Source organism: Apium graveolens, chromosome 9 (assembly GCF_009905375.1).
Source record: "Apium graveolens cultivar Ventura chromosome 9, ASM990537v1, whole genome shotgun sequence".
Classification (NCBI taxonomy): domain Eukaryota; kingdom Viridiplantae; phylum Streptophyta; class Magnoliopsida; order Apiales; family Apiaceae; genus Apium; species Apium graveolens.
The window spans coordinates 183,902,785-183,974,873 of NC_133655.1; the positions used below are offsets into that span (position 1 = coordinate 183,902,785).

A 72,089-nucleotide genomic window follows, 5' to 3' on the forward strand; every position below is an offset into this window, starting at 1 on the left:
CACATCTTTCTCAAGCAAATTGCACAACAGCTTAGATATCTTTGAAAAGTCCTTGATGAATCACCGATAAAAACCCGCATGACCAAGAAACCTACGGATTCCTTTCACAGAATTAGGTGGTGGAAGATTTTCAATGACTCCCACCTTGGCCTTGTCCACCTCCAGACCCTTGTTAGAGACCTTATGCCCAAGAATAATGCCTTCACGCACCATAAAATGACATTACTCCCAATTGAGCACCAAATTAGTTTCCACACACCTTTTGAGTATGGCGCGCAGATTATTCAAACATTCATCATATGAATGTCCAAAGACGGAGAAGTCGTCCATGAACACTTCGACATTATTTCCAATCATGTCAGAGAATATAGCTATCATACATCTCTGAAAAGTGGCCGGGGTGCCACATAACCCAAACGAAACTCTGCGAAAAGCAAACGTGCCAAATGGATAAGTGAAGGTAGTCTTTTCCTGATCCTCTGGTGCAATACAAATCTGATTATACCCTGAATAACCATCCAGAAGACAAAAATACTCATGACCCGCCAACCTGTCAAGCATCTGATCAATAAATGGAAGAGGGAAGTGATCCTTCCTTGTGGCTTTGTTCAATTTTCTATAATCCATGCATACTCTCCATCCTGTAACTGTTCGAGTGGGGATGAGCTCATTCTTTTCATTTGCTACCACAATGATACCTCCTTTCTTAGGTACACATTGTACGGGGCTTACCCACGAGCTGTCAGAAATAGGATAAATGATGTCTGCATCTAGCCATTTCAGAATTTCTTTCTTCACCACCTCCTTCATGATAGGATTCAGTCTTCGCTGCTGTTCCACAGTCGGCTTACTACCTTCCTCTAGCAGAATTTTATGCATACAATATGAAGGACTTATCCCCTTGATGTCTGCTATGGTCCATCCAATAGCCGATTTGAATTCTCTCAAAATCCTTAAGAGCTTGTCTTCCTCACTACCTGAAAGGTCAGATGAAATAATAACAGGTAAAGTAGATGCATCACCTAAAAAGGCATACCTCAAGTGTTCAGGTAATGGTTTGAGCTCCAAGGCAGGTGCTTCCTCTATTGATGGTTTGAGGTTTCCTTCAGCATTCTTGAGGTCAGAAGTACCAAGAGATTCAAACGGCATGTCCAGCTTTCGCTTCCAGGGAGAAGCGTTCAGATATTGTAATTGCTCGTTGCCATCTTCATCATCGCTGTCAAAATCCCCCAATAAGGCCTTTTCCAATGCATCAGACATTAGCATGCGATCGAGTTCCGAAGTAACCGCAGAATCAATCACATCCACTTTAAAGCACTCCTCATCTTCTGTAGGGAATTTCATTGCCTTGAATACGTTGAAGGTCACATCCTGATCTTGTACCCGCATAGTAAGTTCACCTTTTTGCACATCTATCAATGTACGGCCAGTAGCCAAGAAAGGTCTTCCCAAGATTATGGGAATCTTCTTATCTTCCTCAAAATCCAGAATAACAAAATCTGCCGGAAAGAAGAGCTTATCCACCTTGATGAGCACATCCTCCACTATGCCCCTTGGGTAAGTAATGGAACGATCAGCCAATTATAGAGACATGTATGTGGGTTTTGGATCAGGCAGATCCAGCTTTTTAAAGATCGACAACGGCATCAGATTAATGCTTGCTCCCAAATCACAAAGGCACTTGTCAAAAGTCAAATTGCCAATGGTGCAAGGAATGGTGAAGCTACCTGGATCTTTCAGTTTTGGTGGTAACTTTTGATGCAGAACAGCGTTGCATTCTTCCGTGAGAGCAACGGTCTCAAGGTCATCCAGTTTCACCTTTCTTGAAAGAATACTCTTCATAAACTTCGCATAACTAGGCATTTGCTCCAGAGCCTCAGCGAAAGGTATATTGATGTGAAGTTTCTTGAACACCTCCAGAAACTTACCGAACTGTCTATCCAGCTTTTGTTGCTGCAATCTCTTAGGAAAAGGTGGTGGAGGATAGAGCTGTTTCTCCCCTGTATTAGCCTCAGGCAGAGTGTGTTCAATAGTAGTCTTCCTTGGTTCCGCCGCATTCTCCTTTTGCTTAGCTTCTTCATCTCTAATTCCAGTTTCTCCTTCTTTTGCCTTTTCAGCATCAACAACTTTTCCAGACCTTAAGGTAATAGCCTTGACTTGCTCTTTAGCTTCCTTCCTGCCTGGTACTTCCGTGTCACTGGGAAGAGTGCCAGGGTGACGATTGAGCACTGCATCGGCTAATTGACCGATTTGATTTTCCAAGGTCTTGATAGAAACCGCCTGACTCTTGCATAACAGCTTAAGTTCCTCAAAATCAGCACTAGTAGGTGCAGCTGTACTTCCCTGTTGAGGATATGATTGTCTTGTAGCATACTGCTGTGGTTGCTGGAATCCAGGTGGGTTAAACTGTTTACTCACTCCTTGCTGATATGGTGGCTGAATAGCATTCTGATTATTCCTCCAGCTGAAATTTGGATGATTCTTGTTATTAGGATAATAGGTCGCTGGCACAGGCTGCTGTTGTCGCTGATAATTATTCACATACTGAACAGATTCGTTGACAAGAGAACACTGATCCGTAGCATGAGAACCTGCACAAAGCTCACAAACCATAGCTATTTGATTAACTCCATATGTAGCCAGAGAATCAACCTTCATTGATAGCGCTTGAAGCTGGACTGCAATAGCGGTGGCTACATCAACTTCCAGAATACCTGCTACCTTACCTGACGTCATCCTCTGAGTTGGGTTTTGATGCTCATTTGCAGCCATAGTCTCTATAAGATTATACGCCTCAGTATAGCTTTTAGCCCATAAGGCGCCTCCAGCTGCTGCATCGAGCATGGGCAGAGATTGGGCCCCCAAACCATTATAGAAACCAGTGATCACCATCCAATCAGGCATTCCATGATGTGGACATTTTCTCAACATTTCCTTGTAGCGTTCCCAAGCCTTGCACATAGATTCTGTAGGTTGCTGCGCAAACTGAGTAAGAGCACTCCTCATAGCAGCAGTCTTTGCCATCGGATAAAACTTCACCAGAAACTTTTGCGCAAGATATTGCCACGTAGTGATGGACCCAGCTGGTTCAGAATGTAACCAGTCTTTAGCCTTGTCCCTCAGTGATAATAGGAAAAGCCTCAACTTGATAGCCTCATCAGTCACGCCATTATACTTAAAAGTGCTGCAAATCTCGACAAAATTCCTTATGTGCATGTTGGGGTCTTCAGTCGCCGCTCCTCCAAAAGAAACAGAATTCTGCACCATCTGAATAGTGCCCGGCTTGATTTCAAAGGTGTTAGCTTGAATAGCTGGATGAAGAATGCTTGACTGAATGTCATCAATTTTTGGCCGAGAAAAATCCATAAGAGCTGGATCAGCTTGAACAATACGATCACCCATGTTTACTGGTTCTTTCCGCTCAGTTCCTGAATCCGAATCTTCAAAATCTAACTTCTCCGGAATATCAAGAACTTCGTCTATCTCCTCAGCTGTATCTAAAGTCCTCTTGCGAGTACGAGAACGAGTTTGCATAAACGCTTGCTAAAGTACCTGAAACACAACCGGAAACAATAAGTAACTACTACGTCCTAATCACTGAGTCCTAATGATCAATGATGGTGAGTACATAAACTAAACAAATACGCCGAGTCCCCGGCAGCGGCGCCAAAAACTTGTTAGGGCGAAAACACACGTTAATATTCACACAAGTATACGCGTTCGCAAGTAATATAGAATACTTTCTAGTTCGTTCCCACAGAGACTCAGACTAATTTATTGTCTAATTAAACTCACTCACCAATGTATGATTACTTCTCAATGTTAAGACACTAACACTTAGAATTGTTGACTAAATATTAACTATAATTAACTACTTAATTAATCACTTAATTAACACTTCAAATTATCAATAATAAAACACTCATGAGATCACAACTTCATTACTACTTCCTTCAATAGTCATTGTTATTACCTTTAGCATGTGACAGTGATGATATTAATCGAATAACACAAAACTGATAAAAGCCAACTTTCATTGTACTAATACCATTCTACCACCATCCACAATCAAGATAGAAGTTGAATAGTCATCAATTATGTTGAGTTCCTATATGTCTACAGAAATTGACAATACAATGATTTAAGCACAAGTTATTCCTTTTGATTACATAGGGTAAATAAAACTGTTAGAGTTACCCACTAATCATGCACAACGTACATGAACCTATGCTAGCATGGCAAGTTCTAAATCTCAAGATCCACCGTCGCTTCACAAGAGATTAACACCCTATCTTATATGTTCGCGACGCACATAAGACGAATACGCACAACCAAAACTAGATATCATACAATCATCAAACACTAAAGTATTAAACAATTAACTAAAGAATTCCATAATAAATCCGTTGCAACCCCATGATCACGATTAGCCCATAATAGCACTTATCGTCATCATGGGTTCATATGAAATCATGATAAACAAACACAAGAAAATATAACTAAACTAATTATATTAAATCAGAGTACGTCACAAGAGTAAATAAGTTCAAGGTAAGAAAACTAGCATCCAACGTTACAACAAAACAAGAATCACAAGAAAATATGCTTCCTCTTCGTTGCTGTACACTAAACGGTCTTCTTCCTTATCTCTTTCGCTCCTTGCGTAATACTACGATCCTCTCTCGTGAAAACGTCTCCAAATCTACTTATATAATAGTCCCATAAAACTCAGATTACATAGAAGTGGAAGCCAAACAGAAATAGAAGTCCTAAAATAAATTATTTTTTTCCCCGACCCTGCGCGGCCGCTCAGCATAGCTGAGCGGGCGCTCAGCTTTCTGCGCGGGCGCTCAGGACCCTTCTGAAAAATTCCTGAGTTTGCTCCGTTCCTTCGTCGTAATATGCCCATTTCTTCCCTCTCTCAATGATGAACACATGCCAAGGCTTATTCTTGATGATTACTCCCCCGAAATGCAACTAATACCCTGAAACGCATAAACACTAGAAAAACGCATCAAATACAGAAAATACTTGATTTCAAGACACCAATTTAAGCCATTTTAAGACGGTCTAAGTGGTATAAAATGCCACTTATCAATACCATATCTTGAATCAAACGACCCCTAAACACACACAAACAGACACACACACACACATATATATATAATTTTAGAGTTTAATAGTTTTAGTGCATTAACGTTTATGATTATTTAACTATTTTATTTCTATATTATGTTTTACGAACTCAATTTCCATTTAAATTTATATTTTATAATAATACATTAATATTGAAGATTTATATTTTTTTATATATTTATAATAGTTTTTAAGGAATATAAGTTACTTGTGCTTATTTAAATACTCGAACCGCAAAATTTATTATTTTATAATCTTGTTATTTATGTTTAAAATTATTGTTTAAATATGTAGGCTAATGTTAGTTTGTATATATATGATATTTATATTTTTAAATATTTCTTAATTAATTATCTCTTATTTTGTGAGATTCTAACAAATGAAAATATCGCTTTAGTTAAAATTTTATTATTCTCAGATTTTTTTAAAAAAATTATTTATGAATTATTTATGTGGGTTTAATATAAATTAAAGTTTTTGAAGTTTTTTGGACTAATGACTCGTGGGGATTTTTCTGACTTTTATGAGAGCAATCTGGAGCACGGCCAGTTGAATTTTATCAGCAAGGTGTTCACTTTTCAAACATTAAAGTCCTATTGTCTAAGTGTTTGCAGACAACATGCGTGTCTTTTGGTTAGACAATAAACTTTCTTGAATGAAAGAAATCCTTTTCTCCTGGTGATATATCCTGAAGCTATTCATGAATGAATAAGTCATTTTTGGCCAAAAAAACTTTCATGTATCAATGTTGATGATACATACATGGTCTATATCTAATCTCAGAACCACACGTTTTATTATAAATATAACATTAATTGTTGAAGTAAGGTATATGAGCTATTAAGCCCAAGATGATAAAAATGTAACTAAGCAAGCTGACAACAACACATGTTATGAGGAGGTCTATGGTCACATCCGCCATTATCATAACCCATTTCCTTGCAAAATTTCTTACAATGATCCTCATCTGAGATACCCTTACAAGATCTTAAACAAAATGGCGGCATATCATCCTTTATTTGTACGATTAACTTTATATCCTTCAGTCCTGCGACTTTATTTTCAACCCCTACAAGAAATTTCATTTGATATCATTAGAATTGTACTTAAATTAATGTATATTTATTTTACAAAATATGTTGAATTAATAATTTTTATTTTACCAAAATTGAGAAGGAGCATAAGAATAGTAATTTGAACTGACAAGCATTTAATTAAAGTAGATGTGTTAGATGTAGCCATTGTATGTGATTGAAATATATGATCTTAGACCCAGAAACTTAATATATACTATATGATCATCTAAGGAGAATGTATATAGATAAGATAAGAGATATCCATTTATGGATAAAAAGTCATAGGTGTTTAATTAGGATTTTGATATATCCATAAAAAGCTGTTGCTATCTAATGGAATTGTTAAAATCTCTTAAAAAATAGATATTATTATATAATCAAATACTATATGTGACCTTCCACATTCTTTGTATATGTTCAAGATTCATGCTTATCAATTTCCATATTTATACACTTCGCATACTTATTAATACACATCCATATCTATATACTCGGCTCTCTTCATATCTATTTTTATCAATACATATATCTTAATATAAACACATCTTTAAAATAAACACATCTTTATGATTAACTTATTTTTATAGATAAAAGTATTTGATATTCTAATTAAATTAAATATAATATTATAATTTAAACATATCTCTAAAGCTTTTTTAACAAAATAATAGGACCTAAGGGTTTAATTATAAAATTATATACATCTATACTATACTATTATAAGAAGGACATTCTCTATTTTATTATTGTTGGTTAGTTTGGTACAGTTAGTAAGTAACAAGCGTTAGATTCGAGTTCAAAAGGATGAGAACTGTTGAATGCAATAGTGGATAATACTTTATTTTAATATATAAACTACTCTTATAGGTTCAGGGTTCACATCTCTCTAATAGCATATGTAATATCCCATATTATTAGAATTTGTTATTAAGTTTAGTTTTTGTTTGAATTTCCTGAAATGAAAGGAATAAAAATATGGATATTTTATTCTTGTTTGATGAGTTCGTATCATTAAATGACTCAATTTGTTAATTATTAACTTAGGTAGATATCCCCGTCGTTATTGTAAATATTTAGTTACTTTTACTATTTTCAAAAAAAATATTTAAAAACCGATCATTTTATTGATATCGATCAATTAAGTTCGTTTCTAATTTTAAGGATCGAGTGGATACTTGATTTCCATTAAAATTTTATATGATATTTCATCCAGGTAAACCCGGTTATCGGGTGAGTTACAAAGATTTAAAAATAATATTTTTACGAGTATTTAATTAAGTGTTATATGAAATATCATGTATTTTATTTCATTTAGAATATTTATGGCCTTAAATTACTACGTGGTATTTGTTGTATGTGGTCACGTAAGTACCAGAATATTTTCAGATAATTTTTACGTGTTTAAAATGCATTTGTATGAAATTATATGTTATTTGAAAAAGTGTCAAATAGCTTCTGTTCCGTGTTTCATGTTTCATCTCGTTCAGCGTGAGTTTGTACATTCAATTAATTATTTTCGGGGTTTATTTCTATTTTAGAAAAAAAATTAGTTTCTAAAAACTTATCGGACTAAGACCCTACTGGAACATAAAAAACCCATAAAGTTTGTATTTTACTTTTATAAAATTAAATTTCTTTTGAATATTCTTTATTTTTGTGTTTTTGGAATATTCATAATTTTTAGAAAATTTTGATATAATTCTTGTATTTGTTTAAAAATAATATTTTTAAAATCATTCACCGTAAACTATTATTTTTGACCTACTAATTTTCATTACGAGATCAAAACACTGTTAAATGAGTTTTGGGGTATTATTTTTCCGTAATTAAAAATATCTAAAATCATTTTTAAATTTTCATCAAAATAAAAAATTATTCAAATATTATCAAAGTCAGTGTTGGGGGTGATATATTGTTCTTGAGATAAATCAATCGATTCCGAGCTTGATATTCAACAATTTTTGACGTTCTTGGTATCACATTGAAACCATTTCCAAGCCCAATCTTTTGACATCGATATCACCATCTAAGGTTGATTATCCTGTTGATTGGTTTTTCATTTTGGGGTTTGAATTAGATTGATGAATTCTGGATATTTTGATTGATTCCAATATCATTGTTATTCCATAACAATATAACAACATAATTATAGAAGGGGGGTTGAATGAAATTCTGGTTTCTTTTTGAAACTTTGAAACCTCTTATAAAAATATGTAACTGTGTTTGAATATGCTTGAGTGCGGATAAACAATTATAGTATTCAAGAACACAAAGTAAATAAACAAGTGTTTAAAAGCTTTCTGGTGGATTGATATTTCCACCATATATATATATATATATATATATTGAGAAGATAACTTTGTGATGCTAATAGTACACAACTGCTTACAAGTGTTTACAAACTTGAACTTAAGAGTGTTATCCAGATGATACAGCTTGTTATGCTCCCTTGTTCTTTCTTGTAGAATTGATTTAATAGTTTAAACTACTTGGTTACACTTGGTTTATATATCACTAAGTTAAATGTGAAATAGGACAAAACATAGAACCTAACAGCTGGGTCCAATCACATGTTTCTTCATTTCTCTATCCAATACAATCCAGTTAGATACTGCATTTTTGAACATCCCTGTTTTGCATGGAAATGGAAATACTCCATCTTCTTCTAAAACCTGAATCCAGGCTGCCACATTCCTTTTGTATACAATCAACCCATGTGACTGTCAAGTCATTGTCAACTGCTAGTTGAATTGGTTATCCGTTGAAATTTCACCATCATCTGTTGGCACTCTGTTTAGTTATCCGTTGATGCTATAATAGTGTCATCCATTGATGCTTGCATATGAACATCCGTTGAAGTTTTAACAAATATCAGTTGATCAACTTATCCGTTGAAGATATCTTGAGTCATCCTTTGAAGCTTGTGGTTTATCCGTTGAAGGTGTATTTCATAGCAGTTGATACTCTTTCACTTATACAAAATTACAAGGCATCTTCTATACAATTAACCCACCTATTTTGTATATCTTGCTAGTAGTCAACATGACTTAGGATACATTATAACTTTTAAACCCCCAAGCTGTTTATGGTATATAAAAATGTGCTACAAACTTGGTTGAATGTAAGCTACTCCATCAATGGATAGAAAACTATTGTTATCCATTGATGGTTACAAACTCATATAACTTCTACTTAGAGTATTTTGTTAAGTTATCATCAAGCCTATAACATATTTCTAACAGTTATAAACAACTTTTCCACGATTAACAGAGTCGAATTATGTATTAGCTTGTGTCATTTGATTGCCAGATGTTTTTAGTCAAGTTCTTGGGCTTTATTATTTTTAATTTTCATTTTTCCGGATTGGTTATATGTTGAATGTTTGTTAAGATCTTATTGATGGATTATACATGTTCCAAGTTTCGATTTGATATATAAATTGTCGAATTTGGTTTAAAATAAGTTGAAATAATGTTATGGCCGGAGTTGAAGCTCGACTGCACCAATTTTAACGGAGTTTAGATCGGAACCGATTTTATATGTTCCAAGCCTCGATTATATATGTTTTGATTATTTTGGAGGAACTGAGATAACTTCGATTATATATGTTTTGGAACGATTTAGCTTTAAAAATTGTATCAAATGGTATTGTTTTGATTGAAAATATGGTTTGCCGGAACCGGGGAAGACTCTTCGGTTTCTAGATTTGTTCCAGTTTCCGGCCTATTTCTTCAGAACTCCGGTCACCTTCTCCAAATACTACTGTTTGATCTATTCAGCTGAAACGAAACCCTAGAATCCTCTTTCTGCCAATTTTATTTTAAAAATGAATTGAAATTCTGATTTTATTTCAAAAATTGATTTTTATGTAAAATTAATTCTAGAAAATATTTCCTTTATTATTTTTGAAAATCATAATTTGATTGAATCAATCACTTTTTATTTTAGTTAATTATTTATTAATCTAATTAGATGGTTAGACGATAGAGTTTGAAGAAGAGTAGTTCATATAATAATAATCGTGTAGACGATTAAAGTATTATCTTCTAATTATTAACGTAGGTCATCCAAGATGATCAAGTCAAGACGTTGGGATCAAGAGTCAAGTTGGACCATATTGTAAATCAAGTTTGTAACAATCGCATGAGTGGCAGATCAGAAAACTATTGGAATAGAAGCTGGTGATGTCATGAGATAGAGTGATGAGATATTTGTGTTATTACAAGTGTACGTAATTGCTAGGACCAAAGGCAAGTATTTCTCAGCTATTCTACTTTCAAAATAGTTAAATGTCTTTATATCAAATTGTTTAATTTTGATCATGCAAGTTTTACCATTACATTTATAATAGTTAGATGTTTTTACATATTCATATGCTGAGTTTTAAGTTATACAAGGCTTCTCTCTATTCTAAATCCATAATATAGAAATATTTTTGTGATTAAAAGATGAAAGTTGTTTTTGAGATTATTCCTAGCCATGTAAATTGGAGGAATTGACTTATTAAGGATGTTGGTTGATTCGACTCATTTTATAATTTTTTTTAAAGATTGAATGGTTACTAGTTAGCATTAGAGGCCGAGACAACGGTCTAACATGTGCTATAATATGATAATATAATACCTTGTAAGGCTAATATGCACTTTTTGGGATGCTCTATATTTACGGTATGGCTGCGAGATGTCGGCGCTGTTCCAGGACTGATCATTAGGAACTGCATAGTGTATAAATGGTTCTAATATAAAGTGTTGTTAATCATAATAAATAAATTATTTATCCATGTGTTCATATTTTGATTCACAACATTGATATAAATTTATGATTCAAATTTTATTACTCTCTCATTTTGTTGTTTGTGATATTACAGCGTATATGGTTTGCTAGTTCTCAGGGCCGACCCTATGTATTTGGGTGCCCTAGGCGGGATTCAAAAATGGTGCCCCATATTCATAACCAAAAAATCACAATAAGATATATTCATTGTATAAAAAAGAAAACTTACTTGAATCTAAAGTAGCAAGTGAATATAATGAATTTCTTGTACGCTAAATATCCAAGTTTTCAACCTCCTGCAATAATCTCCTGCAAGCCACTGATGTAGTATCATGAATTCATCATTACTAGTACACAACAATGTCAAAATAAAGTTATAAAAATGAGTTTACCTTTATTGATTTTGAAACTTTTTTCTAGGCTTTTGAGATGTAAATCTCTCTATGATTTTGCTATAATCTAGAGAACTTGCCAGCTCACTTTCAATAGACAATAAAGCCAATCCATTAAGTCTATCTTGAGACATCGAAGAGCGGAGATAAGATTTGATCAGTTTCAATCTAGAAAATGTCCTTTCCGCCTCTACCACTGTAACAGGAATGGTCACAACGATTCTATAAGCTATCCAAGCATTTGGATAATTTATTTGTCTTGAAATAGAAATTAAATAATTAAGCACATCTATTGCCTTTGTTATCTCATCGGGTATTATCATTCGAAGCACTAGTAACTCGTTAAACAACTCTGCGCCAACAATATCATATCGCATATCATGTCTAAGAAATCCCTCAAGCTTCATGCAACAAGATTTTAACCCCTCGTCATCACCAGATAAATGCTTCTTCAGGTTAAATAAAAACCAAAATTTTTCCTTATAATCTTGAAACTGTTTAAACCGTTCTTTGAGTTGAAAAGCACCTTGATCAACAATATACAAGAAATAATAGCTTCTGAATTTTTGTTCAGCACTCAAGTTTTGATCATCATCAGCTGCAGTAACCCCAAGATCATCAAAATAAACAAGCCTATGAATTTTTCGCTTTTCAGGAAACACAGGCTCCACATCCAACTCCAAAGCTAACTCTTTTGCCTCCTTCTTACAAGAGTCATAACCAGTTTCTCTAAACTCATTAAAAAAAATTATAAGTTCTTCCAATCTTGATAATGCAATATCAATATCAATATCTTCAAGTTGTAAGAACTTACTAACTGCATTAATGATATTTAACAAGTTAAACCAGATGCACATAGAAAATAGAAACTCAAAACTCTCAATTTCATTTTCAACTAAACTTCTAGCTTCACACCTTATCATAGAGTCTTGAGTTACATTACTAAGATGAACCAATGCATCTCTTAGTTTAGAAGTATGAAATCTTACCGCTCTCACGCTTTCGATGTGACTTTCCCATCTTGTTGCACACAGTGGCTTTAATGTTAGGCCATTAACAAATTTCTTGAGAATTTCCCATCGTTGTGTTGAAGATGAAAACAAAGTGTATAATCTTTGTATAACCCCAAAAAATTAGACCCCTTGCTACAATAGTTTGCCATATCACAAAGCACAAGATTTAGACCGTGACAACCACATGGAGTGTAAAAGGCTCGAGGATTCACATCAAGTAGTCTTTTCTGAACCCCTTTATGTTTCCCTTTCATATTTGCCCCGTTATCATATGCTTGTCCTCTAACATCATCAATATCAAGTCCAAGATCACCAAGAACCTCTTCAAGCTTGCTAAAGAGCCCAAAACCTGATGTATCATCAACTATCACAAACTGTATAAAAAATTCTTCAACTTTTATTGGAGATACAGTAATATCAACGCACCGAATTACTAAAGACATTTGCTCCACATGACTTTTATCTGGCGTACAATCCAAAATGACAGAAAAGTATCTTGCTTCTAGAATTTTTTTAATGATTGAATCCTTGATCTCATTTGCCAATGCCATTATTAAATCATTTTGAATTTTATGGCTCAAGTAATGTGTATGTAAAGTACCTTCCTTGACTAGTCGGATGTGCTCTTCCATTATTGGATCAAATTGTGCAAGCATCTCAATGAATTTACTAGACAATCCATTCTTGCGTTTACCAATTTTCTCTTCATCTCCTCGAAATGCTAAATTATTGCAAGCAAGAGTTTGGACCACAACAATAATCCTAACCAGGACCTTTTTCCAGCGCTCTATCTCTTTTTTAATCCGATCTTGTTCAATCTTATCAATTGTTTCATTTTTCTCCATCCGCACTTCTAACTCAATCCAAGTGCTCATATTTACTAGATGACCATTACTGCTTTCATGAGATCTTAACTTAGCAGCAAGATTGTGCCAATCATCAATTCCATCTTCTGCAAAATTTGTCTTGGCCACATCATGTTTAAATAACATACAACAAAAACAAAAGACTTTGTTTGTTGAGAGTGAATAAACAAGCCACTTCCTATCTTGTTTGTCTCCATTAGGTAGAATCCGAGTGTAATGCACCGAAGAAAAATGTCTATTTCTTGAATCTTTTGGAAAATGTTCTAAAATTATTCTGATAGGTCCTTTTCTTACCAATGAATCTCGTAGCCACTGATCAATTTTCTTCCACGTACCAGGATCATAATTGATACTAATATCTGAAATTTCTTTCTCAGTCTCTTCTACATTATTCTCGACAAGCCCATCTTTTAAATTTTGAGTTTCTGGCTCCTCAGTTTCAGTCTCCTGCTCAAATTCAGTATATGTAGCTTCATTCTCAGATTCTTTTCTAATATCTGTATTCTCAATAGGAACCCCAATATCACCACTATTAGTTATTTTTTTTCCCAAAAAACTTGTCAAGAGAGCCCATTTGCAATTTCTCTGCTTCCGTCGCTTTCAATTTCTTTTGCCTTTTTTGATGCCCCGATAACTCGTTACGCTTTATTTTCAAATTATCTAGTCATCAAACAAAATATTGCAATTAATTTTAGTCATCAATCCCAAATCAGTAAATCACAAAAGACATACTACTTTTTACAAAAACAAATCTCAATTATTCTCTAATTATTCACATCAAATCCTTAAATTGAAAAATAATAATAAACAAATAGTAAATTACCATATTATTAAAAAAGTAAGTAGAATAGAAATCTTTAAACCATACTTATGTTATAATTGCTGAATTGCAAAGCACAGATGATCCGATCTTCACGATGAGTCAATGACTTCCAGTGTTTTGATAATTGATATTCAGAATGAACAGAGAACAATTTGTGTTCTGTATTTTATTCGGTAGCTAAGCACTGCTTAGCAGAGGGAAGGAGAGGGTTTTGTACTTTTGTTATATGACTTCATCTAGCCATCTGGGGTAATGGGTATACACGCGCATAGTCCAAAAACTCAATTTCTCCAAACCTTTCACATTTTTACTTTGTTTTGTTTATTAAATAAATTTATTAATTATATTTTTAAAGTAAATTATATTTTAATTTTAAAATAAAGTTATCACAAAGATAATAATATATTTTAAAATTTTAATATATCCCCAATCATATATATGTTAATGTATTCTAATTAAATTGTATTTTAAAATATAAAAAATAAAAAAATAAAAAATATAAAAAATAAATACACCTATATACATATGTTATTGAAATATTTTGGTGCCCCTGTGCGCGGTGGTGACCTAGGCGGCCGCCTTGGTCGCCTTACCCAAGGGTCGGCCCTGCTAGTTCTGATTCTTGTTGGAATTTAAATGGTTTCAAGCCCTTGTTACTCAATAATCAAAATTCTAAAGAAAAAGTGTTGTAAAATATCCAAATGGTTTTGATATTGTTGAGAAAACAAATATTAAATTCCTCAGCTGGTTCTTTTAGTTCAAAGATTTTTGTTGTTATAAATGTTTTGCATGTTAGCGGACATCTATTTCTTTTGAAAAAACCCGTGACAGTTTTAAAGATATCAAATTATACTTTTAATATACTTGTTGAGCAAATATTTCGCTCATACTTGCCTCTTTTAAATCTAACCTTCCAGAGAGATGTAGACTGACGAAGGTTTGGTCGCGTAGCTCGGTAAGAGAAGAGAAAGATGTGTTATGAAGATGGTTATTTCAGGAAATGCGAAATAGAGTAAGTTTTATTGTATAAAGTTGTTTTCTATTTATATTAGTTATGCTATCAAATAGTTTATCCTAGTATACTTCTTTTCGAAATTGTTAATCTGGAGGCACAAAGTACAATTTCACTGTACCTTCCCTTACATGTTCCCTAATGAAATGGTACCTGATATTGTTGTGCTTTGTCATTGAGTCTTGTACTGGATTTCCTCTCATTGCAATAGCTTTTTGGTTATCACAATATATAGGAATTTTAGAATATTCTAACTGTTAGGAATATGTGTATTAGTTTGATGATAAGTTAAACAAAACACTTAAGTAGAAATCTAGTGTTTGTAGCCTCAACGGATAAGACCATCTTGGCTATCCATTGAAGGAGTAGCTTTACTTAGCAATAAGTTTAGTATTGTAGCACATTTCATTCTCTGGTTTCAAGTTGTAATTCTTAGATGTTGTAGGAAATTATCAGTCATGTTGACTACTAATGGATATACAAATAGGAGGGCTAATTGTAAATATTTCATGCCTTGTAATTTTGTATAAGTGAAGAAGTATCAACAGATATTGAAGACCTTCAACGGATAAGAAACAAAGCTTCAACGGATGTCTCTAATGTTTCAACGGATAATATCCATCAACGGATAAGTGCTTCAACGGATAAAGACTTCAACTGATAATGCATCAACGGATAAAGCTTCAACGGATAAAGCCTCAATGGATAAGGCATCAACGGATGAAAGCTTCAACGGATGCTTGGTTCATTAGCAGTTGATAGTGACAATTCACAAGCTAACAGAGGCACATGGGTTGACAGAGACAAACTGGAATGTGGAAGTCTCTAGGAGGAATCAAGAAAATGCAGCATTCCCATTCTGATGCAAACAAGGAAGTATTCAAAGATTCACAGATTATCCTAGATTGCATTGGATAGAGAAATGAAGAAGAAACATGTGAAGAATCCTTTCAATTGTATTTTACAGTTTTGTCTTCACTTGTAAACTTGGTGATATATAAACCAAGTAGCAGCTAGTAATTAGAAGAGAATTTTCCTGAGCTGTTTAGAAATATCAAGAGAGAAAATCATCTAGTTTGTACTAGGAAGCAGCTGTGATTTAATTCTTTGAATCACAGATTTTATGAAATAACACATCTCTGGTGGAACAACAAATCCACCAGAAAAGTTTTTAAGTTCTTTGTGTTCTTTACATTTGTGTTTGAATATATATATATGTCTGTATCAGCTTCAAGCAATTCACACACATTTGTTCACTTAAACACTTAGCCTTAGAAACTGCTCAAAACTTGAAAAAGTTTTGAGATTTACATTCAACCCCCCTTCTGTAAATCTCATTGTTAGTCCACTGGGAATAACAATTGGTATCAGAGCAAGCTCTTAACATACAAAGAGTTTAAAGATCTATTCTGCTAACATCATGAGTAAGAAGGATATTGGTGTAAAGATTCCAATCCTGGAAAGAGATAACTATCATCACAGGAAGGTGAAGATGCATTTACATCTTCTCTCTCAAGATGAAAGCTACATCAACTGCATTGAGAATGGTCCTCACATCCCATACAAGGTGGCCACAGCTGCTACTGCTACAGTTGCTGTTGGACAGTCTATTCCCAAGCCAAAGGCAGAATGGACTGTTGAAGATATTGAAGAGGTCCACAAGGACAAGAAAGCCATGAACATTTTGTTTAATGGCCTGGATCAAGATATGTTTACCAATGTCATCAACAACCAAACTGCTAAGGAAATTTGGGATACTGTGCAGCTTATCTGTGAAGGCACTGAGCAAGTTAGAGAAAACAAAATGCAGCTTCTCATTCAACAATATGAATATTTTCATTTTGAAGAAGGAGAATCATTGAATGATACATTCAACAGATTTCAGAAACTATTGAATGGATTAAAGCTGTATGGGAGAGTGTACCAAGTCAAGGACTCCAATTTAAAATTTCTAAGGTCTCTACCAAAGGAATGGAAGCCTATGATTGTTTCTCTAAGAAATTCTCAAGATTATAAGGACTTCACACTTGAAAGATTATATGGAATTTTGAAGACTTATGAACTTGAGATGGAGCAAGATGAGCTGTTGGAAAAGGGAAAGAGAAAAGGAGGATCAGTTGCACTTGTAGCTGACAGTGAAAAAGTTGAAGCCAGAAATGAGGAAAAGACAATGCCAAGCCTCAAAATTGGCACAAGCAAATCAGAATCAAGCAAGGGTAAAGAGCAAGTTGCTGAGGATGAAGACAATTCCAGTCATGATGAATCTGATGATATTGATGAACATCTGGCCTTTCTGTCCAGGAGGTTTGCAAAGATGAAGTTCAGGAAAAACACAAAGTTCACTAAGCCAAACAAAAACATGGTGGACAAATCAAAGTTCAAATGTTACAACTGTGGCATTAGTGGACACTTTGCAAGTGAGTGTAGGAAGCCAAATTCTGAGAAAAAGAAATTTGAGCAAGTTGATTACAAAAAGAAGTATTTTGATTTGCTCAAACATAAGGAAAGAGCTTTTCTCACTCAAGATGATTGGGCAGCAGATGGGGTAAATGAAGATGATGATGTGGAATATGTCAACCTAGCCCTGATGGCTAATTCTGATGAAAATGAAACTAGTTCATCAAGCAACCAGGTAATTACTACTGATCTCTCTCAGCTTTCTAAACATGAATGCAATGAAGCCATAAATGATATGTCCAATGAATTATATTATTTGCGTGTTTCTCTTAAATCACTAGCTAAAGAAAACACTAGGATCAAAGAAAATAATGTGTTTTTAATTGATAGGAATGCTGTGTTAGAGAGTCAGGTAATTGAGCTTGAAAAGATTAAACTTAAATGCTTGACTGTTGAGAGTGAACTAGAAGAAGCTGCTAAGAAAGTAGAAATTCTTTCTAAACAGTTAGAAAGTGAGCAAAAGGTAATCAAGGCCTGGAAAACATCTAGGGATGTTGGTGTTCAAATTGCCAAGGTTCAGGGAATTGAATCATTCTGTGAGGATGCCTGGAAGAAAAACAAAAAGAAGTTAGAATTAATTGATGGATTGTCAACGGATGTGGAATCAACGGATGATGAAAGTTATCCGTTGAAGGAAGAAAAAGAGCATCCGTTGAAGGCTCATCAATTAAAACAGGCAAGTAATAAAAATCTTAATAAGAAGAATGATTTAACTCTCAAGAACTTTGTCAAAGAAGGAGCCAGCACATCCAAAGATGTCAGTAAGGTGAATATAGGACACATGACTTTAGATCAGCTGTAAAATAGGCTTAAGTTGGTTGAGGATAAGAAAGAAACTAAAAGAAAATCTAAAAGAAATGGGAAGGTAGGGATTAATAAACATAACAATTACACACCTGATAGGTATGCTCCTAGAAAAAGCTGTGTGCATTGTAAAAGTGTTAATCACCTATCTGATAATTGCAAATCTGTTAAAAATGCTCCCATGCCTTCAAATCCCTCCATGCCTAACATGTCTATGTCACCTCTGCATGCTATGCCAGTTATGTCTCATCAGAATCCTCATGCACATCTTGCAAACATGCCATATATTAATAATCCCTATTTTACTGCATTTAGTATGCCTCACATGCCATACAATATGCCTATGTGGAATAACAAGTTTGCACAATCTATGCTTTATCGATCAAATGTGCTAAATGATTCTGTGACTAACCCTATACTTCAACCAACCACATCTGAGATCAAGGTTGACCCAAAGTTACCTAAATCAAAAGATGCAGGAGGAATGAAGTCTAGGAAAAAGACTAACAAGGCTGGACCCAAGGAAACTTGGGTACCAAAATCAACTTGATTGATTTTGTTGTGTGCAGGGACAAAGAAGGAATCTATGGTACTTGGACAGTGGTTGTTCAAGACACATGACAGGAGATTTCACCCTGCTCACAGAGTTTAAGGAGAGAGCTGGCCCTAGCATAACCTTTGGAGATGACAGCAAATGATTCACTATGGGATATGGCTTGATTTCAAAAGGAAATGTCATCATTGATGAAGTTGCATTGGTTGATGGTCTCAAACACAACTTATTGAGCATCAGTCAACTTTGTGACAGAGGGAATACTGTCTCCTTCAATTCTGAAGCCTGTATTGTCACAAGTAAGAAGGACAATAAAGTGGTTCTAACTGGAGTTAGAAAAGGAAATGTGTACCTAGCTGACTTCAACTCTACAGATGCAGAATCCATTACTTGTCTTTTCAGCAAAGCAAGTGTAGTTGAAAGTTGGCTATGGCACAAGAAGCTATCCCATTTGAATTTCAAGACAATGAATGATCTAGTCAAAAAGGACTTAGTTAGAGGAATGCCTCTAGTGGAATTCACAAGGGATGGACTGTGTGATGCTTGTCAGAAAGGAAAGTAAAAGAAAGTATCATTCAGTAAGAAGCTTGAATCTGCAATTGATGAACCATTACAACTGCTACACATGGATCTTTTTGGACAAGTCAATGTATTGTCAATTTCAAGGAAAAGATATTGCCTAGTGATTGTTGATGATTTCTCTAAGTTTTCATGGGTCTATTTTCTTGGATCAAAGGATGAAGCTAGTGAAATCATTATCAATCATATCAAGCAAGTCAACAATCATCCTGATTTCAAAGTAAGGAATATTAGGAGTGACAATGGAACTGAGTTCAAGAATTTAACCATGAAGTTGTTCTGTGAAGAAAATGGGATCATGCATGAGTACTCATCTCCAAGGACTCCACAACAAAATGGTGTGGTGGAAAGGAAGAACAGATCACTAATTGAAGCTGCAAGGACAATGCTTGAAGAGTCAAAACTCCCAACTTACTTTTGGGCTGAGGCTGTTAACTGTGCATGTTACACTCAGAATATTTCTCTAATCAATCAGGCAAAAGGCATGACTCCCTATCAACTATTCAAGAGAAGAAAACCAACTTTAAACTTTCTGCATGTCTTTGGTTGCAAATGTTACATCTTAAGGAATCAATCTGATCACAAAGGGAAGTTTGATGCAAAGGCTGATGAAGGAATATTTGTTTGTTATTCTGCTGGAAAATCTTATAGGGTCTACAATCTAAGAACAAACATTGTCATGGAATCTGTGCATATTGTGTTTGATGATAAAAAGATTGATGGACTAACAGATGAGGGACATCATGAAGGGCTCAAATTTGACAACATTGAGATATATTGTGATGATAGTGAAGATGAGAATGATGAAGATGGCATCTCAAGAAGAATTCAGAATCTGCCTTTGGATAATGCACATAATGCTGCATCCGTTGAAAGTCATAATTCAGCTTCAGTTGAAAGAAGCAATGCAGCATCCGTTGAAAGATAAAGTGCATCATCCGTTGAAATTCATAATGAAGCATCCGTCGATCACAGTCTGTCAACGGATAATCAATTCACTTCATCAGTTGATAGAGCTCCCAATTCCTTTCAAAGGATCAGCAACTCAGGGGGAGTTTCAACCAATCAACATTCTATCTCACATCATGACAATACTGAGGCAACCTCATCTAGAGCTAATCTACCACCTCAAAGGAAATGGACCAAGAATCACCCTTTTGAATTGATCATTGGTGATGCTACATCTAAAGTGCAAACTAGAAGGGCTACTCAAGATGAATGTCTGTATAGTAGCTTTCTATCACAGGAGGAACCTAAGAGAGTGGAAGAAGCTCTATTGGATCCAGATTGGATTTTAGCAATGCAAGAAGAGCTAAACCAATTTGAGAGAAACAAAGTATGGAAGCTGGTACCCAAGCCAAAGAACAAGAGTTCTATTGACACAAAATGGGTATTCAGAAACAAGATGGATGAAAATGGCATTGTCATAAGGAATAAAGCCAGATTGGTTGCTAAAGGCTACTCTCAACAAGAGGGAATAGATTTTGATGAAACATTTGCTCCAGTTGCCAGACTTGAAGCCATCAGAATCTTTCTAGCCTATGCAACTAATGCCAATTTCAAAGTCTATCAAATGGATGTCAAGAGTGCATTTCTAAATGGGGAATTAGAGGAAGAAGTTTATGTAAGCCAACCTCCAGGATTTGAAGATCCAAATTTTCCAGACTATATGTATTATCTGTTGAAAGCACTCTATGGACTAAAGCAAGCACCTAGAGCCTGGTATGAGACTTTGTCAAAATTCCTTCTAGATAATCACTTCACAAGAGGTACTGTTGACAAAACTCTCTTCTTTAGAAATGTTAATGGCTCTAAAATACTTGTTCAAATTTATGTAGATGATATTATATTTGGATCTACAGATGATAAGCTTTGTAAAAAGTTTGCTAAGTTAATGCAAAGTAAATATGAAATGAGCATGATGGGAGAGCTAACTTATTTTCTTGGTTTACAAGTTAAACAAGTTAGTGATGGAATTTTCATTAGTCAAACTAAATACATTTATGATCTTTTAAAGAAGTTTGACTTAATGGATTGTTCATCTGCAAAAACTCCCATGGCCACTGCCACCAAGCTTGAATTAAACAAGGCTGAAAAGTCTGTGGATATTTCAAGTTATAGAGGCATGGTTGGCTCACTTTTATATTTAACTGCTAGTAGACCTGATATAATGTTTTCTACATGTCTCTGTGCTAGATTTCAAGCTGACCCTAAAGAATCTCACTTAGTGGCTATTAAAAGAATTTTCAGATATCTCAAAGGGACTCCAAATCTAGGAATTTGGTACCCTAGAGAGTCTGGTTTTGATCTAATTGGCTACTCAGATGCAGATTATGCAGGCTGCAAAATAGACAGGAAAAGCACAACTGGTACCTGTCAATTTCTAGGGAACAAGCTTGTGTCATGGTTCAGCAAGAAGCAGAATTCTGTTTCCACATCAACAGCTGAAGCTGAGTACATTGCTGCTGGTAGTTGCTGTGCACAGATACTATGGATGAAGACAATTCCAGTCATGATGAATCTGATGATATTGATGAACATCTGGCCTTTCTGTCCAGGAGGTTTGCAAAGATAAAGTTCAGGAAAAACACAAAGTTCACTAAGCCAAACAAAAACATGGTGGACAAATCAAAGTTCAAATGTTACAACTGTGGCATTAGTGGACACTTTGCAAGTAAGTGTAGGAAGCCAAATTCTGAGAAAAAGAAATTTGAGCAAGTTGATTACAAAAAAAAGTATTTTGATTTGCTCAAACATAAGGAAAGAGCTTTTCTCACTCAAGATGATTGGGCAGCAGATGGGGTAAATGAAGATGATGATGTGGAATATGTCAACCTAGCCCTGATGGTTAATTCTGATGAAAATGAAACTAGTTCATCAAGCAACCAGGTAATTACTACTGATCTCTCTCAGCTTTCTAAACATGAATGCAATGAAGCCATAAATGATATGTCCAATGAATTATATCATTTGCGTATTTCTCTTAAATCACTAGCTAAAGAAAACACTAGGATCAAAGAAAATAATGTGTTTTTAATTGATAGGAATGCTGTGTTAGAGAGTCAGGTAATTGAGCTTGAAAAGATTAAACTTAAATGCTTGACTGTTGAGAGTGAACTAGAAGAAGCTGTTAAGAAAGTAGAAATTCTTTCTAAACAGTTAGAAAGTGAGCAAAAGGTAATCAAGGCCTGGAAAACATCTAGGGATGTTGGTGTTCAAATTGCCAAGGTTCAGGGAATTGAATCATTCTGTGAGGATGCCTGGAAGAAAAACAAAAAGAAGTTAGAATTAATTGATGGATTGTCAACGGATGTGGAATCAACGGATGATGAAAGTTATCCGTTGAAGGAAGAAAAAGAGCATCCGTTGAAGGCTCATCAATTAAAACATGCAAGTAATAAAAATCTTAATAAGAAGAATGATTTAACTCTCAAGAACTTTGTCAAAGAAGGAGCCAGCACATCCAAAGATGTCAGCAAGGTGAATATAGGACACATGACTTTAGATCAGCTAAAAAATAGGCTTAAGTTGGTTGAGGATAAGAAGGAAACTAAAAGAAAATCTAAAAGAAATGGGAAGGTAGGGATTAATAAACATAACAATTACACACCTGATAGGTATGCTCCTAGAAAAAGCTGTGTGCATTGTAAAAGTGTTAATCACCTATCTGATAATTGCAAATCTGTTAAAAATGCTCCCATGCCTTCAAATCCCTCCATGCCTAACATGTCTATGTCAACTCTGCATGATATGCCTGTTATGTCTCATCAGAATCCTCATGCACATCTTGCAAACATGCCATATATTAATAATCCCTATTTTACTGCATTTAGTATGCCTCACATGCCATACAATATGCCTATGTGGAATAACATGTTTGTACAATCTATGCTTTATCGATCAAATGTGCTAAATGATTCTGTGACTAACCCTATACTTCAACCAACCACATCTGAGATCAAGGTTGACCCAAAGTTACCTAAATCAAAAGATGCAGGAGGAATGAAGTCTAGGAAAAAGACTAACAAGGCTGGACCTAAGGAAACTTGGGTACCAAAATCAACTTGATTGATTTTGTTGTGTGCAGGGACAAAGAAGGAATCTATGGTACTTGGACAGTGGTTGTTCAAGACACATGACAGGAGATTTCACCCTGCTCACAGAGTTTAAGGAGAGAGCTGGCCCTAGCATAACCTTTGAAGATGACAGCAAAGGATTCACTATGGGATATGGCTTGATTTCAAAAGGAAATGTCATCATTGATGAAGTTGCATTGGTTGATGGTCTCAAACATAACTTATTGAGCATCAGTCAACTTTGTGACAGAGGGAATACTGTCTCCTTCAATTCTGAAGCCTGTATTGTCACAAGTAAGAAGGACAATAAAGTGGTTCTAACTGGAGTTAGAAAAGGAAATGTGTACCTAGCTGACTTCAACTCTACAGATGTAGAATCCATTACTTGTCTTTTCAGCAAAGCAAGTGCAGTTGAAAGTTGGCTATGGCACAAGAAGCAATCCCATTTGAATTTCAAGACAATGAATGATCTAGTCAAAAAGGACTTAGTTAGAGGAATGCCTCTAGTGGAATTCACAAGGGATGGACTGTGTGATGCTTGTCAGAAAGGAAAGCAAAAGAAAGTATCATTCAGTAAGAAGCTTGAATCTGCAATTGATGAACCATTACAACTGCTACACATGGATCTTTTTGGACCAGTCAATGTATTGTCAATTTCAAGGAAAAGATATTGCCTAGTGATTGTTGATGATTTCTCTAAGTTTTCATGGGTCTATTTTCTTGGATCAAAGGATGAAGCTAGTGAAATCATTATCAATCATATCAAGCAAGTCAACAATCATCCTGATTTCAAAGTAAGGAATATTAGGAGTGACAATGGAACTTAGTTCAAGAATTTAACCATGAAGTTGTTCTGTGAAGAAAATGGGATCATGCATGAGTACTCAGCTCCAAGGACTCCACAACAAAATGGTGTGGTGGAAAGGAAGAACATATCACTAATTGAAGCTGCAAGGACAATGCTTGAAGAGTCAAAACTCCCAACTTACTTTTGGGCTGAGGCTGTTAACTGTGCATGTTACACTCAGAATATTTCTCTAATCAATCAGGCAAAAGGCATGACTCCCTATCAACTATTCAAGAGAAGAAAACCAACTTTAAACTTTCGGCATGTCTTTGGTTGCAAATGTTACATCTTAAGGAATCAATCTGATCACAAAGGGAAGTTTGATGCAAAGGCTGATGAAGGAATATTTGTTGGTTATTCTGCTGGAAAATCTTATAGGGTCTACAATCTAAGAACAAACATTGTCATGGAATCTGTGCATATTATGTTTGATGATAAAAAGATTGATGGACTAACAGATGAGGGACATCATGAAGGGCTCAAATTTGACAACATTGAGATATATTGTGATGATAGTGAAGATGAGAATGATGAAGAAGGCATCTCAAGAAGAATTCAGAATCTGCCTTTGGATAATGCACAGAATGCTGCATCCGTTGAAAGTCATAATTCAGCTTCCGTTGAAAGAAGCAATGCAGCATTCGTTGAAAGATAAAGTGCATCATCCGTTGAAATTCATAATGAAGCATCCGTCGATCACAGTCTGTCAACGGATAATCAATTCACTTCATCAGTTGATAGAGCTCCCAATTCCTTTCAAAGGATCAGCAACTCAGGGGGAGTTTCAACCAATCAACATTCTATCTCACATCATGACAATACTGAGGCAACCTCATCTAGAGCTAATCTACCACCTCAAAGGAAATGGACCAAGAATCACCCTTTTGAATTGATCATTGGTGATGCTACATCTAAAGTGCAAACTAGAAGGGCTACTCAAGATGAATGTCTGTATAGTAGCTTTCTATCACAGGAGGAACCTAGAGTGGAAGAAGCTCTATTGGATCCAGATTGGATTTTAGCAATGCAAGAAGAGCTAAACCAATTTGAGAGAAACAAAGTATGGAAGCTGGTACCCAAGCCAAAGAACAAGAGTTCTATTGACACAAAATGGGTATTCAGAAACAAGATGGATGAAAATGGCATTGTCATAAGGAATAAAGCCAGATTGGTTGCTAAAGGCTACTCTCAACAAGAGGGAATAGATTTTGATGAAACATTTGCTCCAGTTGCCAGACTTGAAGCCATCATAATCTTTCTAGCCTATGCAACTAATGCCAATTTCAAAGTCTATCAAATGGATATCAAGAGTGCATTTCTAAATGGGGAATTAGAGGAAGAAGTTTATGTAAGCCAACCTCCAGGATTTGAAGATCCAAATTTTCCAGACTATGTGTATTATCTGTTGAAAGCACTCTATGGACTAAAGCAAGCACCTAGAGCCTGGTATGAGACTTTGTCAAAATTCCTTCTAGATAATCACTTCACAAGAGGTACTGTTGACAAAACTCTCTTCTTTAGAAATATTAATGGCTCTAAAATACTTGTTCAAATTTATGTAGATGATATTATATTTGGATCTACAGATGATAAGCTTTGTAAAAAGTTTGCTAAGTTAATGCAAAGTAAATATGAAATGAGCATGATGGGAGAGCTAACTTATTTTCTTGGTTTACAAGTTAAACAAGTTAGTGATGGAATTTTTATTAGTCAAACTAAATACATTTATGATCTTTTAAAGAAGTTTGACTTAATGGATTGTTCATCTACAAAAACTCTCATGGCCACTACCACCAAGCTTGAATTAAACAAGGCTGAAAAGTCTGTGGATATTTCAAGTTATAGAGGCATGGTTGGCTCACTTTTATATTTAACTGCTAGTAGACCTGATATAATATTTTCTACATGTCTCTGTGCTAGATTTCAAGCTGACCCTAAAGAATCTCACTTAGTGGCTATTAAAAGAATTTTCAGATATCTCAAAGGGACTCCAAATCTAGGAATTTGGTACCCTAGAGAGTCTGGTTTTGATCTAATTGGCTACTCAGATACAGATTATGCAGGCTGCAAAATAGACAGGAAAAGCACAACTGGTACCTGTCAATTTCTAGGGAACAAGCTTGTGTCATGGTTCAGCAAGAAGCAGAATTCTGTTTCCACATCAACAGCTAAAGCTGAGTACATTGCTGCTGGTAGTTGCTGTGCACAGATACTATGGATGAGGAATCAACTATTTGACTATGATCTGACTGTTGACAAAATTCCAATATTCTGTGACAACACAAGTGCCATTGCCATTACTGAAAATCCAGTGCAGCACTCAAGAACCAAGCACATTGATATCAAGTACCACTTCATTAGGGAACATGTGATGAAAGGTACAGTGGAACTTCATTTTGTTCCAAGTGAAAAGCAGATTGCAGACATATTTACCAAGCCACTTGATGAATCAACATTCACAAGATTAGTAAGTGAGTTAGGTATGCTTAATTATTCATAATTTATGTCATCTATATAATCTGCCTTGAAGCCTGAAATGAATTTGCTGCAAGAACAAAGTTGGCTTTAAGTAAGACTTATCCTATCAACGGATATTCCCTATCCGTTGAAAGCCAAAATTGTTCTATCAACGGATGTTCATTATCCGTTGAAAGACAAATACATTTCTGGTAATTTTATCCTTCAACGGATAAAATGGTGTTGATCATCAATGGATAACTATTTATCTTATCCGTTGAAGTGTCACATCAGTTACTATAAGTGAGTCACAGCCGTTGATTCTTTTACTCAACCGTTGATACAGATATACAATGTTGTATATCTTTGTATTTAAGGTAGTTTTCAGAATTTCTACAGTTTTATTTATTCTTGAACGACTATAACCTACTTAAAAGTATCATTTAATCATTTTATTTATGTTTTAATTCAAGAAAGTATAAAAGCCCAATTGAACTCTTATTTTCACATTACGTTTTCTTGCAATTCTTATTCTCCTTCTCTCCCAAAAATTCTCAAGTTTTTCTCTGCAACCTCTACTCACAACAATGGCACCAGTAGTCAAAATTATGTCTCAAACAGGATTTGTTTATGAAAAGAATAATTTCGTAGCCTTGGTTGAAAAGAATGAAGCCCATTCTGATTATCACAAGATGATGGACTTCATCAAAAGCTGCAAACTAAGCTATGCAATGCTGGAAGCCCCAACCATCTACTGTGAGGTGATTGAGGAGATTTGGACAACTACAGAGTTCAACTCCACAGATATGACTATTGCCTTCTCTCTCAAAGGTAAGGACTATTGCATTAACTGTGATGATATACAATCTTGCTTTAAGTTGCCTGAGAATAATGCCATGACACCACACACTGATAAAGATGTATCTGCTATGTTAGATTCCATAGGCTATGCTTTTGATTCTGCTAGTTTAGGTAGTATTAGAAGGAAAGGCCTTAGGAAAGAATGGAGTTTTCTTGGAGATGCCTTCATTAAAGTTTTCTCTGGGAAGATTAGCAATTTTGATGCCATAACTTCATCTCTTGTTAATATGCTCTATATGCTAGTTTCTGATAGGTACTTTAATTTTAGCAACTGTGTTATGCTAGAATTAGGATCCAGATTAGGTAACAAAGCTACTAGACCACATAACATCTACTATGCTAGATTCTTTATGTTATTGGCTAACCATGTTGCCGAAGGTTTGGTTATATCAAATGAGAATAATAAACTCAAATGTTGGGCACAAGAGAAAAGGGTCCTTGCAGACCTTTTGAGAATGAACCTCAACAGCCAGGTGCCATTGGTATATTTGCCAATCATGAATGCACCACAGGTAAGTGAGGTAAACACTTCTATAACTTCTACTATTTCCTACCCCATTGTTTCTTTGCCCTCTAGTGTGGCCATGGAATCTGTGTCTTTGTCCAAACAGGTTCCTGCCAAAGCCACCAAAACCAAAGTTTCAAAACTCAAGTCAAAGAAACCTACCTCTGTTGTTTCTCAAAAGACAACAGTTGTAATAACTACCATAAACCCTGAAGGGAGTGAACAGGGTGTGAGTGGTGAGGGGAGGGGTGAACATCAAGAAACCCCCCAGGATAAGGTGGGAGAGGTGAGTGGTACCCAAGCCAGCCAAGCCACAGTCTCTCAAAAGACTGTGGTGGGTCAAAAGGAGTCCAACACATCCCTAGTTGCATCCTCCCAAAAGGATGTAACTATTGAAAATAGTCCCCAACCAGGGACACAGAACAAAAGAGGGAGGGACACTGAAGCCACACATTCACCAATTAAAGCCTTTTCAAGGAAGAAGAAGGCCAAGACCCTAGTTTCCATACAAGGGACACACACATCACAGATACATCCACCTGTATCTGAGCCTTCACAAATTTAGCTTGATGTGATTCCAGCAAATGTGGAATCACAGCCCCATTCTCTCATAATAGAAACACACCAATCATCAAACTCTCCATCACCCTCTCTGGATGTGGATATGATATTCACATCAATTCCTGATTCTCCCTCATTAAAACTCAGGGAGGAGCCCCACTCAAAACCTGATGATCATCATCTTTTAGATGATTTGTTGGATCATCAGCCAATTCTTTCAGATGTAATTGAAGAATCTGTGTTACCTCACTTAAAATCAATTCCCACATATTCAACAATTATGTCACTTTCTATATCTACATCTTTTCCTTCTTCAACGGATATCTCTCATCCGTTGACAAGTGGTTGTTCTTCAACGGATAAGTTTAACAACAGTTATCCGTTGATACCATCAGTTTCCACTTCAACGGATACTCCCTATCCGTTGATGGTTTCTACACACATAACAGAAAAAATACCAACTGTAGAGGACATGGCTACTGTACAATCACTTTTAGGTTTGGGGGAAGGGAGTGATCTTTTGAGTGAGAGGCTGGGTTGCTCCCAGGCAAAAGGAGAGGTTGAGAGTCACCATATGCATGCTATTTCTTCCAGCATGGCAAAAGTGAGTGAGGGGAGTGCCACCTTAGAAGGTGAAGGTGAGGGTGTGAGGGTGTGTGTCAGCCAGGGGGAGCCCCTGATGCAAGAAAATAGAGAAAAAGAGAGAAAGGCAGGTCCAGAAGCTATAAGGGTGGGTCCAGCCATTGCTAGTGAGTCAATGAAAGTGGATGATGCGGAAAAGGAAATACAATTTCAGCAACATTTCAAAGCTGCAATTGATAATATTTCCTTGGATGCTGACACTTTTACTCATCCTGTTTCAGCCTATCAATTATTGGCTGCTCAGGGCAATGTGGAGGCAGAACATACATTACACATTGTACACACTTCAGAATCTCTTCTCAGAGACAAAGCTGCTGTTAACAGGCTGCCTTCTCAAGCTGGTGAGCCATCTGAAGAATTTGGAGTGAATTCTAATGATGATGACTCTAATTCTTTGGATGAGAGCATGAACTTAGGGGGAGTAGCAGGCCCAAGTTCTGTTCCTGATCTTCCTGAATGGGCATGGGCAAAAGCCTCAACACCAAGAGAGTTTAGTGTCACTTTGATTAGACAAGCCATGACAATTCAGCAGGCCCTTCAGGAGACTACAGATGCTGGTACCAAGGCAATTCTTCAAGCTCATCTGGAATCTCTGCATCTCTTACAGTTGCAGCATTTCCAACAAAATCTAAGTGTGGATGAGCTCAAACAGGACATTGCTGATCTGAAATCCTACAATGCTGAGAAGTTGGATTCAGTCATACCTTATGGTACTATGCAAGATTTGTTGGGGAGACTGAGGAAAGAATCTGATGCTGACAAGAGACTGGCCAGATTGGAAAACAGGGTTCAAATCATTGAAGATTCTATGGTCACAATTCTTCAGAATCAACAAACTCAAACAAATCTACTCATGCAGCTGGCCAATGCACAAGGCTTGACTCCTACCCTTGATGATAACAAAAAGGGGGAGAATAAAGGGAAAGGGGAATGAGAGCCATCAACAACAGTTCAAATTTCTCAAGTGCTAGTTCCTGTCATCACCACTTCTCCAATTATTCAAATCAAAGGAAAGCTTGATGGAATTGATCTAATCCAGATAGCAGCAGTTGAATTGCAAGTCAAAGAGCAAAGGAAGAAGATTGATGAAAAGATGCAACAAATATTTGGTTCTACAACTTCTCAATCACAATCTGTGAAGCACAGCACAAAAGTGGAATCAATTATTATGGAACTCAAGCCAGTAGGGAGGAATAAGGTTGGAGAGACTTCTTTCATGGATTTGAAACCTATGGTCCTCAAGCCCAACAATAAATCCAATAAGGACTCTACAAAGAATCCTCTGAAAGAAGTGGATTTTCCTCTTCCAAAGGCTGACGAGGACAAGCTTTTGGGTAGAAGCATCTCATATCTCAAAGAGACCATGGATGTGGTTGTAAGGAGAAACATGGCTATTATCTTCAGAGAGGGAAAGAGCATATGTGTGATGCAAGGACATCCCAAATTCTCAATAGCCAAGAGGGAAGAAACCAGAAGGTTGAAGGAAGAAGCCAAACAGCTAAAGGCTGACAAAAGAGCACAAGCAAAGCTTGAAAAACAGCTAAAGTCAAGTCAGGCTGAAGAACAGAAAGAAATTGAAGACAAAAGTGAAGATGAAGCTATGGGGGACATGGTTGGTACTGAGATAGAGGAAAGAAGTAAGGGAAGAGAAGAATGGCAGAAAGGGAACAGAAAGAAGGTCAATGCAAAGAGAAAAATGGTAGATAAGACTGAAGAAACCCAATCAATATCCAAACCACTACCCTCTATTCCTGAACCCATTGTGCCTGCCCCTTCATGAACATTCATGGTGAAACAATCATTCCCAAGGAGGAACCAATTGATTGGGACACCATCAAATTGCCCACCTTCCTAATCTCTTCTCCACCATCAAAGAAGCAGAAAAGAAGAATCAAATCACACCCTCTAGAGCCTCAATCAAATTCACACAGAAGCCTAAGCCTAAACCTCAAGCCTCTAAAGATGATTATGTTCACATCTGTGACATAAAAGAATTTTCAGACATTGAACTCTATCTGGATGAGCTGGAGGAAGTAAGGGGAATAGCTGCCTACATACAGCTACCAGAAAGACTAGTGTTCAAATACAAAGGAGATGGGGAAAGAACCTGGCCTCTTTACAGAATTCTGAATGAAGGCTACTCTACCTTGATTAGAGTCTACTCAGCCATACAAAGGGATTCTGGCTTTACCAGGACTGCCAAGACTGAGATTCTCAACAAGATTGCCAACATAAGGAAAACTTGGAGGGAGCCCAATGCTTTGCCTAGAAATTTACTCATTCAAGAAAGAGGAATTACAATTCACAAATCACCTCATTGGTTGATGGAGTTCAGAGACAACAAAGGAGTCAGAAGATTTTTCAGAATTGAAGATCAGCTCAAGATTGCCAGTAATGAAACTCTCAAGGATATGCAATCTAAGTTAGACATCAATGAAGAAGATGAAGCTGAATTCTACAGACAACTTCAACTTCAAATAGAGGAGAATGACAGGAGGCTAGGAAAGAAAACAAAGAATCAAAGGAAAAGAAACTAATCTGCTCAGACTAAAGGAGCACCCTTGGAAACAATATAATTCTTCAATACCATCTCAGCATATACATTTTTGTAGCACTTTTTGAATTTCTGCTTTATTACAGTTTATATATTTGTCAAGTGTTTTGTTATCATCAAGCTAAACCCAAATTTATGCCTACAGTTCTAGTAGACATAAATAGGGGGAGATTGTTAGGAATATGTGTATTAGTTTGATGATAAGTTAAACAAAACACTTAAGTAGAAATCTAGTGTTTGTAGCCTCAACGGATAAGACCATCTTGGCTATCCGTTGAAGGAGTAGTTTTACTTAGCAATAAGTTTAGTATTATAGCACATTTCATTCTCTGGTTTCAAGTTGTAATTCTTAGATGTTGTAGGAAATTATCAGTCATGTTGACTACTAATGGATATACAAATAGGAGGGCTAATTGTAAATATTTCATGCCTTGTAATTTTGTATAAGTGAAGAAGTATCAACGGATATTGAAGACCTTCAACGGATAAGAAACAAAGCTTCAACGGATGTCTCTAATGCTTCAACGGATAATATCCATCAACGGATAAGTGCTTCAACGGATAAAGACTTCAACTGATAATGCATCAACGGATAAAGCTTCAACGGATAAAGCCTCAATGGATAAGGCATCAACGGATGCTTGGTTCATTAGCAGTTGATAGTGACAATTCACAAGCTGACAGAGGCACATGGGTTGACAGAGACAAACTGGAATGTGGAAGCCTCTAGGAGGAATCAAGAAAATGCAGCATTCCCATTCTGATGCAAACAAGGAAGTATTCAAAGATTCACAGATTATCCTAGATTGTATTGGATAGAGAAATGAAGAAGAAACGTGTGAAAAATCCTTTCAATTGTATTTTACAGTTTTGTCTTCACTTGTAAACTTGGTGATATATAAACCAAGTAGCAGCTAGTAATTAGAAGAGAATTTTCCTGAGCTGTTTAAAAATATCAAGAGAGAAAATCATCTAGTTTGTACTAGGAAGCAGCTGTGATTTAATTCTTTGAATCACAGATTTTCTGAAATAACACATCCCTGGTGGAACAACAAATCCACCAGAAAAGTTTTTAAGTTCTTTGTGTTCTTTACATTTGTGTTTGAATATATATATATCTGTCTGTATCAGCTTCAAGCAATTCACACACATTTGTTCACTTAAACACTTAGCCTTAGAAACTGCTCAAAACTTGAAAAAGTTTTGAGATTTACTGTTAGGTCACACTTTCACTGTAGAGGGGGTGAATACAGTGTTTATTACAATCAAATCAAACTTCAAGAACTTATGTAACAGAAAACAAACTTTATTGAAACAATAAACTCTGTTACAATCTGGAACTGTTATCTCTCAGTGATGAACAAAATATCACGAGAGCTGCTAGGGTTACAGTAAATAATATTCTCGATAATGATAACACTTATAGTGTAAACCCTATGTCTGTGTTTATATACTACACAGTTACAAGATAATCGCTAATTGATATGGAATATAATTCTGCTTCCTAATATATATCAATCAGATATCTTCTATTCCAAGTATTCCATTCTTCACGGAATTCCTTCTTCATGCATATCTCTTCTTATGTTTATCTTGAACTTCTTAACTTTAATCAGCTACTGTCCTTATCTGATCGTCCTTCAACACTTAAGTTCTGATATCTATCTCCTGATGCTTATCTCCTGATAACATAAGTACTGATATCCCTTAAGTTCTGACGTCCAGTATAAGTACTGATTTGTTCTGTTCAAATAAGATCTGAAATCTAAACATAAAACATATTAGCCATGACATTATCAAATATATCTAACAATCTCCCCCAACTTGTAAATTAGCAAAATATACAAGTTTAACAGATATTTGATGATGTCAAAAACATTAAGTACAAATGCATGAGAAATAGACAAGATAACTACAACTTACAGTCCTTAAAGCTTTTACCAATTCAACTTCTGATAACAACTTTGGTCTGTATACACATCAGAATTTAAGTAGTTGTAGATCTTTGACTTGGCTTCATCATTTTCTGATCTCTCTGATGTCAGGAGTTGTTCTGAGATAATTCTTCAACAAACATTTCTCAGCATATCTGAGTTCATCAATCATTCTCCGTTTGACATCTTTAAGCTCTGCAGTATCTTCACCAGTTTGAAATATTGCAGCTCTGAGATCATTAATCTTTGCTTTTCTCAACTCCCGATCTAGTCTTATGACATAAGCTTTGTTAGACTCTAGATTGAATTCAAGCCCCTTAATACCAAGATATGTTCTGATCTGTGCAGTATTAGGCTTCATATCAACAATATCACCATTGTGATTTCTGTACTTTGGAACATATCTGCTGTCAGACTTAACAGAATAAAGCCTTTTCTGTCTCTGAATCTGTTCTTTTAAGTAGTTTGCAGCAGTCTCTGTTATTCTGTTATCCACTTGAAGTAAGAAAAGTACATGCTCCAATTCTTCAAAATACTTCAAAGGAATGGCATTTTGTCTTATATGATAAACCCTACCATCTGTCATGAAATACAACATGATGTATTCTTTCAAGTAGGTATGGTAAACCATCTGTACAGATTCTAGTTGATTCAATCTCTCAGGAGTTGCTCCAATACCTGGTTCACTCAAGGAAGTTGGATCATCGGTAGTGTTGTGTACTCTTCTTTCATCAGCACTTCCCAATCCAGTTTTATCTCTAGCTTCCTTTCCAGTAACTACTCTTGCTTCAAAACCACTTGGAGTAGTCTTCAAAGATTGAGTCTGTTTTGCTTTAGTGAATCCTGGTAGGAGTGTTTTAGATTTATTTTCTGATATCAAGTTAACTTGAGCACTGTCAGAGGTTACTTGCTTCTTCTGAATATCAGAACTTACAATTTCTTGACTCTGAACAACTTGAGCCATGTCAGAGGTTGTTTTAAGAACTTTTCTTGAAGTCAGAGCAAGATCATCTTTTCCATCAGTAATTTCTTCTTCATCAGGAGGTACATAAGGCTTGATAGGTTCACCAACCTTTTCTTTACCCTTGGATCTTGGATCTATCTGTGGTTGTGATCTAGCCAAAGTTTCTTCAGTATGTATCCTTTCTTTGATCACAATGCCTTTAGGTTTTGGAAGTAACTTTTTACCAGAAGCTTCAGATTTAGATGTGACTTTCTCTGATTTAAGTCTGGCTTCTTCTTCCTTTAAACTTTCCAAGTCCATCCCTGGATTTTCTTGAAGAAATAACTGTCTTGACATTTCCTCATCAAGATCTAGAAGTTCATCAGAACTTATCCTTTTACCAGCAGCAGAACTTATTCTTTTCCCAGTATCAGAACTTGTTCTGTGACTAGCTTGTCTTGATGTAAACCTTCTACCTTGACTATGACCACTACCCATTCCAGAGTTTCCTTGGTCATCTTTTCCATCATCCTTTCCTTGCAGTGACTTGTTGGTTTTGCATTTGGACAAGAATACGAGATTAAGTCATCTTCCTCTTCCTATCTTTGACAAACAAGATAGCGAGTCGAATGATTCGCTCTTGCTGACGGATACGACGAAGGTGAAGATCTCTTCGAACGGCCACCAGATCACGTTTGATAACCTCTGGAAATTGAATCCAGAGATTGTGAGGGATGTTGGTGATAGGGTAGGGAGTTGGAATTCCATTCAAAAAGACATGCACAGTCTCATCACCGTAATTGTAGAACCAGCCAAATTCAGCCATTTGTGATAGTAAATGAAAAACAAGACTGAATTTGTGATACAAGTGTGATGAGAAGACTAATGTGAAGTGGCTGTGTATATAGGCAAGAGAATGCCAAGAGACGCAAAGATATTTAATGCTGACAGGTAGAATTAATTCTACCTCGTCTCCCTAGACTTTGAAAAAGAATAACAGTCATTGGAAAGAGGAATCATGGTCTAGACCGCACAAGACACAAGAAACAGTGGACTGTTCAAGTATAAAACCATTAATCCTAATCATAGTGACTATTAAGCTTCCACTTCAACATATGCGAGTACAAACTGAGACTGTTATTAAATTTCATTCAAAGATAAGCCAAGTAAAGGATTAGACTGAGAAATCAGAACTTAGACCTATACCAGAACTTAACAGTCATCAGAACATAATTTCTTAACTCGAAAAAGGAATGCTCATCTTAGTAAGTACTCATACAAGTTCTTAGTTATGAACGTCAGAACTTAATCATCAGAACGTGTAACTAGAACTTGTCCTCAGAATTTGTGCAAAAATGACACAATGACTGTTTATCTAAAATAACATAGACCACCACAGAAATTTTCATCATTCAGATGGAGTGATTAGTGTGTGCATTAAGCTAAATAACAGACAAAGAGTAAAGTCTGATCTACTTCAGTACATCTTAGAAATAAGTCATAATTAAAATTTTGCTAAAGAGCTGTCATTATCCTGGAACCTACTGATAAATGAGTTCATGCATGAGTCCACCTCAACTGTTTTTTTTTGTGCTAATTTTATGCATCTTTAAAATTCTCTTTTACAGTGGCTTCTCAGTGTAAGTGAGTCACGACTGCTTATCAGAATTTATGCTTTTATCAGAGTATTTCTCCAGTAATCATAGAGTGTGAAAAGTCACCAAGAAAATATTTTGCTTTTCTAATGCATATTTACTTAATACCAGCAATGCACTTGGGTCGTCCCTTTCACATTTTTACTCTAGATCTCAAAGGAGTACCTGATTTTATTCTTTGATTTTTTTTTTTTTTATTAATAAGAGAGGTCTATCAGCACTTAGTACATTCAGCAGTTTACTAGTATCAGAACTTAACAGATGAGTAGCATTATTCTAATTTGTGACTTAGTAATAAGATATACAAAGTAAACTTAACTAAGCTCAGTTATCAGAATTTGCTAGTGTCATAAGATTTCCACTGAAATAATTACTTCTTCCATGGAATCATTTGTTTATTGAAGATTACTAGATCAGTATCTAGCACAGTTATCCTCATAGGATTGAATAGTTACTGAAACAGACATATCACTTATCAGAGTTTAGAAACATATATCAGACAACAGTCAGTACTTAAAGACATTTATCAATTAATGCACAGAATATACAAAGAGATTAATTCTGTAAATACTGATCATAAAGTCTGATAACATAGAACAAGTTTAAGCAGATTTAAAGAAAGAACCTGAAATCATTCCAAGTTCATTTACCAATTTTGTAAAGGTAGCTTCACACAGTGGTTTTGTGAAGATATTTGCTACTTGTTGATCTGTGGGAACAAAATGCAATTCCACTGTACCTTCATCCACATGTTCCCTGATGAAATGGTACCTGATGCTGATGTGCTTTGTCATAGAGTGTTGAACTGGATTACCTGTCATAGCAATAGCACTTTGATTATCACAGTAAATAGGGATTTTGAAATATGTTAACCCATAATTCAGTAACTGATTCTTCATCCAGAGAATCTGTGCACAGCAGCTTCCTGCAGCAATATACTCTGCTTCTGCAGTTGATGTGGAAATTGACTTTTGTTTCTTGCTATACCAAGAAACCAACCTGCCTCCAAGAAATTGACAGCTTCCACTTGTGCTTTTCCTGTCAATTTTGCAACCTGCAAAATCTGCATCTGAGTAACCTATTAATTTAAAATCTGATTCTCTAGGATACCATAATCCTAGATCAGCTGTTCCTTTAAGATACTTAAAGATTCTTTTTACAGCTGTTAAGTGAGGTTCTCTTGGATCTGCTTGAAATCTTGCACAAAGACAGGTAGCAAACATGATATCTGGTCTACTAGCAGTTAGATAGAGAAGTGAGCCAATCATACCTCTGTAATCAGTAATATCTACTGAATTACCAGTATCCTTATCCAGTTTTGTTGCAGTGGCCATGGGAGTGGATGCACTTGAACAGTCTTGCATTCCAAATTTCTTCAGCAAGTTTCTGGTGTACTTAGATTGACAAATAAAAGTTCCTTCTTCACTCTGCTTGACTTGAAGGCCCAGAAAATAACTAAGTTCTCCCATCATACTCATCTGATATCTTGACTGCATTAGGTTGGCAAACTTTTTGCAAAGTTTGTCATTTGGAGACCCAAAAATAATATCATCAACATAAATCTGGATCAAAAGTAAGTCCTTGCCATGGTTGAGATAGAACAGTGTTTTGTCAATAGTTCCTCTGTTGAATCCACTTTCCAGAAGAAACTGAGCTAAAGTCTCATACCATGCTCTAGGAGCTTGCTTAAGTCCATAAAGTGCTTTATCAAGCCTGTAGACATAATCTGGATGTTTGGAATCTACAAAGCCTGGAGGTTGTTCAACATATACTTCCTCTTCCAATTTTCCATTGAGAAAAGCACTTTTCACATCCATTTGAAAGACAGTAAACTTTTTGTGAGCAGCATAAGCCATGAATATCCTTATGGCTTCTAACCTAGCAACTGGAGCAAATGTTTCATCATAGTCAATTCCCTCCTGTTGAGAATATCCTTTTGCAACCAGCCTTGCCTTGTTCCTTACAATTATGCCATCACTGTCAGTTTTGTTTCTGAATACCCACTTTGTACCAACAACCGATCTATTCTTGGGTCTTGGCACTAAGGTCCAGACTTTGTTTCTTTCAAATTCATTCAACTCTTCCTGCATTGCTTGCACCCAATCAGCATCTTGAAGAGCTTCTTCCACTTTCTTTGGCTCAGACTGAGAGAGAAAAGAATTGTAAAGACATTCATTCGAAGTACCTGTTCTAGTTCTGACACCTGCCTCAGGATTTCCAATTATCAAATCAGGTGTATGTGATTTTGTCCACTTCCTTGCAGATGGAAGATTTTCTCTAGAACTGGATGCTCTCCCATGATTCATGCTGTCTTCAGTTTCATTTTCTGATGCTCCCCCTGAAACTATGCTCTCTGAGTTGGATCCTTCAGTATTTAGATTTTCAGTACTTGGCTTATCAGAACTTGACGAATCAGAATTTGAAGAGCCAGATGTATGTTCTGATGCTTCTTGAGATGTGATAATATCTTGAGTATGCTCCCCCTGCATTGGTGCATCTTCCTTTGACGTAGTCACCACAGTTTCAATAACATCAGAGTTTAATCCATCAGAATTTACAGTATCAGGACTTAGACTGTCAGGACTTGAGGTATCAGAATATGAATCTTCATTTTCAAATCTCAGCTGATCATGATCAATGCAATCTTCAAGTCCAGTGATCTTCTTGTCATCAAAAGAGACATTGATAGATTCCATGACCACTTTTGTTCTCAAATTATAGACTCTGAAGGCTTTTGTAGAAAGTGGATATCCAACAAAGATTCCCTCATCAGCTTTTAGATCAAACTTGGATAGCTGTTCAGGATGAGTCTTGAGAACAAAACACTTACATCCAAATACATGAAAGTATTTGAGATTTGGCTTCTTGTTCTTCACCATCTCATATGGTGTTTTTCCATGCTTGTTAATGAGTGTTGCATTTTGAGTAAAACAAGCAGTCTGCACAGCTTCAGCCCAGAAATAGGGTGGAAGCTTTGCTTCTTCAAGCATTGTTCGTGCAGCTTCAATGAGAGTTCTATTCTTCCTTTCAACAACTCCATTTTGCTGTGGAGTTCCAGGAGCAGAAAATTCCTGCTTTATTCCATGATTTTTGCAGAACTCTTCCATTATCAGATTCTTGAATTCAGTGCCATTATCACTCCTCAAAATTTTCACAGAATCTTTGATCAATTTATCCAGATGTTTGACATGATCAATCAGGATAGATGCAGTTTCACTTTTTGTGTGCAAGAAATACACCCATGTATATCTGGTGAACTCATCTACTATGACCAACGCATATTTCTTCTTTGCAATAGACATGACATTCACTGGACCAAATAGATCAACATGAAGCAGATAATAAGGCTCAAGAATTGATGATTCAATCTTGCTCTTGAACGAAGATTTTCTTTGTTTAGCCTTCTGACATGAGTCACAAAGACCATCAGGAACAAACACTGATTTTGGCAGTCCTCTCACAAGATCTTTCTTGATCAGTTCATTTATCTTGTTGAAGTTTAAATGAGAGAGTTTCTTGTGCCAATTCCAGCTTTCTTCAGTTGAGGCTCTACTTACTAAACAGATTGCAGAACCATCAGAACTTGTTGAAAGCTTAGCTTCATAAATGTTACCACGCCTGAATCCCTTTAGAACAATTTTTTCTTTAGATTTACTAACTATTTCACAATGTTCTGCAAAGAAATCAACATGATAACCTCTGTCACAGATTTGACTTATACTCAGTAAGTTGTGTTTAAGTCCTGAGACCAGAGCTACATCTTTAATGATGACATTCCCAAGATTGATATTGCCATATCCCAAAGTTTTTCCAATGTTGCCATCTCCATAAGAAACACTTGGGCCAGCTTTCTCCACAAAGTCTGATAGCAGGGCCTTATTTCCAGTCATATGTCCTGAACATCCACTGTCCAGAACTAAAATATTTTTCCTGTTGCCCTGCAATCAAAAAGACCACTAATTATTAGTTTTAAGGACCCAGACTTGCTTGGATCCTTTGGCCTTTTTAGGTTTGTTAACATTTGCAGCGGATTTGGCATCAGATTTTATGTTAACAGTTTTCTTATCAGAACTTATACTACCAGACTTTGAATCAGAACTTACACTAGAAGGAACAACAGAAACTTTCTTTAAAGAAGGTTTTATTTGATAATAATCATAGTACAAACTATGATATTCCTTACAAGTATAAATGGAATGCCATAAACTACCACAATGAAAACAAGGATCTTGTGGTTTGTATCTAACAGACTGACTCTTAACTCCTGATTTTGTAGATAAGGAGTTAATATTCTTATTCTTCCTGCAAAAAGAAGCCAGATGGTTAGAACTTCCACAGTTATGACACGCTTTCCTAGGAGCATCAGGAACAGATTTATAGTTATTGCTTTTATTCACACCTTCCTTTCCATTCCTGTTTTTCCTAGGTGATTTTACCTTGTTTGCATTCTTAACATCTTTCAGCTTATGCTTAAGCTGCTTCTTTGTCATTAAGCCTATGTTAACTTCAGCTGTCTTTTCCTGTTTTAGTTTGTCAGAAGCTAATTCCTTTTTAACTTCTGATTTCTCATTTTCAGATTTTTCAGTTACAAACTTAACAGGTTTTAACTTCAGCTTTTGCTTATCAACAGGCTTAATTTCTACAGTTCCTTTTTCATTTTTATTTTCTCCATAACCTAAGCCCTCTTTCCAGTTTCCACTGCTTAGCAAATTTTGAGTTGTTTTGCCAGAGTTAGTCCAAGTTCTGATAATCTCTCTCTCCTTTTCTAACTCAGTTTTTAGAGATTCATTCATTTTTAGCACTTCATCCCTAACATAAAAAGCATCATCTCTATCCTGCTGAGTTTGATGGAACATGACTAACTCTTTTTCTAAGAAATCATTTCTTTTCCTAAAAGCAAGATTTTCAGAAGTTAATCTTTCACATGTTAAAGTTTGATCTCTATAACTAACAAACATGGTTTTAAGATATCTTCTCAACTCATTAATATCATCAGTATGAAAAGCATAAGTAGTCTGAGGTACCTTTGTTTCAGCAGCTTCAGAACTGCTCTCAGAACTTGATTTATCAGCATTTGCCATCAATGCATAGTTCTCCTCACTTTCAGAGTCTGAGGTGTCTGTCCAGCTTTTCTGCTTTGTGACAAGAGCTTTACCTTTGTCACTCTTGGTCTTCTTGCAATCAGGAGATATGTGGCCTTTCTCACCACAATTATAACATTTAACATTAGCGTAATCTCCTCTGTCAGACTTTCCTCCTCTTCCTTCAGATCTTCTGAAATTCTTCTTATCAGAACTTATGCCTTTTCTGGAAAACTTCTTTCCCTTCCTGAACTTCCTGTATGCAATCTTTGTGATTCCTTTCACCATAAGAGCACACAGCTTCATTATCTCCTCATCAGCATCAGTTTCAGGCAAGCTTTCAGAATCTGAGTCATCATCACTCTCAGAACTTGATGACTCAGTATCAGACTTTATGATAAGAGCTTTACCCTTGTCTTTCTTTGAGGAAGGTGGTTTGGGGGATTCCTCTTCAGCCTTGAGAGCAACTGTCCTTGACTTTCCTCCTTTCCTCTTGCTTCTTTGTTCCATCTCAAGTTCATGAGTCTTGAGCATTCCATAGATTTCATCAAGAGTTGTTTCATCAAGATTGTAGTTGTCTCTTATTGTTGTTGCCTTCAAATCCCAACATTCAGGAAGAGCTAACAGGAATTTAAGGTTTGTATCTTCAAGATCATACTCCTTATTAACCAATGACAAGTCATTCAAGAGTTTGACAAATCTATCATATACATCAGTCAATGACTCATTAGTCCTAGAGTCAAAGTGTTCATACTCTTGAGTGAGTATTGTCTTCCTATTCTTCTTAACTGTTTCAGTTCCTTGACACCTTGTCTCTAGTGCATCCCATATCTCCTTAGCAGTCTTGCAGTTGATTACCCTGTTTGACATTACATTATCAATGGCACTATGCAATAAGTGTCGTACCTTGGCATCCTTAGCAATAGATGCTATATCTTCAGCAGTGTAATCACTCTTTTCCTTTGGTACGGTCTTTGCTGCTTCACCTGCAACTACAACAGCGAGCTTGGTAGGTTTGTGAGGCCCTTCCTTGATTCTATCAAGGTATTCTGGATCTGTTGCTTCCAGAAACATGGTCATCCTTACCTTCCATATGGGATATTCAGATGGTCTCAATATGGGAACTCTGATAGTCTCATATCGACTCTGAGTTGATGTCTTTGATGATTCCTCAGTTTTGGTAGGCTTAGTTGGAGTTTCTGTGTCAGGCATGATTGTGTTTGGATCTTTAACTGTATGTGTGTTAACAAAAGGCTCTGATACCACTTGTTAGGTCACACTTTCACTGTAGAGGGGGTGAATACAGTGTTTATTACAATCAAATCAAACTTCAAGAACTTATGTAACAAAAAACAAACTTTATTGAAACAATAAACTCTGTTACAATCTGGAACTGTTATCTCTCAGTGATGAACAAAATATCATGAGAGCTGCTAGGGTTACAGTAAATAATATTCTCGATAATGATAACACTTATAGTGTAAACCCTATGTCTGTGTTTATATACTACACAGTTACAAGATAATCGCTAATTGATATGGAATATAATTCTGCTTCCTAATATATATCAATCAGATATCTTCTATTCCAAGTATTCCATTCTTCACGGAATTCCTTCTTCATGCATATCTCTTCTTATGTTTATCTTGATCTTCTTAACTTTAATCAGCTACTGTCCTTATCTGATCGTCCTTCAGCACTTAAGTTCTGATATCTATCTCCTGATGCTTATCTCTTGATAACATAAGTATTGATATCCCTTAAGTTCTGACGTCCAGTATAAGTACTGATTTGTTCTGTTCAAATAAGATCTGAAATCTAAACATAAAACATATTAGCCATGACATTATCAAATATATCTAACATTTACATTCAACCCCCCTTCTGTAAATCTCATTGTTAGTCCACTGGGAATAACACTAACTCATAATTCAACAATTGTTTTTCATTCAAAGAATTTGTGTACAACGGCTTCCTGCGGCAATGTACTCAGCAGTTGAAGTGAAAATTGACTTATGTTTCTTACTAAACCAAGAAACCAATCTGACACTTAGAAATTAACAACTACCACTTGTGCTTTTTCTAAATATTTTGTATCCAACAAAATAAGCATCTGAGCAACCTATTAGTTTAAAGTCTGATTCTCAAGAATACCATAAGCCTAAATTCAAGGGTCTTTTGAGATATTTAAAAATTCTTTTCACATCTAATAGGCGTGGTTCCTTTGAATCTGTTTGAAACCTTGCACACAAATAAGTAACATACATGATATCAGGTTCACTAGCAGCCAAATATTGGAGCGATCAAATCATACCTTTGTAGTTAGTTATATATACCGATGAGCCAGTATTTAAATCTAACTTAGTTGTATGGGTCAAGAGAGTTGTAGTAATTGAGCTATCTTGCATTCCAAACATATTGAGCAAATTCCGGTATATTTGTCTTAATTAATAAAGATCACTTATTCAGTTTGTTTTACCTGTAATCCTAAGAAATAACTCATCTTTTCCATCATACTTATTTGATAATTAGACTGCATAAACTTGGAAAACCTCTCATAATTTATCATCAGTATAGCAAAAAATTATATCATCAACATATGTGTGAACTAATAACAAGTACTTACCATGATAGATGGTAAAGAAGGTACCAAGCCCGACCTGCTCCAACCCGATTGCCATCCTTAATACACAAAAAAATATATTTTCAGTTAAAAAGATTTTGTAATAAATCAAAAGACTTTATTATGACAATAAACAAAAATTTATCAGAACAATAACGGAATATATAATGGATGTAATTTTTTATTTAAAATAATTCAAAAAATTGTAAGTGTAAAAAATATTTAGAGTGATAAGAATAATGAGACGTTTGGTTCAGAAGTCGGTATGAGTTTGAAATCAAAAATCGGTTAACCTGATATGGGAATGAGGAATAATTCCTAATATTATGTATTTGGTTCAGTGCCGTTTAATTTTAAATATAATCAGTGGCTCAATCCTGATTATAAGCTCAATCTTGATTCTAATACTACGTGTAAGTATACTTTGTACATTAAAATTAAGTTCTAATATAATTTTAAACAAAAATTTAGTAAAAACGTATGTGATTAGTAAAATATAATTTAACTAATTAAATAATAATATGATATTTTTAATATATAAATCTTAGTATTGGCATTAGATAAAATTTATTATGATCTTAAAATTAAATAACATATTAAATTTAAAATATGCATATTAAATTAAATTAAATTAAATAAATAATAATAAAATAATAAAATTAAATCTCATTTCCTCGTACCCCAACTCACCCCTGTACCCAAGGCCCTAAACACTTTGGGAATTAACTGTTTGCTGACATGGCAGGTTATAATTGGATAATAGACCTGGTGGGACGTGTCTTGACTCTTTTCTTACTCTCTCTCTCTCTCGCGTTTAAAACCCGTTTATCGCTATCGGCGATTTTGTAATCTCTCTCCCGTCGACGATCTCTCTCTCTTCATCAACCGGAGAGATTTCTAGGTAATATACGTGTGTGTATTGTTTTATGTAAAAGTATTTTAGTAGTGTGAAGTAGTTACAGTTCACGTAGGTACAAAAAGAAGTGATTTTTCCCAATCTAAATTTTAAAAATTAGGGTTTTTTAACGAATTGTGGCGAGATTTGCATAGTTAGTTTGTAAAGATTGTATTTTTATGCGTTTCTTGGTGATCAATTTACTGAATTAATGTGAAAATGTGATAGTTTTGCTGTGGAGAAAGAGCGGGTTGATTAAGAGAAGCGTTGCTTGAAGCGGTAGTTGAATTGCGAAAGTGAAATGAAGAATCATGAACGAGCTGCGAATCTTGCTCTTTTAGGTCTGTTTTGGCACTGTTTGTTAATTACTACTTTGTTGTGTTTGTGAATTTTGAATTGGTACATTTAGCAAATTATGTGTTTTATTCGTTTTGAGGCTCGTTAAATTTGTAATTGAATTAATATTTCCTATAGTTGGCTTAAATTGTTTTAATAATATAGGACATCTATCCGACTGTAGTCTGCGAAGGAGCAGAATTTTGTCTTTGTTGTTTACCATAGTTGTCTGGTTCCACCTGAGAAGATATTGTTTGTGGTTATGTATTCTAGACTGTATCTTTTATCTTCACAAACAACGTGAGTGTGGAGGTGCATTCTGATAATTTGTGATTGAATGGCGTTTCTTTGTCAGAAAGTGTAGTACTACACATACATACAAGGACACGTGTATACATTTATAGATATTAACTGAAAGAATAGCCCGGAGGGGATAATATGATTACTAGATGTTAATGTTTACGTCAGTCAATTAGCAAAAAAAAATGTTTACGTCATTCTTTGTCTATATTTGGACTTTGAAATTGTTTTTTTTCTTGCTAATCGGTTGATTTATTTATTGTCGCACATGTATGCTCTGCCATATAAAGATTTACTCGTTTAATGGAACCTTTTGTCTTATTGATTATTAACTTATATCTTATTGGATACAGGTTTAACTCTGGCGCCACTAGTTTTGAAGGTGGATCCAAATTTGAATGTTATTTTGACTGCAAGCCTTGCAGTATATGTGGGATGCTTCCGTTCTGTCAAACCAACACCACCTGCAGTAAGTATAATGAGGCTCAGGCTTTTAGGATTTGCTTATTGTTTTATTGTTTTGAACTACATCTTGTACTCTGCTAATCATCTCCCCCCCCAAAAAAAAGAGTTAATAGTTTGTTGTATTTCATTTTGCAGGAGACTATGTCTAAAGAACATGCAATGCGATTCCCATTGGTGGGAAGCGCAATGTTGTTGTCTTTATTCTTACTTTTCAAGTTCGTGTCAAAAGACCTGGTTAATGCTGTTTTGACTGCTTACTTCTTTGTACTTGGAATCGTTGCTCTTTCGTATGTTCTCATCTCTTACATTTTGCTACTGCATTACATATCTATTCCACAAGGGGTTCTGTTTCTTCTGACTCGCAATATCTTTACTCCTTTTATTATAGGGCAACACTGTTACCTTCAATTACAAGGTTTTTGCCAAAGCATTGGAATGAAGATGTTATAAAGTGGCGCTTTCCTTATTTTTCATGTCAGTATATTTTTTTTTCATACACTACATATTCTAAAGTGCTCTTGTGTCTATTTTACCTGTTAGCTATATATGTTGCACAGACTGTTGTATGGAGTGAGGGTCACGGCACATATAGTGTGTAACTCTAAATGTCTGAAAATTGGGTCTGCGGGGAACTGCCCTGTTTCTGAACTCGGGGACATAAACATAATTCATCAATAATTGATGTCTGTTTAGATTAAAATAAGTTAATAGCAAAAATTAACGGAACTCAAATTAGGCTTAATTTTGCAAATTGCGCATCAGATCCTCTTTTTTTTCTTCTCATCTTTTACTTTTACATCCAAAGTTAATCCCATATGTGGTCTTCCAGTTGGTCAATGTATCTGCATACTCGAGTAATATGAAACAAATAAGTGCCGTTTTTGAGTGACGGACACAGTTACTTAGGCTGAAATCACTTTTTAACCAGAAAATTATATGTATTTTATTTCTACTTGCATAGATGTATATTTATTTTCATCGGAAGCATTTAAATTTCTTTTATCTTCCTTCTATATTCAGAGTTTCCTAAGATCACGTGCTATAAAAATTTATAATTTTAATAAGATTACTTCTTATCAAGTTACCTTGTAGTGCTTCATTTTGTTACGCATTTACATGGCGCGTAGAAATCACTTCTTAACTAGAGTAGTGAAAAATGAAAATTTTCTAAATGCTCAAGGTTACTTTTTCAGTCTTCTTGGTAATGTATGATTGGTTGGGTGTTCAGTTTTGATGACTGTTGATCTTGAGGCATATATAGGTCTGCATGTTGAAATACTTTTGACGTTATCTTTTGTTGAAGCAGCTTTGGAGGTTGAGTTTACAAGGTCTCAAATAGTTGCAGCAATTCCTGGAACATTTTTCTGTGCATGGTATGTTTCACAGAAGCATTGGTTGGCTAACAATTTCCTGGGCCTCGCGTTCTGCATTCAGGTTTGGTAGCATTGACTTTTGTAGTTGCAGAGTCATGATACAGACAATGCACACCTAAGTTAATTTCACCATTATTGTTGAATTATATACTGTGATCAGTGATAAGTATTAGATATGTAAAAGAGGCATGGAAACGAACTTTGGCGTATCAAACTTCTGAATCGTTAAACATAATTGGGAAAAAATCTATCAACTTGATAACATGATTTGTCTAATATCTATGTGTCACATCTCGAAAGAATACATGCTTCTGAAGTGAACTGCATTTACTCCCTGATTGTGTGCAAATCGTAGTTTATCGTTATTCACTTTTATTGTTGTGCTGTACAATGTCTGAGATTTGAAGATCATGTTTTTTGTCTTGGTTATTCTCTATTGCCAGATCTTACTGGTAGTGGAAACAGTTTTGCTTATTATTCTTGAAACTATCTTAAATTTATTTTGAATGATACCCCCACCCCCACACCCCTTATACGAGAATCTTGAGTTTAGTTTTGAGAAATTTATTTTCTGCATGTACATTGCAGGGAATTGAGATGCTCTCGCTGGGCTCTTTCAAGACTGGTGCTATTCTTTTGGTATGCTTGAATTGTTTATTTATCTTCATATGGAAATCAATTTTTCTCACTTCAAATATATACGAGCGTCTTACACTATTTCATAAAGAAAGTGAAATATATTCAAGAAAGTATCTGCTCAGTTTTAACTTTATATGTAAATTATACTTGCTAGTAAACACTGATATGTTCGTTATTGGTACGTAAGTTGCACCGTTTATTGATTAATGTTGCTTGCCGCATCACCGATTTCCTTTTATAAATAAGCGTCAGTTCCATAAAGGTTATTGTTAGCATGTTTATTCTTATTAATCTAATATATGCAAACATAAGCTTTATCTTATATCCTGAATACTTTCCTTCCTAAAAATTCCAGGGTGGGCTTTTTTTCTATGATATTTTTTGGGTCTTTTTCACCCCGGTAATGGTCAGTGTCGCCAAATCTTTTGATGCTCCTATAAAGGTTAGTATGCTGACTCAGTTAAATGCTTTTGTCTAGGCAAATAGTTTTTATCGTGTGTATCTATGCACATATACCTAATATATTATTTTTATCCTGATTGAGTGGGGTGCTCTTGTTTTCTCTAGCTTTTATTCCCAACAGCAGATTCTGCACGTCCTTTTTCGATGCTCGGGCTTGGTGACATTGTAATTCCAGGTACTATGTTCACAAACTTTAAAAAAATTATGATAATTTGATTGTTTACTGGTCTTTTTCCCTGTGATGCTACTGATACCTAGAATCTTCAAAATTCCTTTTATTATGACTAGAATACTTTTTATTTAGGTAGTACGTATTGAAAGTAAGAAATTATATTTGATATAAAAACAATAAATGAATTAACACAAAAATTGGATATTTGAAAATTTATTGGTCTGTGTTGTGGTGAATCAGTTGAAGTGATTCTCTGAAACTCGTCAAACTTAAATAGAATAAGTGTTTTTTTATTTCTATCAGTAGGAAAATTTATATGGGCTAAGGTTCCCAAAGTTAATTTTAGATAATTATGTTAAGTATATAAAGTTTAGTCAGTTCTCAATACAAAATCAAGGCTATATTTGTAAAATACAGGGGGTTAAAAAATGCCATTTAACTTTTACATACAAAATTTTAATCACTTTAGATCATTTACCTAAAGTTAAATTTAGGAACCTTTTTCTCAAGTTATATTATAAGTAATGATTTAACATTCAAAATAGTTTACTTGAATGCCTGATTCTTGTGTTTTTAGGCATCTTTGTTGCACTGGCATTGCGGTTTGATGTGTCTAGAGCGAAAGAGAGCCAGTATTTCAAAAGTGCTTTTCTAGGATATATCGTTGGCTTGGTCCTAACTATCATTGTGATGAACTGGTTTCAAGCTGCTCAGGTGGGAACCCTGTTCTTGTTATATCTTTGGATATTATGTTTAAAAATATATGTTCTGTTCTTGTTATATATTTGGATATTACGTCTAAAAATATATGTTCTTTCCGTAAAGAGTTACAAGAATATATTTGATGAAACAGACATTTGTTAGTGCTGCATTGGCTTTACCTGCCTGAACACATACACACACACACAAGGATTATTGAAAGGCATTTCATTAGTGGCATCTAGAATGATAGCATCTATATGCTGAATGAAAATGGAGCTCTATGCCTATATTTTTTTCATGTTTTTACTTGGCCTTTTCCCCCATTGCAGCCTGCTCTTCTCTATATTGTACCTTGTGTGGTTGGATTTTTGGCTTTTCATTGCATTTGGAACGGAGAGGTTAAACAGGTATGTCCTTTTTTGCTTTTAACTGATATTTACTAGGAGCTACTTTGTATAAAACTGCCTTTTTAAAGTAAGCACAGGTTTGCCAAATGTGTTTGCAAACTCAGATCAGTGGTATTAAGTTCTTACTGATTATGATAGAGAGTATTATGGCTTGATCTAATATATAGCTGATACTAATAGTTGATGCTTGTTTTATGAAACTGTTGTGGTAAAGTCTAAAATTGTTTACTACTTCCTCTTGTGTGCAGTTACTGGCTTTTGACGAGGCTAAACTTTCTGCTTCTCAAGATAAAGATGAGGACACCAAACCGAGTAAAAAAGAGGAGTAAGATGAAATCTCATAGAAAGGGAAACACATTTTGGCTTGTGGTTACAAACTATAGTTCATATTTATATGTATCAAATTCGTTTTAGCTTGTAACTAACATAGTCAATCGCCGAAACTTCTTTGTAAGAATTTGGTGTTAAAATATTAAATAAAAATATAGTTTAGAAGATAGGCCCAACCCAACCCACTATATCTATCTTCTTCACCATTTTCACCCTTTTTTTCTACCAATCATCTCTCTCAACAAACCCATATAGCATATTTTCATCAAATTTTAAATTTCCGAGTAAAGTATTGTTTCAATAGTTGTAACCAAGAACATAATGTACAGATACCGAAGAACCAATTTCAATTTTTTTTACAACAAACTTTCACATCAAGGATCTAATTTTCAAAACTATTTATGGAACCCTTACCACCATGACCTGTTTAAAGGATGAGAATAGTTGATTATAAATAATAGTTGTTTGTGGAATTCTAATGCAAGAAGCCAGAAAATTAAGAGAGCGGATCATTTTTAATTGAAAAAGAAAAGTAGGTGAAGTTGCGAGAAAGTTAAAAAAGGACAGTGGGATTCGAAATTAATTTAATTAAAAGTGAAATATGAAAAAATATTGTTATATTTGTGTAATCTATTAGTTTGTCCGATTTAAAATCCACGTCTAGAAATTATGTTTTTAAGTATTTTACGTACATAGTTGTAAGATTATCTAGCCGTAAGCAAGGAAATACCTTTCTGGATCCGAATCTTGCTAATTTCAGATTTATATAAATGATTTTAAGAAGTTATCTGCACAATAATTTTAGCAAGGGTATGTGGCTGATGCCATAACAAAGTGCTATCAAATGTAGATGTCACGGAATATGTGCATCCAGATGCTTAAATTTTCAGGATCATATGTAGTTGGTCTATTGATCTCCGTCCCAATTTATCTGTCATGTTTAATTTTAATTTTTTGTGGTTAGATTGACTCAAATTTAATCGAAAATTTCACATAATACCTTATTGAATATATATATAAAAAGTATATCATTAAAAAATATTTTTAATCTACTTCAATATGTATTTTTCAGTTTTTCAAAATAATGAAATGATGAGTTTTTATTTATGATCAAAATTAAGTCAATTTGATCATCGAAATTCAAATAGAACATATAAACTGGAACGTAGGGAATATCAGTTAGGCACGTAAAGATAAAAAGAAAAGGCTTGCAAGATTTTTAGAACTTATAGAACCTGTTTTGGACTAAACTTAAAAAATTGCTTAAAACTTAAATTAGCTTAAGTTGTAATGTTCACTTGAAGAATACATTTTCAACCTCCAAAGATCAGAATGAGAACGCAAGAAACAAAATCTTTAACTTTAAGTTTCCTCCCAAATAAATCATGTTTGACTTATAATACAACTACATCATCAACAATACACAAATTCTATTTAGCTGTGACAGAGGAGAGATGAAATATAGGCCTCATCGAGTTTGATTCTAAATACATAAGATTTCATTCTATCAAATTATTTTTTTCATAACTATTTTCCATAACTATTACTCCCTCCGTTATTCCAGATTTTTTATATTGAGATGGGGGATCGACACGTATTTTAAAACTTCCGCAAAATATGGTTTACTAAAATTTTAAATATATATTTTTTAAAATAAAATTATAATGTTTAAATTTTTATAATGATTTTTTTTAAATAAATTATAGAACCTTTCCCGCAACTTCTGTATTTATTATCGACTATGTTTTATAATAGCCTTAAAATGCGTGTTAAGCATGAGTAAAAAGTATGTAAAGGCCCGCAAGAGTTGGTTCAGTTGGTTAAAGTGAGGATAACTATCTTCTTGGTCACATGTTCGAATCCCACGGGAGGAGAATTTATGATCATGCCTCCTGAGTCAGAGTATGTCGCTTGAATGCGGTTTAACTTGGTTTACGTGGATTGCAGGCTATTGCGTGAGCCCGTAGAGTTTACCCAGTGCGCACCCGAAGGTAGCGGCTGCGGGTTATCTACGATAAAAAAAAAGTATGTAAAGAAATGAGTGGAACAGAGGGATAAATAAGATCCCTTTGTATTGGTTTAAGACATTTAAGAAATATCTATTTTATTCCAAGCAATAAAATTAAGTGTGATCTTATATCTCTTCTATACTTTTGATAATCTCGTTCCTTTTTATATTTCCTGTAACCTCTTTAGTGGTTGTCCCTTCTTAGTGAATTATAATCTTGGTATCAAAGTTATGGAAGATTAAACCCCCTCCTCTTATTTCTCCCAACAAACCGAATGTCTTACGGTGACTTACTTATGCTCTAAAGAGAGTATACTATGTGATTGCCCCGACATGATATCCTCTCACATTAGAAATCTAATGACTAGAAATGTACTATGAAATGACTGCTATAATCTTGAGTTGTGGCCCTGTACGCTGCTATGACGGTGCGACGATGGATATATGCTCAAATTATCGCATAGGTTTCATAGTTGTTTAAACACTTGTGTATTCGTAAGACCCCTTTATCCCAAAGGTGGGTTTAGAGGAATAAGGGTCATCACTACTACTACTAGTCCTAATAAGCTCACTTCTTCCTCTTCATTTACTTCTTCTCGTTATTCTTTCAGTTTTTCTAAAATGAAAAATAATGATATTCTTTATACTGTAGATTATCATTATGAACACAGTAAAATTCCTATTACTGAACTTCCTTTATTGAATCCATATAGAACCTTTACTAAAAAATAAAATGACATCTCTTGTGTTGTAAAACAGGTTCTTTATCCCATAAGGCGATAGAAGCTAGGGAGCTCGTACTAGCTTCGAAACTAGAACAAGTCCCTATCTTGTCTACTGAAGCTGAACATGTTATTTCAATTCAACTAGGAGAATCATTGCCAACCCAATGACATATGAATGGTTACACTTATCTCCATTTTGGAGCAGTTCGAATGGCTTTAGCACTCTATGGAAGATAAGGCTTGCAAATAGTGGCATGAATGGCACTTTTATACACCCGTTTTCAGCAATATGCACATGCATGTATTGCAACCAAACAACAGTCAATGCTGGTACCATGTTCGTGACACTATTTCCAAACTTCAACATGAGGCTTTACGACCTTCTCATCTATAAAAATTTTAAAGTTCAGTTACAGATTGTTGGAGCACCTCAAGTGGCAGGAACTTATATAACCTCTATTCACTATCAAATGTCAAATCGGGTCCAAAATCATTCATTCGGTCTTAGTCTTCCTAGAACACAAACGAGGCTTTATGTATGGAAATAGAGGCTCAGTCCATCTCATCTTATATTCACGTGCCAAACCAAATTTCTAAAGACGAACTTGTCAAACTTCTTCCTGATTCACGGGTGACACATTATGAAAAAATCCAGATGAGACAATCAACCCATTCATTCAGTAAAATTATCATTCTTCAGGAAAAAGAATGGTGCAGAAGTGATTGTTTTCAAAAAACATAATTCTTCATCTTCATCGGATACATCCATTTTCTCTTCGGATATGGACATGATTAAAGATACTCCTTTAAACGTCCCTATCCATTATTTTGACTCTAATGAAAAACCCATCTATGCATTTAGCAAAGATGGTCTTATCTTTTGGGGAATATGTAATTGTAAAACATGTCTTACAGATCAATGGGATGATGAATAAAATTATCCATCCAGAAGAAATGGAAAAAATAAAAAGAAGTATATGCAAAAGAGTTTACAGGAACGCTACGAAAAGGGATATCCAGAAGTTGGACTATTAGGGGAAGCATCTTGCAAATTTGATTATTACGTTCTTTATCCAGAACACCAGAAGAATGCAATATGATGCAACCAGCCTCGTATGATGAAGATTTTCCTCCTCACAGTTTGATCATGACAAGGCTTCTCATGTTTTAAAAATCAAAATCCAACAACTAAGAATCCAGATGGGTCAAGTAAGCAAATCCCTCCTGCAAAGGCAATTTTAAATTGGAAATCTGAAAAATAAGCAAATCCCTCCTGCAAAGGCAATTTTAAATTGGAAATCTGAAAATGCTGTGACTCAAAACATGGTTTTGAAACTGATAATGGTGACTCAACAAATGATATCCAAGAAACTTGAGCATGGTCTGTCATCAATCTCAAGCTCCACTGGGCAAATATAAATCAAGACTGAATCCCTTCATTATGACCTTATACAGTTAACCACAACTATTTCCCTTAACTCAAATCAAAAGGATACATATTTAAAAGATTTGAAAGCCCAACTTCATTCGATTCAAACTCAAAAGTCTTACACTGGTTATTACGACCACCATCCTTTTTATCATATTACCATATTTGCCAAATTATTTACAATCTCTTTATACCTTTTCACTCTATGATCATAGTCCATTCAATAATGCAACTTTTCTACTTATAAAATAACATGAAGCACCACAATCATCAAAAAGAAAATTACAGAAATCTCCTACAAAGGAAAAACTCTCAGTCGTCTTCCCAGTTGATGGTGTAAAATCCAATTTCATCTTTTTTAAACTAAGATGGCCACTCCATCCAATCATGGGAAATATAAGCTTCTCTATGGAAAAATATGTGAAGAAGATTCAAATACTGATAACATGTCATTAGAAATTCTCATGGCGGATCCACCAACAGATGAGCCTACGATAGAAGACGAAGAAACTTATTCCCAAGGACACCATGAGCTCGAATAGCCAAGTCCTTGAAAGGAATATGTCCTAAGTCCAATCGTGTATTAGGATTTAGGAATAACTTTTATGTAATCTGTTTTGATTTCATTGATATTAATAAAGACTTATTTTGTTTTTATTACGGGCTTTATCTATTTAAGTGTTTAAATAAGATATACCATAGTTTAGAGTAAAGCTTTTTATGGATTATGATGAGATCATAATAGTGAGACCTAAAAAGATGATAACTCTAAACTTAAATAGTTCCTGGTCATAGAATTACTAACTGGTAATTAATAATCCGCAGAGATCGGTACATATTATGCTTGCTTCATTATGAAGGATGTCTGTTCTCATAGACATTTGTGTGGTGACACTATAGCTAGTATGTAGGTGCTTATTATGGAATAAGTTCACTGAACATGACTCGCACAGCTGAACAACTGATGGAGTTCACTCACGTGTCAGCAGTTGTTCACATAGTGATAGTTGTACAAGTATCCTTAGACTTGAGGTCATCATAGTCATCTTGTGTACACTGAACTATGCTTTGGTTTAGTTCTTAGTCTCCAGGGACAATTATTAGGGCTCTTCTGGGTATAGAAATTTGTACACGAAGATAGTGTATGATCAATAAAGGATCTACCCCTTCCAGTGAAGGAAGCGAATGTTCAAGGCTGATCCACTTATGCTAGTTCAGGAATCTCTGGCCAGAGTGAATGAAATTAGAAAGGAGTTTCTAATTTGCATAGAACTACGCATAGTAAATGGTAAGCAAGTGATTGAATTAGATAGGCTTGATACGGGATCCATGCCTTGTATTTAATCGGGACATTGTAGGGTAGAAGGAGTTTATTGTACGGTAACTATTCACTGACAGGTTCTTGGTATTCTAAGCAGTGAATTCATATTATCCGGATAGTCGCGATATGTTGAGAAGCATCACTCACGATGTAAAATAAATGTGATTAATTAATTAATCATATTTAATAAATTAGAGAATTTATATAAATAATGATAAAATAGTTTTATTATTATTTATTTCTACTACCGGCTTAATATTGAACCTACAGGGTCACACCATAAAAAGAGAATGATTTAATGGTGGATGAATTAATTAATAATGGCTGATAATTATTTATGAAATAAATAATTAATTGGCAAATTTAATAATTAATTAAATGAGATTTAATTGATTATAAATTAATTAAGAAAAGTTCTTAATATTATTAATTAAAGGATTTAATTTTTGGAAATTAAATCAAGAGAGAGAATTATTTCTAAAGTGTTTAGAAAAAGAATTAATGATTAAAAGGTGTTTTAATTATTAATGAGAATAATAAATGGGATAATAATAATATTATTTATGGAAAAATTTCAGCTGAAAATTTTGCCTATAAATACACTATTATAGACCCTAATTTTATTCTAACCCACATCGAACCCGAAAACCCAAAAAGTTTGGAAAACCCAATTCTCTCCACCTCCTTCCTCCTCCTTAACATCGTTTTCTTGGTGGATACCGGTGGAGTGCTTCACACTTGAGGAGCAACTGCTAAGGATCTCTGATCGTTGTCTCCGAATTATTTTTAAAGGTTAGATTCGATCCCTCGAATTTTTATTCACGATTTATATGCTTTTATTTGGATTTTGTATGTGTAAAAGTGTTTTTCCACACTCCGCTGCGTTTAAAAATCCAACAATGGTATCAGAGCATAGGTTGTATGCATATAGATCTGTGGTAAAAATTTCAGAATTTTATGTGCTTGTATGAATTAATTATGATTTTTACAAGTTATATCATGGATTAATTTTGTCTGATGAGAAATCGTTTCTCAGAATAATTTTGAATGTTGATCTGGGTTCTACAAGTTTTGTAGATCGTCTGGGTATTTTTTTCATAATTTTATGATGTATAGATTTTTTATTATGAATTTTTGAAGTTGTATCATTAATAATTCGTAATTAATTAATCATATATATATATATATATATTTTGTTAGTATGTATGTATATACATGTGTTGTTTGTATATCTGCTGTAAAATTCTGTTGCTGCACGGAGAAACAAGAAAAGCACAGAACAGGTACGGCTGTCAGGCGCGTTTTTCGAGGAGAGAGGAAAAGACGGCTGCTGCAGAAAAAAAAAAGAAAAAAAAAATAGGGGTGTAACGCATTCCGGGAATGCGTTACACACCTGTGGCGCATTCACGGAATGCGTTACACCCTTGTAACGCAGTACCGGAAAGCGTTACAGGGATTGTAACGCGTTCCTGTAATGCGTTACATCCCGTCTGTTGATTTTAAAATTGATTTTCTGGGAGTTTCGTAACTCCGTTTTGGGTGTGTAATATACCGTTGGATTCGTTTTTCCGAGACGGATCTAATGGAGTGATCAATTTTAGTTTATATAAGAGTTTTGAACTGTGTATATTTTCATGAAGTGTTTTAAAGCTATTTTTAACTGTTTTTAATTGCTTTTAAATGCTTCATGTGATATATAGAGATGTATAATGCGTAGTTCTATGTGCTAGATGATATAACATGCCTAACTTGATGTTTATTCATGTTGATATATGTGATATATGCTTAGTTTATCATGCGATGATAGATTTAGGTGAACTTAAATAAACATAAGACATTTGTTAGACAACCTAGTATAGTGAAATTGTTTTATAACCTTATAAACAATATTATGAATACAATCATGAGATTCTTGTGTTTGTGAAACACGTAATTGAATATGAATTTTCGATATGAGAGAAAGGATGATTCTGTCAACAACAGATTTCTATCTGTAAGAAAGGGTTATTAAGTGACGCCTCTTGACAATGCTCCACCCGATCTGGGAATCGTCTGATTATTGATTATTGATTTGAAATATTTAATTTAAAAGGAAGAATATCTTTATAATATGATTATGATTGTAACGTAGTATAATCCCTCTAAAATTAAATAATATCAAGTAGTAATTGGCCAATGATACAACGGGCTTGTGTCGGTCATAGCCTTCCAACATGATAGAAAAGTAGTTCTTATTTTTGAATCATTGTCGGTTCGTGCTACAGCCGAGGGCTTTGATTTCAAAATAAGAAATACTTGTCTATTACATAGAGATGTGTACATTGAATAAGAATCTAAAGGTCGGTACGTGCTACAACCGTGGGCCTTTGGGGACTGATTCAACTGTACGGAATGTTGGGTTAGACTTGACTTAGAATATTGAGTTTGTCGTGCTACAGCCGAGACTCAATTATTCAAGAGGCTAAAGTTTAATTAGGGAATAACATGAGATGTAATTGACAAGAGTTGTCTGCCTATTGAACATTGCATGGCGGTTCGTGCTACAGCTGGGGTTGTGTAATGGAATGTAGGATCCCTATTCTCACTAGCATTATGAATGCTTAATTTTTCACGTAGGGGGTTGAATAAATTAGGAAAACTAGTGGGAGCCACTTATGAATAAAGACCCGATTCATATAGTGTTTTGAAATGAAATCGAATATTTGCTAAGTGTTGTTATGTGTTTATCATTTACAGATTTACTTTGTACGTTATGTCTTCTGCACTATCACTCAGGAGCATACTAGATGCTCACAAATTGACTGGTCCTAATTATGCTGACTGGCTTCGAAACTTGAGAATTGTTCTCAGGATTGAGAAGCTGGAATACGTGATTGACTCACCTAAGCCTACTGAACCTGCTAGTGATGCACATAATGATGAACATGTTGTGTATCGTAAGTGGATAGATGATGCAAATGTTGCTCAATGCATCATGCTAGCTTCTATAAACATTGAGCTACAGAAGCAACATGAGCATATGGATGCTCACATTATCCTCATGCATCTACAAGAGTTGTATGATGTGGCGGGGATGACAGCTCGATATGAGATATCGAAGGAGCTGTTCGGTTGTAGGATGTCTGAGGGATCATCTGTGGATGACCATGTACTTAAGATGATCAATTTGATTGAACGTCTTGGACAACTTGGTTTTGCCATGGATGGGGAGCTGGGCCAAGACTTGGTCTTGCAATCGCTTCCGAGTTCGTTCTCGCAGTTTGTTGTGAACTTTCACATGAATAAGTTGGATGTCAGCCTGCCTGAACTCCACAACATGTTGAAGACTGCGGAATCGACTTTTCCCTTAAGAAGAGTTCTGTTCTTCTAATTGGTGAAAGTTCCAATCCTAAGAAAAGGAAGAGGAACTCTTCCAAGAAGAAGAAAGTAGGTGAGAAAACGCCGGTTCCACCAAAAGCTGAAGACCCCAAGAGCAAAGTTGTTTGCTTTCACTGTAACAAAGTGGGGCACTGAAAGAGGAACTGCAAGGTTTACCTTGCAGAATTGAAGAAGAAGAAGGGTAGTGAGACTACCGCTTCTGATTCAGGTATGTTCATGATAGAAGTGAATATGTCATTAAATCAAATTTCTACTTGGGTATTAGATACTGCCTGTGGTTCTTATATCTGTAATTGTTGCAGGGACCAAGGAGAAGTAGGACTCTTGAGGAAGAGGAGGTGATTCTACTGATGGAAATGGAGCAAGAGTTGCTGCTGAAGATGTAGAATCATTTCATTTACATATGCCTACGGGCAAGACTATTGTTTTAAATAATTGTTATTTTGTTCCCTCGATTGTGAGGAATATTATTCCCAAGTTAGACATGGCTGGATTTTCATTTATTATTGAGAATAATGAATGTTCTATTCTTAGAGATAATATTCTTTATGGTCGTGGTGCTTTAAATAATGGTCTGTATATATATGTGACATAATTTGCTTCAGATTGAACAAACTAATAAAAAAAAGGGATGATGAAAATCTCACTTCATAGTGGCACTGTAGTCTCCATTTAGTGGACATGGAGAGAGGGCTGCAGATTTGCTAGGAATGGTACACACAGATGTATGTGGACAAATGTCTACGCAAGCCATGGGTGGATTTTCATACTTCATTACTTTCATAGATGATAGATCTGGATTCGGATATGTGTTTGATGAAACACAAATCTGAGGCCTTTGAAAGGTTCAAAGAATATAAGTATGAAGTGGAGAAACAAACCAAATATAGTATTATAATTCTTCGATTAGATCGAGATGGTGAATACTTTAATGGAGTGTTTCTAGATTATCTCAAAGTAAATGGTATAGTCTCCCAGTGGACTCCTCCAGATTGGTATCTGAAAGGAGAAATCGAACTTTGTTAGACATAGTTCGGTCCATAATGAGCTATGCAAATCTTCCAGTATTCCTATGGGGTTATGCATTGGAAACCTCAGCATATTTACTGAATAAGGTGCCTTCCAAATCTGTTTCTCAAACTCCGTATGAGATATGGAAAGTAAGGAAACCGAGTCTTAAACACGTTAAGATTTGGGGATGTCCAGCTTATGTCAAGTAAGTTGACCCAGATAAGCTGGAATATCGATCCGTAAAATGTAGTTTTGTGGGATATCCTAAAGAGACTTTAGGGTATTACTTTTACACCGATCATCGGGTGTTTGTCTCCAGACATGCTACCTTCTTGGAAAAGGAGTTTATCCTTGAAGGAAACAGGGGGAGCAAAATTGAACTTCATGAAGTTCAAGAAGCACAAACTACTACGGATCCAGTGGAAACACCTGTTCTGACTGAACAAACTTTTATGGAATAGCCCATTCGTAGGTCAGGGAGAGTGTCTCGCCAACCTGAGAGGTAATATGGCCTTGTCATTGAGAATGACAATGAGTTGTCGATCATTGATGATGACGACCCTGTAACCTATAATGAGGCTATGAGTAGTGTTGACTCAGAGAAATGGCATAGTGCCATGAAATCCAGAATGGAATCTATGTATACGGTATATAAAAGATAGATTATAGCAGATGGCCAGGTGGAGACCTTTAAGGCCAGGCTTGGGGCAAAAGGATTCAAACAAAGGCAATGGATTGACTTTGATGAAACCTTTTACCTGTAGCCCTGTTAAAATCAGTTCAGATTTTGCTTGCGATTGCTGCTTACTACGACTATGAGATCTGGCATATAGCCAGATGGTTTTCTTTCCAAGGGAAATGAAAGCCTAGTGTGTAAGCTACTGCGAACCATATGTGGTTTAAAGCAAGCTTCTCGAAAGATGGAACATTCGTTTTGATGAGACAATCAAAGAGTTTGATTTTATCAAAAACATAGATGAACCACGCGTCTATAAAAGGGTTAGTGGGAGCGCGGTAATATTTCTTATATTGTATTGAATTAGAGTTGACACACATAACAACATAGCAGACCCACTCACAAAGCTACTTTATGAAAGTCATTTTGATCGTCAAGATGGGTATTAGATACCAGAGTGATTGGCTTTAGTACAAGTGGGAGATTGAAAGGAATATGTCCTAAGTCCAATCGTGTATTAGGATTTAGGAATAACTTTAATGTAATCTGTTTTGATTTCATTGATATTAATAAAGACTTGTTTTGTTTTTATTAGGGGCTTTATCTATTTAAGTGTTTAAATAAGATATACCATAGTTTAGAGTAAAGCTTTTTATGGATTATGATGAGATCATAATAGTGAGACCTAAAAAGATGATAACTCTAAACTTAAATAGTTCCTGGTCATAGGATTACTAACTGGTAATTAATAATCCGCAGAGATCGGTACATACTATGCTTGCTTCATTATGAAGGATGTCTGTTCTCATAGACATTTGTGTGGTGACGCTATAGCTAGTATGTAGGTGCTTATTATGGAATAAGTTCACTGAACATGACTCGCACAGCTGAACAACTGATGGAGTTCACTCACGTGTCAGCAGTTGTTCACATAGTGATAGTTGTACAAGTATCCTTAGACTTGAGGTCATCATAGTCATCTTGTGTACACTGAACTATGCTTTAGTTTAGTTCTTAGTCTCCAGGGACAATTATTAGGGCTCTTCTGGGTATAGAAATTTGTACACGAAGATAGTGTATGATCAATAAAGGATCTACCCCTTCCAGTGAAGGAAGCGAATGTTCAAGGCTGATCCACTTATGCTAGTTCAGGAATCTCTGGCCAGAGTGAATGAAATTAGAAAGGAGTTTCTAATTTGCATAGAACTACGCATAGTAAATGGTAAGCAAGTGATTGAATTAGATAGGCTTGACACGAGATCCATGCCTTATATTTAATCGGGACATTGTAGGGTAGAAGGAGTTTATTGTACGGTAACTATTCACTGACAGGTTCTTGGTATTCTAAGCAGTGAATTCATATTATCCGGATAGTCGCGATATGTTGAGAAGCATCACTCACGATGTAGAATAAATGTGATTAATTAATTAATCATATTTAATAAATTAGAGAATTTATATAAATAATGATAAAATAGTTTTATTATTATTTATTTCTACTACCGGCTTAATATTGAACCTACAGGGTCACACCATAAAAAGAGAATGATTTAATGGTGGAGGAATTAATTAATAATGGCTGATAATTATTTATTTATGAAATAAATAATTAATTGGCAAATTTAATAATTAATTAAATGAGATTTAATTGATTATAAATTAATTAAGAAAAGTTCTTAATATTATTAATTAAAGGATTTAATTTTTGGAAATTAAATCAAGAGAGAGAATTATTTCTAAAGTATTTAGAAAAAGAATTAATGATTAAAAGGTGTTTTAATTATTAATGAGAATAATAAATGGGATAATAATAATATTATTTATGGGAAAATTTCAACTGAAAATTTTGCCTATAAATACACTATTATAGACCCTAATTTTATTCTAACCCACATCGAACCCGAAAACCCAAAAAGTTTGGAAAACCCAATTCTCTTCACCTCCTTCCTCCTCCTTAACATCATTTTCTTGGTGGATACCGGTGGAGTGCTTCACACTTGAGGAGCAACTGCTAAGGATCTCTGATCATTGTCTCCGAATAATTTTTAAAGGTTAGATTCGATCCCTCGAATTTTTATTCACGATTTATATGCTTTTATTTGGATTTTATATGTGTAAAAGTATTTTTCCACGCCCCGTTGCGTTTAAAAATCCAACAGTCCTTTTTCTAGAATGACCTAACAAAAAAATTTTTATTTGATAACATTTCACCATTAAAGTGGAGAGATATAACTTATGAGTGGCATGCTTGGTGTACATCAGAGTTACTCCAGCCTGGAGCTACTATGCCATCAATTGCAGATAAATTTATGGCTAAATTTCATGGAAGAGTAAGGCAATAGGGGATTGCTCTTGGAACTTACATACAACTGATTATCAAACAAAGTTCAAATGTGGATGCTTTGATTATGCACGTGCATAATGAGTTTTTGGGAGCAAGGGATCACCATACACATCAGGCCCGTGAAGAATACTTGAGCATGGGATGCTGCTTTTATAAAAGAAAAAAAATCTGGAAACCCACTACGAGAGGATGTTCAAAAGATTTCATGCTATAAATGGCATCAATGATGTTAATCTGAAATAGACATTCCTAAATTCCCTTCTAGAACCTTTAGGGAATGAAACATCCAGGCTCCTATAGATTAAGAATCTTCTTATCAACAATACTTCGCTTGTAGAAGTGTATCAGCATGTTTTGCTAGCTCTGAAAAATTTATGTATCCAGAAGAAATTTCTCAAAAGGATTGAAGAACAAAGTAAAAACCTTGGTTCAGTTTGTGATCGAAATGAACTCCAGATCAAATGTGGCAAAAGAAGTTCTTGTGGATGCGTCAAAAGAAAAAGCATAAATTTTATGAGTACAAAAAGAAGGGATAAAAAAACTATTTTTCTAAAAAGAAAAAATAGAAATTTTTAAGGAAGAAAAAAGGAAATACCAAGTCCTCCAGATGTTACTTATGCAGAAATTAAAGGCACTTTGCGAAGAAATGCCCAAACAAAAACAAAGAAAATAGTGCCAAATTTATCGAAAAATTTCTCAAGTGGAAGATATTGAAGACGATGATTTAGAGTTTTTATTCTCTCTTCATGAATAACCAGGACGAGACACCATCCTAGCTGTAGTAGCAAATCTTTCCGACTCAACGGAAGAAATCGATGATGATGTGGTCTTATTTGATGAAATATACACTCTCGCACATGAGGAGAGTTTCTTATGCCATCCATAAGCAAAAATACACATCTTCCCGGGAAAATGAGATAAGCCAGTTCCAATTATAGCATTTCTTGATACATGAGCTACCTCCTCCATCATGAAGCCAAACATTTTGCCAAAAAAATATTGGAATATGTGCTAGAGATCTTTTCGTATTGCTAATGAAGATAACTTTGCGATTACCCTGATAAGCAAACCTATTAACATCTAGATTTTTCTAGGATATGTCATATAACATCAAGTTTATGGTTTATAATTACATGGAAAAGATCTTCTAATCGGATTTGACATCTTGCACAATATTAAAAGGGTATTATGGAGCAAAGAAGGCCTAAAGCACAAGAATCATTTATTGTTTTGGACGAAGACTTTACACCTATATCCTGTAGAGATCTTAATTCCACTCAAGGAGGATATAGCCAAAAATTCATGTGCGGAGACTTATACAGAATTTCTTCAAAAACGTTCTTACCCACTTTGGAGAAATTCTGAATTCTTTGTTCATTTTCCATTTAAAAAGAATGAAGACCTCGAACCTACTAAAGCAAGCAACAAAGGCATGAATCCAAATCACTATATTATTGCAAAAAAAGAAGTTGATTAGTTGGAGTAGGAAGGCTTGATTGAAAACACGAAGTCGCAATGGGCCTGCGAGCTTTCTGATGTGAATAAAATATATGAACAAGCAAGAGTAAACTTAAGGTTGGTAATTAATTATCAGCCTCTGAAACATTTTCTTGAAGATGATAAGTCCCCCATGCCAAAAAAAGATGTACTATTTTAGAAACTCCCTCAGGCCAAAATATTTTTAAAATTTGTTCTCAAGTCAGAATTCTGACAGCTCGGAATTCATCCATATGAAAGGCCAAAAAATGGTTTTTACATACCATAAAGACACTATCATGGACAGTAGTACCATTTGGCTTAAAACCAGCTCCGTCACTATTTTAAAAGGCTATGTTAAATATTTTCTAGCCGATCATGGATAATGCTCTGATTTATATTGATGACATTTTATGATTTTCACTAGATATCGACTCTCACCATGCTTTATTAACAAAGTTTCATGACTTAGTTGAAAGTTATGGAATCATGTTGGCAAAAAAGAAGATGATAATTGGTGAAATGAACATTGAATTTTTAGGGAAACATATATCTAATGGACAATATCAACTCCAGCCTCACATTTGAACAGTTTCCGGGAAAATTTAACGTTCAAATAAGTTTATAGGAATTTAACATTCAAACAAGTTCAATAGTTTCTTGGAATTGTCAATTGCATGGTTGAATTAATCTATGATTTGGTCAAGTTCAGAACTTCTCTCACTAATCATCTAAGGAAAGATGTTCCGCCAGGGAATCGAGTATGTACAGACGCAGCTAGAAAACTAAAGTCTTTAACAAAGAATCTTTATGCACTAAAGATTCCTTCTACTGGAAAAAGAGTCCTTCAGACTAATGCAAGTGATAAATTTTGGGGAGCGGTCCTTCTCGAGAAAGCTAATGGAAAAAGACAAAAATGTGGTTACAAAGTAGATAGTTTAATAGTGGAGAGCTTCATCATCACTCCACTTACAAAGAGATTCTTGCGGTCAAAAGAGGAATTGAAAAATTCCATTTTCATTTGATAGGGAAGTACTTTCTCATCAAAATGGACATGTCCGCATTCCCAAAGATGTTACAGTTCAAGAAAAAGATGTTGCCTCAAGCACAACTTTTGAGATGGGAAAACTGGTTCTTACAGTGGAAGTTTGACGCCAAGCACATAAAAGAAAAGATTTTTTTTTCTTCCAGATTTTTTGTCAAGGACCCATAGGACAATATCTTAAGTATTCCCACTAATATATTCCATTCAGATAGAAAATCTTCCACCTCATAAAAAAGACAAGGTACTTTATTTTGTCCTGAAGATTAGATCTCTGGAACAACTACTTTCTTTTCAAAAAATATACATAAGGCGATATGGCTTGTCTGAGGGACCCCTTACAAATCTTCCTTTGCATCCCACTTTTCCTTTCTTTTTCAATTCTCGTGGTTAATGGAAAGTTCAAATTTTACTTTCCTAAAACGACATACATGGTTTTGTGGTATTTTGTGGAAACGTGTTCATTTAGCATGATAATCTATAAGACATATTTATTTCATTGTCTCTCAGTGGCAGACATGAGACCCTGCAAGAGAAAGTACAAACAACTTTACGAATATTGGTTGACTCTCTTTGGAAACACCATATTCTGGCGTGAAAATTTGAGACCAGAAGGAAACAACTCAAATGGAATAAGAGACGTACACTATATTTTTATCGTGTTTAATTGTCAAAGATGCATCAACATTTATAAAGACGGATTAGTAATCTAGAAAAAATATTCATGTACATTCTTCCATGATGCAATATATGACACCAATGGTCCAACAGAATAACACAAGACACTTATATGCATATTTAATAATATTGACGTAACAATAGTCTCTCTTGGCCTACCAGAAGTATATTGGAAGAAGCCAAATGTTCTCCATCACCAATATATGACAATAATTCAAGACTGTTAGTTCAAGTTAAACATGGAAGCATCAACTGAGAACTTGATGACCTCGACCATCTTGATTACAGGATCCATAAAAGAGAACCTCCCCGGTTTTATAAATATCTTTCTAGCCTTAAGTACTCAGTTCCTCTTTTTTCCGAAAGCGAGGAAGAAGATGAAAAAGAAGATGAAGAAGAAGACATGGAGCCATGGCCTTTATTGTTAGGAAATATATAACACACAGGGGGGGTGAATGTGTTTCCACTGATTTTAGGCTTTTCTTGAACGTTTATGGTTGAACAAAGTAAATTAATTCTTGTAGTGAAATGTGTTCATGCAGAATTGAGCTTGCAGAAAATAAAGAACACAGATCTTCAAAACTCACCTAATTTTATATTAAAATTAAGACTATTTTGCTACAAAATTTCTAGGCTCTTTGTTGATAAAGAGCTTAGCTTTTTTAAACTGTCACTTGTCATTTCTATTTATAGAAAAGTAGATCTTCCATTTCTGGCTTAGCATAACTTTAGCATCCCGTGTTCACTTTGATCTTCCTCTGTCAGTTAATCTTTACCATTGATCTTGTACATTCTTCAAGCTGCTTTTTGTAGACTTGTCAATCCAGCTATTTGGATTGTTTGTTGATTGTTTATCTTGGATATTGAACTGATCTGTAAATTTGTACTTTGAGATTGTACCTCGAGATCTCCAGATTAGGTCTATAAAACATTTGACATCTCGATAAGTATATTGTCTTATCGAGATCTCTAGTACTCTATATTTAGTTTGGCTTGTAGAGGTCTTCAGTTCTTTATAAGAGAATTTTGGGCTTGTCGAGATCTCTAGTCTTCACATCTTCACTTTGACTTATCGATAACTCTTAGTTCTCTAGCAGCTTCTTGACTTGTCGATATCTCAGAGTTCTCTAGTCAAATTTAACTTGTCGATATCTTAGAGTCCTCTAGAGAATTTTAACTTTTCGATATCTCTGAGTTCTCTAGTGAATTTTGACTTATCGATATCTCTGAGTTCTCTAGTGGAACTTGACTTATCGATAACTCAGAGTTCTCTAATGAATGTAGACTTATCGATAACTTTGAGTTCTCTAGTGAATAAATGACTTGTCGATATCTCCATCCTTCATGTCTTCAATTTGGCTTGTCGATATCTTTCTGAGTTCTCTAGTAGCTTTCCTGACTTCTCGATAAGCCATTCTGAAGTTCTCGAATGACTTCTCTATAACATTAAATCTGTGACTTGTAGAGATCTTGACTTAGAGTATTGTTCTCCAAACAGATTTATTCAACTCCAAGCTTCTTCAAAATTCTTCTGAGGCATGATCTTCTTGATCTTCTTCCAGATAGAATCCTTAGGCTTGATACTGTTTTTGGAAAAAGACTCCAGTCTGCACCTTTGCATTTTTACAGACTTTAAGTGTTACAAGTACAAAATACAAACTAAGATAAAAACACAACTTACTTAGGGTTGGCCCTAAGCTTAGCTGATTACCAGAAATAACAGTTCATTAATCTCCTCCTTAGATCAGATGTCCATTTGTCTTGCTTCATACTTTGATCAAGAACACTAATGATATTTTTATCTTCAGTGATCTTTGCCTTCATCACTTATATATTACAATCTCCCCCAACTTGTTCATTATGGAATTATGCAGAAGTTCTGATAGATGATGTCAAAACTCTAACTAAATGCAGAAGTCAATCTCCCCATCTTGTCTTCTTTTATGAGTTGCATTTAGATTTACTCTTCTCTCCATTTATCAAGAAGAGGGTATTAGTGTCTGGCAACATCCATCCAGCTGTTTTTGCATATAGATATATTCTCCCCCTTTTTGACATTATCTCCAGGTAGAAACACCTGTGACTAGAGTAACAGTTTAACTCACAAATTGCTCTGTGGTTTTGACAGTGTGTTGTCGTCCACTTATAGTGGGAACCTCCAATTAAATTAGAGGGTATTTGACTGGGAACTGTCATATACACCAGTATCAAACCCTTGTGTGTCTTGCAACACTGACACATAAATGTGCTATACTTGCCTTTCTCATGACATTATCATAGGCAATTGTATTTCTAGCTTTGACTGCTAAGGCAGCTTTTCTAAAGTTATGAGGGGAGTTGTTCCTTCTTGAGGAACCTCCAATTGAATTGGAGAGGATTTAGATAGCTCCCCCTCAGGAGTACTATCCTCAAACCATTCAGTCTGTGAAGACTGTTTTGCACATGAAGGTAACATTAGAGATATTCATGGGATCTTCAGTGAAAACTGATGAATTCCCAATATTTGTGGTGGTTTCTTTTCTCAAACAACAAAACAACTGAAGAACATTTTAAAGTTTCTGTCCTTTTGTAAAACAGGTTTCTTTTGAGAGTCACCTGAGGGGATTGTGTTTGAGTTTGTGTTTGTGTTGCTGTGCATGGGTGAACTGCAGTTTGGTTTTGAAATGTTTCAGCTGCAGTTTAGCACAAATACCAGTTGATTGATTATCTGAATTTCCTGTTGTTGCCTGAATAGATTGTGTTGGACCTGTAATGCATTGAACATATGTAACTTTTTAGAGTTTAATTAGACATATGCATTGTAAGATATTTAGTTGCAAGCATTATTGTAGAAAAGATAATAATCAATCCAGATATAAACACATAGCAATCATTACACAAAGAAAAAAAATGATAGAGAAGAAGTAGAATTTTCATTAATAATGGAAACATAGTACATTAAGATATAGTTTCAACAAGTAAATCCTAATCCTCACTACTCTAGTTTCTGCTTCTTCTTCTCGGCCTCTATCCTCCTTGTGGCGCCCTCCAAACCCGGGTCAGAAGTTTGGGGTCCACATACACACCTTAATTATAACCTGCTTATACCAATAATAAAGATAATAATAATATATGCAATGACCCTACTTACCAACCACCACGGACCGCAACAGGTTAAAGTATGCACACAAGCCAAACACACTAATATATTACAAACCGTTCAAATCCCAACTATTTCAAATTCAACTGAGTATTAAACATTATTACAAACTTTTACAAACTTAAATTATTCCAAAAGAAGCCTACTAGCTCAGCTTTCTCAACCTGAACCCCTAGCTCTCGCGCTGGACTGGGGATCCTCTTTACCAACTGGTTCCTTTTTAACTGGAAAGAATATAAACAACATCGCACAAATGAGCTAACTAGCTCAGCAAGTCACAATGACAAAACTGAGAATAATGATCATCAGGTGAATATGGTTATGATATCAAGTGAACAATGGATTATGATTTAGAATTGGATATTATACTTTTAATTTAAAAACCAAGGTTAGGCTGCTGATTAGTCACGCACTAACCCCGAGCAAGGCACACAACATTGCTCTAACTACTGGATCCAAGGCACACATTGGCCTAACTTGACCATTATATGGTCTGACCACGAATCTGGTCCACAATTTTATAAAAACAATCCAATTCTAACATAATAACAGAATATGCAATAGTAAACAATAACCGAAATCATTAACAACAATAAATGTTTAACAATGAAAGGGTTTCAATCCTTGTAAGGATCAACCAGGTACTTTCAAAGCTTGAATGCTGGGTAAGGAAGGAATTGGATAACAAAGGAAACAATGTTTCAGGGTTTCAAGGATTTGGTCTTTCAAAGCATAAGATATCATGGATTGAGTATATAATAATCCAGTTCAGTGTCTGGTATTTAGTTTGTATGTATTTGTGGAGTAGTATCATAGATTTGTGGTTTGTGTTTGGGTATACAATAATCAATGGCTTAGAAAGAATATGGTTCATAGCTCAAGAATAATAACTGAAATCAGGATTTAGGTTTCCGTGCTTCAAAGCACTTGCAATGTCAACAAGACTATCAAGAATTACAATATCTCGAGAAAGTTCAGAACACTTGCCTGGTATTAGCTTACTACTCTGCACTCGCTTCCAATCACAACCGTCTTACTCTTCAACTATCTGTTTTCCTTTCCTACGTCTTGCCTCTTCTGCTCACATACCATAAGCATCTATCAATCATCAACTCACAGGATTCTATTCAACACATACTTCTATCTACCCTTCGTTTTACCCAAATCCGATTAACGGATTGAAATCTATGCAATAACCAAGTAAACACCGAATATATAGACCGATAGTCAAACAACAGGTCACGTATAACACATAATACATCACGTAATCAATGACATATCATCTATAAAGAAGTCTCGAGTCATAAATATGCTTTCGGGTATTTAAAATGATTTTTAAAACATTTTTCGGAATTAAAACGGGTCGTTGGATCAATTTCGGGTTAATAAACAGGGTTCGGTTGGCCCATTCTAGCTCCGAAATAATTTTAGAGTAATTATCGAGCCTTGGAAATAATTTAGAATAATATTTTAAAGCTCGAAACTATTTTTCAGAATTTTTAAATCATTTTTAAATAATTAAATCTAATTAAATAACTAATTAAAATCAATTAATAATTAATTAAATCAATTAATCAATTAATTTTCGAATTAATTGACTAATTAATCAATTAAAAATTAACTGAAATTAATTAACTAATTAATTCAGATTTATTTGTGAATTAAAAATAATTTTCGGAATTAAAATAATAATTTTTAGAATTTTCAGAAATTAAAAACGAATTTTTATAATAAAAATAAATAGGAAATATGATTTTTAAACATTTTTAAAACAGAAATCCAATTTTTGCAAAGTCTGGAAACTACAGGGACCAAACTGCATCGTTTTCAAAACTGCAGGGACCAAACTGCAATTTTGCAGTCCAGTCGCCGAAAAAAGTCGGGAGTGGCCGGAGAACATGTTCCAGACGTCCTCACCCCACCAACACCTCCAGATCACATCTACAGGTTACCAGGAACACAACCATGCAATCAAAACAACCTAACAATCCCTGAGTTGGCCGGAATTTGGCCGTGAAGTTTTCCAGTTTCCGACGAACATCGAAAAACTTCAAAACACAACTCCCTTCTCTACAGACCTCGTTGGTTCATGAAACTTATACGACTATATTGCAAATTTCACAGAGAACACAACCCACTATAACACAACATCAATCTATCACAGAATAAGAAACCCCCAAATTTCAATTAAGAACATTCGTACGGTTATAAACCCTAATTTTGAAATTCGAAAATTAAACTCAAATTTGAACATGTTATTGAACTCCAAATCAGACGTATGACATATGAAAATCATCAGAAAAACAAGCTCTACAACATGCAATCATCAAATCATACAAACAATCATCCGAACAAAAATTCATATTTTTAATAAAATAAATTCGAAAATAAATAAATTTTTAGAAAAATACCCTTGATTTTTGCAGTGAAATAAAGCTCGGAATCTGATAGAACACCTCAAATCCTTCGTTTTGGTTACTCAAGCTTTAAAAACAGAGATCGGTAACGCCTTCGTTTTGCTGTTTGATTCTTAGAACAGTTTATGTAATTAGGGTTTT

General features: G+C 35.0%; 3 protein-coding genes and 1 non-coding gene across 4 annotated transcripts; 2 read left to right on the forward strand and 2 right to left on the reverse strand.

Annotated features, from left to right (window-relative positions):
* The first annotated feature begins 2,902 nt into the window (after positions 1 to 2,902).
* On the forward strand, positions 2,903 to 3,009 carry LOC141688138 (small nucleolar RNA R71). Its single transcript, XR_012561600.1, has one exon. It is a non-coding gene; the product is annotated as a small nucleolar RNA R71 (small nucleolar RNA).
* Positions 3,010 to 11,588: 8,579 nt separating this feature from the next.
* On the reverse strand, positions 11,589 to 12,397 carry LOC141685779 (uncharacterized). Its single transcript, XM_074490863.1, has 3 exons — positions 12,367 to 12,397; positions 11,674 to 12,194; positions 11,589 to 11,606 (listed from the first exon to the last, which is right to left on the reverse strand). Exons 1-3 carry the CDS (start codon positions 12,395 to 12,397, stop codon positions 11,589 to 11,591), a joined length of 570 nt encoding a protein of 189 aa, XP_074346964.1.
* A 25-nt stretch (positions 12,398 to 12,422) lies between these two features.
* LOC141685780 (uncharacterized) lies at positions 12,423 to 44,281 on the reverse strand. The gene is made up of 2 exons (XM_074490864.1): positions 44,227 to 44,281; positions 12,423 to 13,753 (listed from the first exon to the last, which is right to left on the reverse strand). Exons 1-2 carry the CDS (start codon positions 44,279 to 44,281, stop codon positions 12,423 to 12,425), a joined length of 1,386 nt encoding a protein of 461 aa, XP_074346965.1.
* A 691-nt stretch (positions 44,282 to 44,972) lies between these two features.
* LOC141686764 (signal peptide peptidase-like) lies at positions 44,973 to 50,471 on the forward strand. Its single transcript, XM_074491822.1, has 12 exons — positions 44,973 to 45,124; positions 45,347 to 45,459; positions 46,108 to 46,223; positions 46,355 to 46,506; positions 46,608 to 46,693; positions 47,526 to 47,653; positions 48,181 to 48,231; positions 48,587 to 48,673; positions 48,799 to 48,868; positions 49,443 to 49,579; positions 49,897 to 49,974; positions 50,223 to 50,471. The coding sequence occupies exons 2-12, from the start codon at positions 45,420 to 45,422 to the stop codon at positions 50,301 to 50,303; spliced, it is 1,026 nt and encodes a 341-aa protein (XP_074347923.1). The 5' UTR covers positions 44,973 to 45,124; positions 45,347 to 45,419; the 3' UTR covers positions 50,304 to 50,471.
* Positions 50,472 to 72,089: the final 21,618 nt, after the last annotated feature.

Bases quoted from the DNA above. Each gene is read 5' to 3' on its own strand.
- LOC141685779 (XM_074490863.1), bottom strand. From the start codon at position 12,397: ATGGGAAAGTCACATCGAAAGCGTGAGAGCG. The intron at 12,195-12,366 runs GTAAGATTTCAT...TCATTAATGCAG, and splicing joins ACATCGAAAGCGTGAGAGCG to TTAGTAAGTTCTTACAACTT.
- LOC141685780 (XM_074490864.1), bottom strand. From the start codon at position 44,281: ATGGCAATCGGGTTGGAGCAGGTCGGGCTTGGTACCTTCTTTACCATC. The intron at 13,754-44,226 runs GTAAGTACTTGT...TTGAGAATACAG, and splicing joins CTTCTTTACCATCTATCATG to ATATTAGAAAAGAATCTGAG.
- LOC141686764 (XM_074491822.1), top strand. From the start codon at position 45,420: ATGAAGAATCATGAACGAGCTGCGAATCTTGCTCTTTTAG. The intron at 45,460-46,107 runs GTCTGTTTTGGC...TATTGGATACAG, and splicing joins TGCGAATCTTGCTCTTTTAG to GTTTAACTCTGGCGCCACTA. The intron at 49,580-49,896 runs GTGGGAACCCTG...CCCCCATTGCAG, and splicing joins ACTGGTTTCAAGCTGCTCAG to CCTGCTCTTCTCTATATTGT.